At 38.5% G+C, this 69349-nt stretch overlaps 3 protein-coding genes and 1 long non-coding RNA gene across 5 annotated transcripts; 1 reads left to right on the top strand and 3 right to left on the bottom strand.

Moving 5' to 3' along the window:
- Positions 1 to 9257: 9257 nt before the first annotated feature.
- On the bottom strand, positions 9258 to 48267 carry LOC136251172 (uncharacterized). The gene is made up of 4 exons (XM_066043565.1): positions 48106 to 48267; positions 39987 to 40196; positions 32999 to 33208; positions 9258 to 9568 (listed from the first exon to the last, which is right to left on the bottom strand). The coding sequence occupies exons 1-4, from the start codon at positions 48178 to 48180 to the stop codon at positions 9404 to 9406; spliced, it is 660 nt and encodes a 219-aa protein (XP_065899637.1). The 5' UTR covers positions 48181 to 48267; the 3' UTR covers positions 9258 to 9403.
- Positions 48268 to 48348: 81 nt separating this feature from the next.
- LOC136251113 (uncharacterized) lies at positions 48349 to 53259 on the top strand. Its single transcript, XM_066043497.1, has 2 exons — positions 48349 to 48661; positions 48764 to 53259. Exons 1-2 carry the CDS (start codon positions 48477 to 48479, stop codon positions 51750 to 51752), a joined length of 3174 nt encoding a protein of 1057 aa, XP_065899569.1. The 5' UTR covers positions 48349 to 48476; the 3' UTR covers positions 51753 to 53259.
- LOC136248531 (uncharacterized) lies at positions 51863 to 53506 on the bottom strand. Its single transcript, XM_066040304.1, has one exon. The coding sequence runs from the start codon at positions 53504 to 53506 to the stop codon at positions 51863 to 51865; it is 1644 nt and encodes a 547-aa protein (XP_065896376.1).
- A 6128-nt stretch (positions 53507 to 59634) lies between these two features.
- On the bottom strand, positions 59635 to 65814 carry LOC136251112 (uncharacterized). 2 transcript variants are annotated; one of them, XR_010698937.1, is made up of 3 exons: positions 65354 to 65814; positions 60692 to 63388; positions 59635 to 59884 (listed from the first exon to the last, which is right to left on the bottom strand). It is a non-coding gene; the product is annotated as an uncharacterized lncRNA (long non-coding RNA). The 2 variants fall into 2 exon arrangements; XR_010698936.1 differs by having other exon boundaries at positions 61778 to 63388; positions 65354 to 65561.
- Positions 65815 to 69349: the final 3535 nt, after the last annotated feature.

Below are 69349 nucleotides of genomic sequence, written 5' to 3'. Positions count from 1 at the left end.
TTATATTAGTAAGGAAAGACCTTCCAATTAAATTCATGCCCATAATTCCATACTCCAAGAATGTGATACCATCAACTGTGCATATGTCACATGAAATAAGCGCTAAGCTTGTTATATAACGGCTAAACAAATGATGTACAGTTCCACTACAATTATTGAACACAAATGTCTCAATTGTAACAGCATCTGAATGAATTACGGCTATTAGCGAGTCAGAAAGACAAGCTATTACAGCTAAAAATTGAATACTACATCCAACCATTGAGAAGTTAGATGCATTCTGTATTGTCAATTTAGACATGAGCAGGTGTTCTCCAGGTAAGAAGTGATATTCAACATTTGATACAACAGGTAGTGTACCGTTATTATCCATTAAGTATTGACTGAGTGTAGCACAATTGTAAGATGATGGACAACTGACACTGGTAGAGTCATTAGGTAGAACGTAGAATACCTCAGTTACCAGGCATAACTTTACACCAAGAAATGCTGCAAGTAAAATCCACTCCATCTTGTAATGCTCAGCTTAATTTTGATTTATAATTATCCATTGTCGCATCATTTATGTTGTGCATGTGTTTATATTCGTACCATGACAGTTTATATGTTAACCTACTTTAGTACGTATATGAATGGTAACTTTGAATGTAGAAAGTACTATAATATGATACAGTGTATTTCAACATAGTAAATGCAACAACTGAAATATATATAAGTTAACAACATGCACATTCAGTAAACCCATACTGTACTGTATGACAACAACTATGCCACCACCACCTCTGTACAGACACTCACGGGTAGTTCCATCAGTGATGCTTAAATACACAAGCATCAAGACACACGGTAGTGTGTCGTGCGGCCCAAGAAGCCGGCGCGCAACACCCGTGAGTATATTGACAGGAAGAAAGAAAACGCAATTTTCGCACCTCCGTAGCTCTGTGATGCCTGGATGAAACAAGACGATTTTTGCTGTGGACATTCCCTCCACCTTCAGCAGCGGCGGAGGAAGTAGTTGATATGAGGGGGGGCTGGGCTGACCCAGACTTATTTCTATAGTTTGGTAAGGTGAGACCAAAAAAAAAAAAAAAAAAAAGGTCACAACCAACTGACAAGAGCTTTCCACCTCACCAGCTACCATTTCTAGCTGATAAACTACATAAAAATCCTTTCATAGCTCGCTACACACTGACTACTTTATTAGAGTGACTGCTCTATTAGAGTATCTCGATCTTTATCACGGTTTTCAGCCCCACTCCAAGAAAGATAATTTCGGTGTGATATCATTCTGAGGGGGGGCTAAGCCCCCCCTCAGCAGACCGAGGGGGGGCTTTAGCCCCCTAGCCCCCCCCCTTTCCGCCGCCTATGACCTTCAGTACTCCACATTCCAAATTTGAGCAAAATCGCTTCAAGCGTTCCCGAGATATGCGACTTCAAAAATTGGCTTAGTTTCTTCGTTTTTTTTTTCTTCTTATTTTTCTTCCTCTTTTCGCACACTTACAAAAACTGCTATAAAACGCGAACGCAATATCCGATTGCCTTGAAATTTGGCACACTGAAGGGGGGTATAACGGCGCATCACTGTACCAACTTTGGCTGAAATACGATAAACAGCAAAAGAGTTATGAGCGATTATTCACGAAAAATAACACCAATATGTTGTCACGCCTACAGGGTAAACCGCGTATGGGAAGAAGCTGAAAATCGGTGGGTGAATAGGTTAACTATTGAACCTCAAACCTTTTGTGGTTTGAAAGAAATCGAGCTAAAAACCAGGAAGATACCACGAAAAAACCAACAGTGTGTAACAATTACGCAATTGAGATTAGCTAATAAAAAACTATTACTTGCCACGCCTACCAGATAAACCGCTTGGGGTAATGCTTTGAAAATCGCTGCATAGATGGAGCAATGATCTTAGAAAGGCTCTTCAATGGCGTAGAGGAATCAGACTTAAAGCCACGGAGTTATAACACGAAATCCAACTTGGTGCAGCAAGTGCGAGATCGAGATACTCTAATAGAGCAGTCACCCTAATAGAGCAGTCACTCTGAAGAGAATTCAAGAGATCAGCAAGAAAAAAGTAACCTGTATAGACATCAGCTATAAACAAGTTACCCTGTAGAGAGATCAGCTACAAACAATTCACCCTGTAGAGAGATCAGCTAAAAGATGTTACCTTGTAGGGAGTTCATGCAACTATGGAAAGAGATAGTTCAGCTAGAAGAAATCACCTTGTAGAGTTCAGCTACAAAGAAACTACCATGTAGAGAGTTCAGTTACAAACAAATCGCCCTGTAGAGAGATCAGCTAGAAGAAGTTTCCTTGTAGAGAGTTCAGCTACAAACAAATCACCCTCTAGAAAAATCAGCTAGAAGAAGTCACCTTGTAGAGACTTCAGTTACAAAGAAACCACCATGTAGAGAGTTCAGCTACAAACTAGTGACCTTGTAGAGACATCAGCTAAAAGAAGTTACCTTATAGAGAGATCAGCTACAGAGAAACCATCATGTAGAGAGTTCAGCTGCAAACAATTCTCCCTCTAGAGAGATCAGCTAGAAGAAGTTTCCTTGTAGAGAGTTCAGCTACAAACAAATCACCTAGTAGAAAGATCAGCTAGAAGAAGTTACCTTGTGGAGAGTTCAGCTAAAAACAAACCATCATGTAGAGAGTTCAGCTGCAAACAAATCACCTGTAGAGAGTTCAGCTACAAACAAATATCCCTGTAGAGAGATCAGCTAGAAGAAGTTACCTTGTGGAGAGTTCAGCTAAAAACAAACCATCATGTAGAGAGTTCAGCTGCAAACAAATCACCTGTAGAGAGTTCAGCTATAAACAAAACTCCCTGTGGAGAGATCAGCTAGAAGAAATTACCTTGTAGAGAGTTCAGCTACAAAGAAACCACCATGTAGAGAGTTCAGCTGCAAAGAAATCACCTATAGAGAGTTTGGCTACAAACAAATCTCCCTGTAGAGAGATAAGCTAGAATATCAGCTAAAAGAAGTTACCTTGTGGAGAGTTCAGCTATAAAGAAACCATCATGTAGAGAGTTCAGCTGCAAACAAATCACCTGTAGAGAGTTCAGCTACAAACAAATTTCCCTGTAGAGAGATCAGCTAGAAGAAGTTTCCATGTAGAGAGCTCAGCTATAAACAAAACTCCCTGTAGAGAGATCAGCTAGAAGAAATTACCTTGTAGAAAGTTCTGCTACAAAGAAACCACCATGTAGAGAGTTCAGCTGCAAAGAAATCACCTATAGAGAGTTTGGCTACAAACAAATCTCCCTGTAGAGAGATCAGCTAGAATATCAGCTAAAAGAAGTTACCTTGTGGAGAGTTCAGCTATAAATAAACCATCATGTAGAGAGTTCAGCTGCAAACAAATCACCTGTAGAGAGTTCAGCTATAAACAAATCTCCCTGTAGAGAGATCAGCTAGAAGAAGTTTCCTTGTAGTGAGTTCAGCTACAAACAAATCACCTAGTAGAAAGATCAGCTAGAAGAAGTCACCTTGTAGAGAGTTCAGCTACAAAGAAACCATCATGTAGAGAGTTCAGCTGCAAACAAATCACCTGTAGAGAGTTCAGCTACAAACAAATCTCCCTGTAGGGAGATCAGCTAGAAGAAATTACCTTGTAGAGAGTTCAGCTACAAAGAAACCACCATGTAGAGAATTCAGCTGCAAAGAAATCACCTGTAGAGAGTTTTGCTACAAACAAATCTCTCTGTAGAGAGATCAGCTAGAAGAAGTTACCTTGTAGATTATTCAGCTACAAACAATTCACCCTGTAGAGAGGGAAGCAAGAAGAAGTCACCTTGTAGAGTGTTCAGTCACAAAGAAACCACCATGGAGAGTTCTGTAATAAATATATGTATTATATATATATATATATATATATAATTTGCACATTTACTGATAAAATCAGAATTATTTAAAGTACATCTGCTTCATCTTTTCTTCTTCCTGTGGTAAAGAAAAAAAGACAGGTTACAAAAGTCCCAAAGCCGCTATGGCAGGCTTTGGGGTATAGAAATACAAAAAGAAATGAAATCTATTCCAAAACAGCCAAGCTGTAAAAAAAACAGTGCGGCCCTCAAAAAGGCTATGGTGAAAAAAGATGTGAAATCCAAGGTGGCGGCCAAGAGAGTAGATTAACGGTAAAAATTTTAATAACGGCAATTTAGGTGAATTTTTGCCAAGACCAAGCGGCACAAGCCTCGCTCCAGGTATGTTCACAAGCCATCTTTGGCAGGTTTTAGTAAACCTACTTTTTGAAACCTGCCAACAATGGTTCAGGAACATACCTCTGTAGAGAGTTCAGCTGCAAACAAATCACCTGTAGAGAGTTCAGCTACAAACAAATCTCCTTGTAGAGAGATCAGTTAGAAGAAGTTTCCTTGTAGAGAGTTCAGCTACAAACAAATCACCCTGTAGGAAGATCAGCTAGAAGAAGTCACCTTGTAGAGAGTTCAGTTACAAAGAAACCACCATATAGAGAGTTCAGCTATAAACTAGTGACCTTGTACGGACATCAGTTACCTTGTAGAGAGTTCTGCTACAAAGAAACCATCATGTAGAGAGTTCAGCTGCAAACAAAATCACCTGTAGAGAGTTCAGCTACAAACAAATCTCCCTGTAGAGAGATCAGCTAGAAGAAGTTTCCTTGTAGAGAGTTCAGCTACAAACAAATCACCCTGTAGAAAGATCAGCTTCACTTTGTGGAGAGTTCAGTTACAAAGAAACCATCATGTAGAGAATTCAGCTGCAAACAAATCACCTGTAGAGAGTTCAGCTACAAACAACTCTCCCTATAGAGAGATCAGCTAGAAGAAGTTATCTTGTAGAGAGTTCAGCTGCAAAGAAACCATCATGTAGAGAGTTCAGCTGTAAACAAATCACCTGTAGAGAGTTCAGCTACAAACAAATCTCCCTGTAGAGAGATCAGCTAGAAGAAGTTTCTTTGTAGAGGGTTCAGCTACAAACAAATCACCCTATAGAAAGATCAGCTAGAAGGAGTCACCTTGTAGAGAGTTCAGTTACAAAGAAATCATAATGTAGAGAGTTCAGCTACAAACTAGTGACCTTGTATAGACATCAGCTAAAAGAAATTACCTTGTAGAGAGTTCAGCTACCAAGAAACCACCATGTAGCAAGTTCAGCTGCAAACAAATCACCTGTAGAGAGTTCAGCTACAAACAAATCTCCCTGTAGAGAGATCAGCTAGAAGAAGTTTCCTTGTAGAGAATTCAGCTACAAACAAATCACCCTCTAGAAAGATCAGCTAGAAGAAGTCACCTTGTAGAGAGTTCAGTTACAAAGAAACCATCATGTAGAGAGTTCAGCTACAAACAAATCTCCCTGTAGAAAGATCAGCTAGAAGAAGTCACCTTGTAGAGAGTTCAGCTACAAAGATCCATCATGTAGAGAGTTCAGCTGCAAACAAATCCCCTTAGAGAGTTCAGCTACAAACAAATCTCCCTGTAGAAAGATCAACTAGAAGAAGTTACCTTGTAGAGAGTTCAGCTTCAAAGAAATCACCCTGTAGAAACTTCAGCCACAAACAAATTGCCCTGTAGAAAGATTAGTTAGAAGAAGTTACCTTGTAGAGAGTTCAGCTACAAACAAATCACCCTGTAGAGAGATCAGCTAGAAGAAGTTACCTTGTAGATTATTCAGCTACTAACAATTCACCCTGTAGAGAGGGCATCAAGAAAAAGTCACCTTGTAGAGTGTTCAGTTACAAAGAAACCACCATGGAGAGTTCTGTAATAAATATATGTATTATATATATAATTTGTACATTTACTGATAAAATCAGAATTATTTAAAGTACATCTGCTTCATCTTTTCTTCTTCCTGTGGTAAAGAAAAAAAAGACAGGTTATAAAGGTCCCAAAGTTTGTGGTATACAAATACAAAAAGAAATGAAATCTAATCCAAAACAGCCAAGCTGTAAAAAAACAGTGTGGCCCTCAAAAAGGCTATGGTGAAAAAAGATGTGAAATCCAAGGTGGCGGCCAAGAAATGGCTGTGATGGTAGGTTAATGGTAAAAATTTTAATAACGGCAATTTAGGTGAATTTTTTGCCAAGACCAAGCGGCACAAAAATTCACCTGAATTGTCGTTATTAAAATTTTTACCATTAACCTACCATCACAGCCATTTCTTGGCCGCCACCTTGGATTTCACATCTTTTTTCACCATAGCCTTTTTGAGGGCCGCACTGTTTTTTTACAGCTTGGCTGTTTTGGATTAGATTATTATTTACCTACACAAAGCTTGCAGCAAATAGTATTGAAATTAAAATGATCAACTCATACTATACTATATAGCTATACACTAATACTTGTATGTGAAGTAGTTTGCATGCGTTCCATTCAGTTGTAACTTTGACAGGTGGTGTAAGGCCCACCTATGTAACCAGCCCATAAGCCATGTGCTGTTCTATTATAGAAATGCCTTTTAGCACAGTTAATCACAATATCTTACAGCTACCTTAATCTGAGTCTGTAAGTATAGTATAGCTCATTAGTAGATTTAATTTGTTGCAATGGCAGCAACAGTGAAATAGTAAGTAATAACCATTCTCCTTGCCATTTCTTGCCATTTCTTTGGCTAAACTGTCAGCATAATTATGTAAACAACACATTTCATAATTTTACTTATAGATAGCCATACACTATGTACTACATTTCATTACATGTCGCTATACACAACAGTAGTCACTATAAATGGTAGTTGCAATAGTAGCAATACATACACAAAGGTATATGTACACAATGAATCCCATCTTCAGACACTACATAGCATTGCAATTGGTGATAATGATGACAAAAGGGCTGCAAACTCAGTTTATACAGTTGTCAACATATAACTTCATCATGTGTTCAGAGTTGCTCACTTTCCTTAGATAGCTCAAGCATCACATGATTGAAAAGATGGCCAAGCATAATAATATAACTTTAGGCCTCTCCAAGAAAATTCATTGTTTCCCATTTCCCACCTGCATGCAGATTCTCTTCCCGCAAGGCCATTTATTATTGCTGTCAACTAAACATTTTATTCATTATTTATCCTGTGATTGCATAGCAGTAACTAGTTTAGCATTCAGAAAGCTCATTTAGCTAGCTTTTCACTGTTCAGGCTTTTAGTTTAAATATTTCTACTGTGTTCTTACCTGTTAGTTATGAATTTCGAGAAATATCATGAATAATGGATAATGAACCACCCACCCGCATGTATTTTTGAGGTCAATGAAATGGGAAACAAGGAATTTTCTTGGAGTGGCCTTATGATAAAGCATCCAGACTGGTCAGGGGCGTAGGGAGGGGGGGTTCCGAGGGGTTCAGGAACCCCCCTCTAAAATTTAGACTTCTGGTTTTACAGCATGCAGGACCCTAAATACCATTTTACTGTGGCAGGACAAAATGAGTGAGTAATATGGTGTGTGGTACAGCACAACATTTGATAAAGTTTGCATTCATCTCTCAGGGAAGGATTTACAAAGGTAACATAAACCCTCTTCAAAAGATCGATATACTCTAATAGAGCAGTCAGGTATATACTCTAATAGAGCAGTCACGTATAAGCTTACTCTAATAAAACAAGCATGTGAATATCCATATGTTAAGGAGTTTATCAGACATTCTATCATTAAATGTAAAACTGAGCATGACCTTATACTGCTATAGCTTTGATGTAGCTACAGTGCATAAAGATATAGAACTCCAATAATTTGTTATGCAAAATGAATCTATGCTATACATATTTTGTAGTTAATTATAATGTTTTGATTGTAAGTCATTCTATTTGTATCAGTGGATTCATGGTTCCTATACCAGTGAGATAACTATCACTTACAAATTACTATAATGTGTCTCTGTGTTATGCTGTCTGTTTCCACTATAGGTAGCTTTATCTAGTACTAAAGGCACTTATAGTATGCTTTATAATTTATGTACATAAAATATAGCAATTTGCTGAGTTTTGATTCATAAAAATATTAAAAGTCTCTCAGCAACTGGGGGCTGCGCCCCCAGACCCCTGCTTCTAGTAACTCTATACTGCTCTTGGAACCCCTTTCAAAAAAATCCTGGCTACGCCCCTGCCAGTATTAACACTCAGCCCACAAATGGTTAATAGGAACTCAGTGTATGTTGAAACAAAGATATACACTGTACATAGTAGCAACATAAAATAACATCTATTATCTATATAAACTTTATACAGAATTCTTGCAATAGTACATACAGTTAACAGTTGTTTTATACATAGTAAGTTAAAGTAAGTAGTTGATGTATTCTACTCTTCATATTGTTATACTATTTATCACCAATCATGATTTACTATCTCACTAGGTACCTAAAGAACGCTACATATATGCTGAAGGCTTGTTAATACAAATCAAATCTTCACATCTAAACTCTATTCTTTGGAACTACTATAATTATATTACCATGGTTACATACATTGTGTATTTTGATAAAGTTGCTAATGTGCACGAACTTGTAAATGCAGTGTCAAAACTGTTCCTTTATAAATGTACTGTATAGAAGGAAACTTTGGCGGGGAGAAACTTTGGTGAATTTGGCGATTTGCTACAAATTTGCCAAAGTTTTAACCCGCCAATGACTCGTAGCACCTGAGATTTGCATCTTTATAGCTATAGATTGAGCTTGAATTTGCCAAAGTTTATTTCATCAAATGCAATTTAGCTTGCTATTCATCAAAGTTTACCCCCGCCAAAGTTTCCCTCTATACGGTATTATAAATCAACAATAATTTATATTCCACAGAAATACCTTTTATCTTTTGATTGATATACAAGTTCAGTGATCAAAAGCAGAGAAGCTGTCAGTATCTCCAGCATAACACAAGTCCTTACCAACATTAAATGATTGAGAGGGTAAGAAATATACATGGCAAGCTTACTATCAGTATGAGGAACTTTTCTCCAGAACTTATTATAATTTCCACTGGAAATTTATACCTTTCAGTTACAAGTACTCAGCATGAGTATATGCACTTTGGTGTGGACGTGTGTGTACTGTGCAACTTGGATTCTGTACGTGTCAAATTTCTCGGGTAAGACCTTATGAGCTAGCAAAACGGATTGTACAAGTATTGTCTGGCACACATTTTAGTGAACTTCTAGCTGTGAGTCTATTATTGATAGTAACAGCATCACACATGATGCATTCTCCAGCTCACAGTTCAGCAGTTGTGATGTAGCTACCTTACAATTAATAAACACAGAAGTACACGCTTTATGTTCATGATGTGATATAACATGAAACATTCATGCAGCATAATTATATCTAAAAGAAAAATGAAACCTCAGCAATTTTATACCTATGCCTAAAATCAAACAAAAAGCATATCAACTACACTTAGCATAAACTAGTTCAGTCATAATCAGGGAGAGCTGTTTCACTTAACAGTGGTTGACGATCCTCTGACATGTCAGCTGTTGCTACTGGTCGTAATTCTGAACTGTAAATAGAAACTTCACGTGTTCTTTGACTGGATGTTACAATACCTCGAAGACACTCCACAAAGAACATTATGCCCTACAACAAAACATATTGTACATAACTGAATAGTTATAAGTTCCCAATGGAATGAGTTCAAGAAATTGTTAAAGTATTAACTAGGAGTGGTCATGTAAACAGTTACTAGACCATTTTATGGCTTGAATATGCCAAAACAATCAAGCTGTAATGAAGATGAGTTTATCAAATATTAGCATTAACCCGATGTGAGCATCATTGCTTATAGGGGATTTTGCGATTTACATATAACTCTGTAATTTATGATTCCATGATACTATCCGCCATTATGGATGTATTGTTGAGGGAGAGACACAAGGAATGGGAAGCAGCTATTCGGCTAGAAGGATAGTTTGTAACAGAGTTCTGCAGAATTTGTGGTTCCCATTTCGTTAGAGGTAAGCTATTGCGTTATTCAATTTATAACATGTCCTGCAGTGCTAATTATCATGGTAAAACATTATCAGTGACAAAGTATGTATAGTGATGTAATTGTGATGTGTGTGTTCCACAGGAAAGCAGTATGTAGATTTTGTGCCATCACTGTTTCCTCATACACCAGCAGATCAGATAGCTAAGCAGTATGAGAAGGTAGAAATCTATGAGCAGTGAATGGCTTAGCAGAGAAAAGAATGCAAGCTGCGGCTGCCACTAACCAATACACTGCTGAGGATTGTAAAATCAAGGCTGCAGTTAACAATACTATGACATTTTTGTTGAATGTTGTTGAAAAACAGGAAGAAGAAGAGGAATCTTTTAAGTTTTTCACTAGAAATGCACATGACTTAAGAATGGAATTAACAGAACTGAGAGAAAGTTGAAACAAGCTGAGAAAGAAGTTGAGGAAGCCAGCAGTGAAGCAGATAAAGCCAGAAAAGAAGCAGAGCAAGTAAGGAGAGAGGCAGAGCAAGCAAGAAAAGAAGCAGAAAAGGAGATGGAAGAAAAAGAGCAAAACAAGGAATGAAGCAGAGATGGTAAAAACTGACTTAGAGGAGTTGAAGAAAGATCTTTTGATGTGGGAATCATTAAAAGAGAATGATGACAAGATTTTTATACAGGATTGCCAAATGTTCAATTCTCAAAATGGTCTTTGAATTGGTATTGAAAGTATTACCGTCCAGTAGACCATACGGGAATATAGATAATTTTACAGAATTTCTAATTACCATGGTACACTTAATTTGAAGAATGCTGATTCGGCATATCGTTTTGGTGTGTGTGAAAGTGTCATTTCAAGTACTATTCATAAATGGCTCCAAATTCTATATGTAACTCTTAAGTTAAGTTTTTAATTTGATAGCTAAGCAGAGAGGAAGTTTAAAAAACCCTACCAGAATGTTTTCATGGGACATTTCAAAAGACAATCGTAATCATTGATTGCACAGAAGACTTCATTGAAAGAGCAACTAATTTATTGGCAAGGTCCCAGACATAGTCTAATTATAAGTCCCACAACCTAATTGGCATAACACAACAAGGCACCATCTCATTTGTGTCTGAAGCATGTGAAATACACCATATTGGAAGGTATTCTGCCAATAAACAAGGTGTAGGTAGTGATTAAAGCATATCAGACAAATTAATAATAGTTTGCTGTGCACTTGTTAACATGTGTGAATCAAAATAGTACCTGTAAATTAATAAGTTAAATAATATTAAATATCAAGACACACGGTAGTGTGTCGTGCGGCCCAAGTAGCCGGCGCGCCACACCGTGAGTATATTTACAGGAAGAAAGTAAACGCGATTTTCACACCTTTGTAGCTCCGTGATTCCTTATCCTATTAAAACCAAAGTTGCTACAGAACTGCCGGCGAGGTAGGGGAGTCCACATACCAAATTTGAAGAAAATCGCTCCAGCCATTTCCGAGATACGAGCAGCCAAAGTTTAGGTTTTTTTTCTTCGTTTTTTTCTTCTTCTACTTCTTCTTCTTATTTTCGCACACTTTGCAAAATCCGCAATAAAACACGAATGCGTGCTTGGATCGGGCTGAAATTTGGCACACTTAAAGGGCTCATTAAGGCGAATCTCAGTACCAAGTTTGGTAGGAATCCGATGAACATTCACGGAGTTATGACCGATTATCTGCGTAAAATAAGGTCGAAGGTCTGTCACGCCCACAGGGTAAACCGCTTGAAGGAATGAGCTGAAAATTGCTATGTAGATGGAGTAACTATCGTAGGAGTGCCTTTTTGTGGTTTAAAAGGAATCCAGTTAAAGGCCATCGAGATATGACACAAAACCCAACCTATGTCACAATTACGCGATCGACTTTTATGAATAAAAAAACTATTAGTTTTCACGCCTACCAGCCAAACCGCTTAGAACAGTGAGCTGAAAATCGGTGTGTAGCTGAAATAATTATCATAGAAAGTCCTTGCAGTAGTACAGAAGAATCGGATTACAAACCACTGAGTTATGATTCCAAAGCCAACTACGTGTAGCATATGCGAGATCGAGATACTCTAATAGAACAGTCACCCTAATAAAGCATTCAGCTACGTTTATAACTTACTCCATTATAGAATTTCTTTGGCATTGCAAGTTATTCTGTAGGGAGTTCAGCTACAAACAGTTAATCTTATAGACAATTCAGCTACAAGCAAGTCATCCTGTAGAGAGTTCAGCTACAAATATGTTGCTGTAGAGATTCAGAACATTATAAGTCACACTGAAGAGAATTCAACTATAAACAAGTCACCTTGTAGAGAGTTCAGCTACAACAAGTCACTCTGTAGAGAATTCAGCTACAAACAAGTCACTGCGTAAAGGGTTCAGCTACAAAAAAAGCTACCTAGTAGAGAGTTCATCTAGATCAGCTACAAACAAGTTACTTTATGCAATGTTCAGCTACAAGTAAGTACTCTGTAGAGAATTCAGCTACAAACAAGTCACTCTGTAGTACAAACAAGTCACCGTGGTGAGAGAGTTCAGCAACCAATCAAAAAACCACCATGTAAAAGAGTTCAGCTATACAAACAAGATATAATTCTATAGAGAGATCAGGTAGAAACTTAACAGATCACACTGTAGAGAGTTCAGCTAGAAACAAGTCATCCAGACTGAGTAGAGAGATTAACTAGAAAACATCACCTTGTAGAGAGTTCAAATCACCCTGCAGATAGTTCAGCTACAAACAAATCACCCTATAGAGAGATCAGCTAGAAGAAGTCACCTTGTAAAGAGTTTAGCTACAAAGAAACTACCATGTAGAGAATTCAGCTATGAACAGATCATCCTGTTGAGAGTTCAGCTAGAAACAAGTCATCCTGTAGAGAGATCAACTAGAAGAAGTTACCTTGTAGAGAGTTCAGCTACAAAGAAACCACCATGTAGAGAGTTCAGCTGCAAACAAATCGAATTGTAGAGAGTTTAGCTACCAACAAATCACCATGTACAGAGTTCAGCTAGAAACAAGTTATCCTGTAAAGAGATAAGCTAGAAGAGGTTACCTTGTAGAGTGTTCAGTTATGAACAAACCATCATGTAGAAAGTTCAGCTGCAAACGAATCACCCTGCAGAGAGTTCAGCTACGAGAAGATCACCCTATAGAGAGTTCAGCTAGAAGAAGTCACCTTGTAGAGAATTCAGCTGCAAAGAAACCACCATGTAGATAGTTCAGCTGTAAACAAATCATCCTGTAGAGAGTTCAGCTACGAACAGATCACCTGGTAGAGTTCAGCTAGAAATAAGTCACTCTACAGAGAGATCAGCTAGAAACAAGTCATCCTGTAGAGAGACCAGCTAGAACAAGTCACTTTGTATGTAGAAACTTCAGCTACAAAAAAAAATCACCCTGTAGAGAGGTCAGCTACAAACAAATCTCCCTGTATAGAGATCAGCTAGAAGAAGTTACCTTGTAGAGAGTTCAGCTACAAAGAAACCATCATGTAGAGAGTTCAGCTACAATCTAGTGACCTTGTAGAGACATCAGTTAACCTTGTAGATAGTTCAGCTACAAAGAAACCATCATGTAGAGAGTTCAGCTGCAACAAATCACCTGTAGAGAGTTCAGCTACAAACAAATCTCCCTGTAGAAAGGTCAGCTAGAAGAAGTCACCTTGTAGAGAGTTCAGCTACAAAGAAACCGTCATGTAGAGAGTTCAGCTGCTAACAAATCACCTGTAGAGAGTTCAGCTACAAACAAATCTCTCTGTAGAGAGATCAGCTAGAAGAAGTTTCTTTCAGCTACAAACAAATCACCCTGTAGAAAGATCAGCTAGAAGATGTTACCTTGTGGAGAGTTCAGCTACAAAGAAACCATCATGTAGAGAGTTCAGCTTCAAACAAATCACCTGTATAGAGTTCAGCTACAAACAAATCTCCCTGTAGAAAGGTCAGCTAGAAGAAGTCACCTTGTAGAGAGTTCAGCTACAAAGAAACCATCATGTAGAGAGTTCAGCTGCAAACAAATCACCTGTAGAGAGTTCAGCTTCAAACAAATCACCTGTATAGAGTTCAGCTACAAACAAATCTCCCTGTAGAGAGATCAGCTAGAAGATGTTACCTTGTGGAGAGTTCAGCTACAAAGAAACCATCATGTAGAGAGTTCAGCTTCAAACAAATCACCTGTATAGAGTTCAGCTACAAACAAATCTCCCTGTAGAGAGATCAGCTAGAAGAAGTTACCTTGTAGAGAGTTTAGCTACAAAGAAACCATCATGTAAAGAGTTCAGCAGCAAACAAATCACCTGTATAGAGTTCAGCTACAAACAAATCTCCCTGTAGAGAGATCAGCTAGAAGAAGTTTCCTTGTAGAGAGTTCAGCTACAAACAAATCACCCTGTAGAAAGATCAGCTAGAAGAAGTTACCTTGTAGAGAGTTCAGCTACAAACAAATCACCCTGCAGAGGGTTCAGCTACAAACAAATCTCCCTGTAGAGAGATCAGCTAGAAGAAGTTACCTTGTAGAGAGTTTAGCTACAAAGAAACCATCATGTAAAGAGTTCAGCAGCAAACAAATCACCTGTATAGAGTTCAGCTACAAACAAATCTCCCTGTAGAGAGATCAGCTAGAAGAAGTTTCCTTGTAGAGAGTTCAGCTACAAACAAATCACCCTGTAGAGGGTTCAGCTACAAACAAATCTCCCTGTAGAGAGATCAGCTAGAAGAAGTTACCTTGTAGAGAGTTTAGCTACAAAGAAACCATCATGTAAAGAGTTCAGCAGCAAACAAATCACCTGTATAGAGTTCAGCTACAAACAAATCTCCCTGTAGAGAGATCAGCTAGAAGAAGTTCCCTTGTAGAGAGTTTAGCTACAAAGAAACCATCATTTAAAGAGTTCAGCAGCAAACAAATCACCTGTATAGAGTTCAGCTACAAACAAATCTCCCTGTAAAGAGATCAGCTAGAAGAAGTTTCCTTGTAGAGAGTTCAGCTACAAACAAATCACCCTGTAGAAAGATCAGCTAGAAGAAGTTACTTTGTGGAGAGTTCAGCTACAAAGAAACAATCATGTAGAGAGTTCCGCTGCAAACAAATCACCTGTAGGGAGTTCTGCTACAAACAAATCTCTCTGTAGAGAGATCAGCTAGAAGAAGTTACCTTGTAGAGAGATCAGCTAGAAGAAGTTACCTTGTAGAGAGTTCAACTACAAAGAAACCATCATGTAAAGAGTTCAGCTGCAAACAAATCACCTGTAAAGAGTTCAGCTACAAACAAATCTCCCTGTAGAAAGGTCAGCTAGAAGAAGTCACCTTGTAGAGAGTTCAGCTACAAAGAACCATCATGTAGAGAGTTCAGCTGCAAACAAATCACCTGTATAGAGTTCAGCTACAAACAAATCTCCCTGTAGAGAGATCAGCTAGAAGAAGTTTCCTTGTAGAGAGTTCAGCTACAAACAAAGCACCCTGTAGAAAGATCAGCTAGAAGAAGTTACCTTGTGGAGAGTTCAGCTACAAAGAAACCATCATGTAGAGAGTTCAGCTGCAAACAAATCACCTGTAGAGAGTTCAGTTACAAACAAATCTCCCTGTAGAGAGATCAGCTAAAAGAAGTTACCTTGTGGAGAGATCAGCTACAAAGAAACCATCATGTAGAGAGTTAAGGTGCAAACAAATTACCTGTAGAGAGTTCAGCTACAAACAAATCTCTCTGTAGAGAGATCTGCTAGAAGAAGTTACCTTGTAGAGCGTTCAGCTACAAAGAAACCATCATGTAAAAAGTTCAGCTGCAAACAAATCACCTGTATAGAGTTCAGCTACAAACAAATCTCCCTGTAGAGAGATCAGCTAGAAGAAGTTTCCTTGTAGAGAGTTCAGCTACAACAAATCACCCTGTAGAAAGATCAGCTAGAAGAAGTTACCTTGTGGAGGGTTCAGCTACAAAGAAACCATCATGTAGAGAGTTCAGCTGCAAACAAATCACCTGTAGAGAGTTCAGCTACAAACAAATCTCCCTGTAGAGAGATCAGCTAGAAGAAATTACCTTGTAGAGAGTTCAGTTACAAAGAAACCACCATGTAGAGAGTTCAGCTGCAAAGAAATCACCCTGTAGAAAATTCAGCCACAAACAAATTGCCCTGTAGAAAGATCAGTTAGAAGAAGTTACCTTGTAGAGAGTTCAGCTACAAAGAAACCATTCTGTAAAGAGCTCAGCTGCAAACAAATCACCTGCACAGAATTCAGCTACAAACAAACCACCCTGTAGAGAGATCAGCTAGAAGAAGTTACTTGTATATTGTTCAGCTACAAACAATTCACCCTGTAGAGAGAGCAGCAAGAAGAAGTCACTTTGTAGAGTGTTCAGTTACAAAGAAACCACCATGGAGAGTTCTGTAATAAATATATGTATTATATATACAATTTGTACATTTACTGATAAAATCAGAAATATTTAAAGTACATCTGCTTCATCTTTTCTTCTTCCTGTGGAAAAGAAAAAAAGACAGGTTAAAAAAGTCCCAAAGCCGGCCTATGGCCGGATAGGCCGGCTTTGGGGTATACAAATACAAAAAGAAGTGAAATCTAATCCAAAACAGCCAGCTGTAAAAAAGGTGTGCGGCCCTCAAAAAGGCTATGGTGAAAAAAGATGTGAAATCCAAGGTGGCGGCCAAGAAATGGCTGTGATGGTAGGTTAATGGTAAAAATTTTAATAACGGCAATTTAGATGAATTTTTTTGCCAAGACCAAGCGGCACAAAAATTCACCTGAATTGTTGTTATTAAAATTTTTACCATTAACCTACCATCACAGCCATTTCTTGGCCGCCACCTTGGATTTCACATCTTTTTTCACCATAGCCTTTTTGAGGGCCGCACACCTTTTTTACAGCTGGCTGTTTTGGATTAGATAGTATGTATCACAGTTTAACATGACAGTCTAGTACAGGAATTATTTTTACCAAGAATATAGGATCAACCTCACACTAATTGCAACAAAAGCAAACTCAACAGATTTTGTTTCCTTATTATGTCCTCAATGACAGAAAAAAAGTCCTAAGGAATCCTCCTGGGTGAACAGTGTGAAAATCACTGAAATGAAAACCCATTTTGTGTTCCTTTACGGTTTGATATTTTTATGGTGTTTATGGCCACATCTCAGCTAGGATATCACTTATATCAAAGTTTATTATACCATTAAAAAGCTCTCGCAAAGACGAATCTTTTGGTACTAAAATTATCACTTTAGGAAAATGTGTAAATGAGTTATAATCAAATATATCCTGAATTTGTTTATTCTTTGTACATATTTTGCAACTGTAACTACTGTAGTAATGCTTTTATGGATTTTTTGCATGCATACAGGCAGGGCTGCCCAGAGAAATTAAGGGGCCTAGGGCAAAGAGTTAAAGTGGGGCCCTTGACCCAAGTTGTAAGGTGAAGACCAAAAAAAAAAAAAAAAAAAAAAGGTCACAGCCTGCTGGCAATGACAATAACTACCCATCACCAACCATATCTCCTTATCTATAAGCTTGCTACACTGCTCCTCTGAAGAATACTGTGACTGCTCTATTAGAGTATTTAGATCTGACTGCTCTATTAGAGTATATCGATCTTTTAAAAGGTATTCAGGGGGCCCTTCATGGGGCCTCCTGGGGCTGGGGCCCGGGGCAAAATGCCCCAGTTGCCCCCCCTGTGGGTGGCCCTGCATACAGGGTAGTATAGTGAGCTTGAGAATTTTCAACAAGCAGGAGAAAGGTTATGTTGTGGATACGTGAAATATCACATCTACCAATGAGAATGATCAGGCCCAAAATTGTATGGTATATAAGGCAAAGTAGACGGTTTTTTAATGCTGGTGATAACAAGAGAAGAGTACTTACTAACTAAATGAACAAGGCTTGAACCAGAGCAAACTTTGTCAATCTTGACATTAGGTGCTGAAACCCCGGGAATGAACCAGGGACTTTAGATAAAGGTAAGATGACCATTCAGTGTTCCAGCTCAAATATTCTCAATTCTTTTTTCAGCAAGTGTGCTATCTGCAAGGTTTCTACAGACACAGGTGTTCCATCTTCCACTCTAACAGCAAAGGGTAGTTCAATCATCAACCAGGTCAGTATTTCCAAGAACGACAGCATTTGTATATCAGCAATGTCGCTGCAAATACTGTAACCCACATCAAATAGCAAAAGACATGCACCAACCAAGAGGAGCCAATGCCAAGCACATCAAGCAATGGCAGACCTGTACTTCAGTCATCTGGGGAGGGATTTTCGGTCATCTTCGGAGGGATTCAGATTGATCCACTGCTTCTCTTTTAGAGACTTACTACTGTCATGCAATCATCAGATGATCTGGAGTTAGCTTTCAAACATAAGCGGTGCAGCTCATGCTTGAAAGCTAACTCAAGCATGATCTGCACAGCTCATACTTGCACAGCTTAGCTCATGCTGAAGTATGAGCTGTGCAGCTCATACTTCATGCTCTCTTTGATTCCTCTTTTGCTCCATGAAGCAGACAAGCCAGCACTTGCTGATGCAATATAGAGGATTTGCGAAAGCGGTGTCCTATATAGCAGATATCCCAGATGATGGCATTCAGTATGTCCTGGATGGTGGGGCGCATCCCATGCATGGTCTCGCAGTTCAGAGACATCTGCCACCAGTACACAGAATATGTAGCAAGAAAGTACAAGGATGCCATAGTTGTATTTGATGGCCATGAAAATATGAACACAAAGATATCAGAGGTGGTCAAAAGGAAAGAATGGAACACCTTTGCCTGCTCATGGAACATACTGCTTGCTTTGAACTTCCCCTTTCCAATCTCATAGATGTCATGTTGTGTCACACCCAAGAATAGCATGGATGAAGAGGATGTTGTTGCAGATGTCTTGACCAAGCTTTTCTATTGTGGCTCTGATGTTCCAGACGTGAAGCTTTTGTGCTTTTTTTGCCTCAGGACGAAAGAAGAGGTCATGGGAGTCGAGACTTGCATGGTTGCAGAGCAGAACAATGACTGGTGGTAGCAAATTGAGCAGCCTTCTGCACAATCAAGAGATCAGTATCACCTGGTGCATGGTAAGTTTGGCAGTTGCTCTTCTCCAGTTCTGTACTCAGCATGAAAATGAATTGCCGCTTATTCATTCGGTTGACCAAAAACTAGTCCTTCATTGTGGTGGTCATGTTAGCAGTACTCCACAAATGATGTGATAGATGTAGGAGAGAAAGTTCTCTACAATGGAATGCTAACTGACACACTAGATTCCCTCTGACATAAATGGTTCTGTGAAAAGGTGGCTTCAAAAATATCCCACGTAAAATCATAATCTTTACCACCAACTTCAGCAGCAGCAAAGTACCACATCCTTCATGTGTACCTTCAAGCTCAAGAATGGAAAGGATCAGCTGCAGAACTTCATCCCAAAAAGTGGGGATATCGATGGCAGAAGTGTGAAGAGGAGTTTGTGCCACTTCAAACATTGCTACCTCCTGCTCCTGAACATCTGCTATGGGTGATCAGATACAACTGACAGACTGCAGTACACAGTGAGATACTCATGCAAGAAGCACAACATTGAGTGCACTCCCGCTTGTGGTAACTGCAAGAGAATTGAGTAGTCATACAAGGTCATTTGCTATAGTCTCTTTGATATCACCTGTATATTATTAATTATATTTGATTATAATTCGTTAACACATTTTCTTAAGGTGATAATTTTAGCACCAAAAGATTCGTCTTTGCGAGAGCTTTTTAATGGTATAATAAGTTTTGATATATGTAGTATCCTAGCTGAGATATGACCTATAAACACCGTGAAAACATTAAACTATTAAGAAGCAAAAAAAGTGGATTTTTAAATTCAGTGATTTTCACACTGTTCACCCACGAGGATTCCTTAGGACATTTTTTCTGTCATTGAGGACATAATAAGGAAACAAAATCTGTTGAGTTTGCTTTTGTTGCAATTAGTGTGAGGTTGACTCACATAATGACTGTACTAGTCAGGACAAAGCCATCTTCTTAGGCATTTTCTGGTAATATTTAAGCACTTAAAATAAAACCAAGTACCACTACTGCACCGCTCGTTTTCACACAATATCATGCAACTTGTATGCACAGTATTTCTCAATGATGCTGTCATTGGTAGGATCATTTTCATCTACACCATTGTTGGAACTGGTGTTTGGATCTTCACCATGTTGATACTAGCTGACAGTTCAGTTTTTGCTAACCTAGTAACAGGGGCGTAGCCAGTAGTGGTGTGCGATATTAGGATTTTTATTTCGATATGATATCGATACGATATTCGGGTAAATTCAAAACTTCGATATAATTTTAGATAATTTTTAATTGTGTGGGTGGTGTAATTGCGTGAGCAGCCAATATTTATAAATATGCTTAAAATACAATTTACACACAAACTATTGCACAAAACTAATAATAAGCCTAGAAAACTGGTAGACAAGTTTTTAAAGTGGCTAGATAGTACAGAACCAACCTTCATTTCTAGCGTGATTGCGTAATCACACACTAAATGCTGTAGATTTATCGAAATATTCTTTGATATTTCGATAATTATCGCAAAATATTACCATTTCGATAAATATCGAAATCTGCTAAAGCAGTATCGAAAATCGATACGATAACGATATCGACAAAATTATTGTGAAATCGATATTTTTTTGATATATTGCACATCACTAGTAGCCAGAACCCGGGCCACCCGGGCCCAGGCCCGGGCATCAATAATTCGAGATACTCTAATAGAGCAGTCAGATCGAGATATATCAGTCTCAGTATTCAGAGAAGCAGTGTAGCAAGCTACGTAGTTATAAACTTAAATAAGGAGGTGTAGTTGGTGGAGGGGAGATCAAGGGCATAGCCGGGGGCGGATGAACCCACTTTCAGAAGCAGAATATTTTAAAATAATCACATCAAGTCCCTTGAGCTCTGCGGTAGCTACTGGCACACTAGCACTCCTCTGTACTACTCTTGAGGGTCGCATTCCATTAATGCTGAACTATTGCGAATCATCGAGATCTGTTGCATCACATGATCAGTAGTGCGTGTGATGCATGGTGGAAATGGCGAAAGAGTGTTGAGTGGTTGAGGCAGACATATTACAAGGTAGCAGCTGCGATAAACTTGAGTGGTCGTGTTATACATGTGTCAGGTGAGCACAAACTGTGAATAGTTGATGTATATTTATCTGATGAACGGTTTGTTTATTTGTCACAGGTTGCAGGCACGTGATGTCTCGAATACATTGGAGTACAAGCCAAGTCTAAAGGTACTGACCATCAACAGGAGGACCGACCGAGAATAATGTATACCCTGAAGGAAGTATTGCCAACTAAGCGACTCGAGTGTAGAGGGTTCCCATGTGCTAGAAAATTTGAAGTTGGCTGTCTGGAAGTGAAGATTAAGTTAGTATTAACTACAATAGGTTTATAGTTTCTATAAGCTGCATAAACAGCAGTGTGTAGGTTTTAGCTAGTTAGATGCACAAACAGGACCTTTTAATGTTACTGCCTAAGGGCACATTTTGTGTATGCATGATTTTCGTTCAGACGTGGTCTAGGGGGAAGCGCCCAGGCCTTCCCCCAAGAACATTCCACTTTACTTTTTGGTCTTCAGCTTACAGCTAGGCCCTGGCATCATCAAAAGTCTGGCTACGCCCCTGCCTAGTAAACCAATGAGCAATCACCTCGGGTAAAACAGCTCTGATCTAGAACTCGTCTAAGCGGTAAATAGCTCACTATCTCTTTCACCTTCTTCCACATCCATTTCATCAGGGCTCCAAACCAAAAAGTACTTGTACCTGGTAATATATAGTAAGAGTGAGACCTGTCCAACTGAATTCTCCCTTGTACTACTGAAAACAGCCGCTTACTACAGTTGTATGGATATTTAACTACCATCAAGCTTCTTCCATGGCAAGCACACAAAACAATGCCACCTGGGCTTGCACCCATAAATAGACATTTTGAATTGATAGCATATTTTCTTAACCAACGATTTGGACGGTTTGTACGTATTGCAGCTTTCAGATTGCTATACCTACTCTATGCACTTTCCAGAATTTGCATCTTGCTTGCTGCCTTGTATATAGCTTCCTCTAAGGTTTCACAATCTTTGTCGGCAAGTCTATAAGAATGCTTCACAATCTTTGCTGCTGTCAGTAATGTTTCATATGATAGCTTCATTTTAGATGGATCAAACAGTGATGTGATTATTGGTAAAACCTGTACTTTTTGTGACACTGGTACAAATGGGTCATTAAACTTATGGTGGATGGGCAGAATGTTAGAGGGGCAACCAAGCTCATTGTTCATTCTTGCATAAAAATCTTCCTGATCATTCTCCATTAGTTCTCTCAGTTCTAGATCAGAAGTATCCTTTATGCTATGCTTAAATGATTTTGGTTGCTGAATCGTTGGTCTACTTTGGGTAGGGAAAAACTCACTTCATTCATGGGAACTGGTGGAACTACCTTCTTTGCAGGCAGCCACAGATTAGGCAATGATGTACATGATTGCAGTTGTGCTGCTTCATGCATGCACTTGTATAACACATACAGCACCAACATGGTACACACTTCAGATAGTCCTGCCATACAGGTACAGTGTCCACTGATCACCTTGCCACTCTTCTTCTCCACAGCTACCCAAGTCTTGTACAACACGCCACTTTATTGCGATAGCCTCACTTCTCCTTTTATATATGCACATGTCTTTGTCCGTAATGTGCTCGTCCATCCCTCTGCAAACACCATTCTGAGGCATCTAAGCTTTTGAACATGTTAGCTGGTTTACTGTCACAAGAAGGATCATTACTGCTACATACAAGATAATTATATTCATGTAGCCCATCAATGGTAGAGATCCACAACTGAAAGTTTCATCAATGTAAGAGTCAACATGACACTTAATACCAACAAGTTTCTCTGTATAGCGTGCCTTCTCTAATTTTGGCAATGCTGAGGCATACTCAGAGAGCTCACAAAGTAACCTATCCATACTCCTTACAATCCATTTAGCAGTCTAAACAAAACCACCACTACAAGACACTACTACATGCTACAAGACCACAACACATCCAAAATGGCGGATAGTATCACAGAATCAAAAATTATGGAGTTATGTGCAAATCACAAATCCCTATAGGGGCACTTTTACTAACAAAGCTGCACTAGATAGCTTAGCCTTTTGTTTTTAACGAACTACAAAACTGACATAGACAAGCTTTGGGGCTTGTTTTTACCCATAATATGGGCACAGTGATATTATTGATAAAAGAAATCAGTTATATCATATTTATCAGGCTATAGTTATGATGGTAAATCTACATAATTATACAGACTGATTATCAAGGTATTCTCTCATATAAATGGTACCATGTAGCAGATACATGAAATTGGTGGTTTTACATAAAATTGTCTAGAACTCTGTAATTATTTGTCAGATGTTCATTAAATTCAGTACATGGATTCATCTTTACAAATCTTTTATGGAATTATGTACAGTATATATATAGACATATTAAAAATTTAAAATTTTAAAATAAGAAATAGGGATCGCTAAAAAAAGCCACGAAACAAGAAGGGATCGCTGGAGTGGTAATGTAAACCACAAATCCCTATTTTGAATATCTATAAATGCTCCATTTGAGTATAAAGAGTCAAAATAGGGATTTGTGGTTTACATTACCACCCCAGCGATCCCTTCTTGTTTCGTGGCTTTTTTTTAGCTATCCCTATTTCTTATTTTAAAATTTTAAATTTTTACTATGTCTAGTTTGTGTACTTTTTTCCAAATCCATTTATGGATTATAAGTTAATTGGCACATTATAGTGTAGCCTAAGCTAACAGAGATTCCTCAGTTCAAAAGGTTAACTCATTAACTAGATATCTTAATGTAATATTAATTTGTAATCTATGGTAAAGACTGTATTTTCATTCTGATTTGTACACGCACAAAATAATAAGGTAGGATATATTAATTCCTAGTCTACTCAGTGTTTCAGCCACCATCGTCACACTTTGTGCCATTGCTGAAAACACACTGCTATATGAGCTAGCTACCTGTCAGAAGAATTACTGATTGTGCACCTATCATACAGGAGACAGTGTTGATGACGGCACAGGAGACTTGAAGAAGAACAAGATGTCTCAGGTGTTTATTCTAACAGAAGGAAAAGAATGAAACTCTATGATACAAGTTATAAGTATGGTAACTGTTAGTGTTATAATTCCTGTAGAGTCCATTTTTTTTTAAAAAGAGAAGAACGATACATACATCAAGCATGTACATTATAGGTGTAGAGTTGTCTAGCAGAATAGGTAGTGAAGAGATAGCTATACATTGTAGCTGTAGTGCTATTATTGTAGTGATGACGCTTACAACACCTTTGTATAAATGTACGAGTTGCACGTATGAACATGCAAGGCTGCATGCAGCAGCAACCGTGTGAGTTGGTGTTAATCAAGCTAAATAGGAGGAGATGGCTAGGCTTGGCCGAAGTCTTCCTATGCTGGTGTCTGCATGTACAAATCACAATGTCACTATACTAGTGGCCAGTGGTGTAGCCAGTCTTACATGATTACCAGGGATTTGGCAGTCATACCCATGCAGGACTACTTTAAACTGGCATATTGGGTTCTAATTTCCAGGACTTAGACTGGGCTCTAGCCCTGGAAAGCCTAGGTGTAGCCTGCTAGCAGCAGTGTGTCATAAAGTGAAACACCATAGGTATAGTCAGCAAATTTAAGTCTGGTTAGCATGTGTTCATAAATACTTGCAACTGTCAATGTCACTAGCTGATCGGAGAATGTGCTAGAGTAAGAAAAGTTACAGTGACATAAGCACAGTAGCACATAATCCTCCCATATAAGACTGTCAGGTTTTAGTTGTTTATGACATGGATACCATATGGGAGTGTTGTTGATGATATGTGGTTAGACCACAAAATATTTTTAAATGGTAGGATTGTAATAAACACCCCACCCAACCTTTTCTGTGTGTGAAAAGCAGCCATAATATCAGCGCTACCATTCTTCCCCCTATAATGGACAAACAAAGCACTCACTGTGATGGCTAGGAAGAGAATAAACGGATGCCTTGCATGCACGCTTGAACGGCTTCTCGTAGCGAACACGGGAAGCTTACTAGAGATCCTATTATGGCGATCTTGTAAGGTAAAAGAGTGCTGCACAACTTCAATCTGCCATCTATTAACGTTATAAATACTATAGTCGAACAATACGCATCCCTGAGCACACAAGATCCCGTAATTTTGTTCTTCTACGGCTTCTTCCATATACAGAACAGCAGGCAATGGCGAAGAAGAACTTAGAAATTTATCGAGGTGGAGGCCGGTTAGCGATCTGTGGAGTACGGGTTAATTAATGGGTCGTGGACACGCAGAAGGACTCAGTGAGTAAGGCTGTGTAGTTTTTATCGCGAAAAAATGAAAGCCTTGGGCTGTACACGAGTGAAACAAAATAATAATAATAATATTATGAATAATAATATTATGAACAATTCGCGTAAAATTTGCAATTTTTGAATGTTTCCAAATTTCGTTTAGACCATTTTTACTGCTATATCACAATTTTTCTGAGTTCAGTGTTTGATAATAAGCCTTCTGAGGGTTGTTTTATGCTCGAGTCTGCTTTCTAAGGCTGGTTTTAGGTGACTGCTCTATTAGGATTTTCAAAAATTCCACTGCGATCCCTATTATGAACCAACTATCGTGGTTCATGATATATATACTGATAGTTATAAGCCACTTAAACAAAGAAATGCTGTATCTCAGGAATGGCTGTACTGATTCAGTGCATGCTACCTGGCTCATAACTATACTAGAAAAATAGTCCTATGTAGTATAACGGCACAACACAAAAATCATGCACTTTTTCATAAAAGCATGAAACTTTCCATATAAATATAGTACTCCCCATGACATATCATTTTGATATAGTGCCATAAGTGATTGCAGGTTTGACCTTTGGTGACTTTTATGGCCATTTGTGCCCAAAATTTGATACTTTTGTCTTTATCTCCCTGAGGCATTAATTAACTCGCTAAAACATGGTACCAATATAAAGATCTTTTTGAATGAAAAAAACTTACTTTTTAAAAAAATTAATAGGTGATTTTATTCCAAAGTTATGATCATTTATATGACTCATGAATTTTAAGATACGTAATTTACCTCCCCATGGATAATTTACACCCCAAAGGAAGGTATTTCGGAGATGACAAAAACAATCATAACTTCTTACCTATTAACTTCAACTAAAAACCAAGCAAAAAGACCTTTACATAGACAGACATCATCAAAATTCTGGACAAAATGGCCATAAAGGTCACCAAAGGTCAAATGTGGGATGGCACTATATCAAAAACATATTAAAAATTATAAATTTAAAAATAAAATCCAAACGATAAAAAGTAGTGAAATAAGAGAAGGACAATGGTAGCTATTTCAGCATAGCTCGGTAGGAAATCCCTACTTTGGCATGATGTAGCCATTATTTTGTGTTCAATGCCAAAGTAGGAATTTCCCACTGAGCTATGCTGTAATAGCTACCATTGTTCTTCTCTTGTTCCACTACATTTTATCGATTGGATCCCTACTTTATTTTTAAATTTATAATTTTTAATGTACTAGTTTGTTTAGTTTTTTTGTTAAGGCATACAGCTAGCTATAAACATGTGACTGTTCTATTAGGGTGACTGCTGTGTTAGAGTATCTCGAGGCAGCCTGCAAGATGTGCGTCTGCCAAAAAAGGGGCGTGGTTTCGATTGATTTGATCGATTATCAAGACACACGGTAGTGTGTCGTGCGGCCCAAGAAGCCGGTGCGCAACACCTGTGAGTATATTGAAAGGAAGAAAGAAAATGCAATTTTCGCACCTCCGTAGTTCTGTGCTTCCTTGATGAAACAAGATGAAGTTTGCTGTGGACATGCCCTCCAACTTCAGCACTCCACATTCCAAATTTGAGCGAAATCGCTTCAAGCGTTCCCGAGATATGCGACTTCAAAAATTGGCTTAGTTTCTTCGCCGGTTTTTTTTTCCTTCTTACTTTTCTTCCTTTTGTCGCACATTTACAATAACTGCTATAAAACACGAACGCCATATCCGATTGCCTTGAAATTTGGTACACAGAAGGGGGATATAAAGGCGCATCTTGGTACCAGCTTTGGCAGGAATACTATAAACAGTCAAAGAGTTATGAGCGATTATTCACAAAAGGCAATACCAATATGTTGTCACGCCTACAGGGTAAACCGCGTATGGGAAGAAGCTGAAAATTGGTGGGTGAATAGGTTAACTATTGAACCTCAAACCTTTAGTGGTTTGAAAGAAATCGAGCTAAAAACCAGGAAGATACAACGAAAAAACCAACAGTGTGTAACAATTACGCAATCGAGATTAGCTAATAAAAAAAAACTGCTTGCCACGCCTACCAGATAAAGCGCTTGGGGTAATGCTTTGAAAATCATTGTATAGATGGAGTAATCATCTTAGAAAGGCTCATCAATGGTGTAGAAGAATCAGAATCAAAGCCACGGAGTTGTAACACGAAATCCAACTTGGTGTAGCAAGTGCGAGATCGAGATACTCTAACAGAGCAGTCATCCTAATAGAGCAGTTACCCTGAAGAGAACTCAAGAGATCAGCTAGAAACAAGTAACCTAAATAGAGATCAGCTACAAACAAGTCACCCTGTAGAGAGATCAGCTACAAACAATTCACCCTGTAGAAAGATCAGTTAGAAGAAGTTACCTTGAGAAAGTTCAGCTACAAAGAAACCATTTTGTAAAGAGCTCAGCTGCAACTGTACAGAATTCAGCTACAAACAAATCACCCTGTAGAGAGATTAGCTAGAAGAAGTTACCTTGTACATAGTTCAGCTACAAACAAATCTCCCTGTAGAGAGATCAGCTAGAAGAAATTACCTTGTAGAGAGTTCAGCTACAAAGAAACCACCATGTAGAGAGTTCAGCTGCAAAGAAATCACCCTGTAGAAAATTCAGCCACAAACAAATTGCCCTGTAGAAAGATCAGTTAGAAGAAGTTACCTTGTAGAGAGTTCAGCTACAAAGAAACCATTCTGTAAAGAGTTCAGCTGCAAACAAATCACCTGTACAGAATTCAGCTACAAACAAATCACCCTGTAGAGAGATCAGCTAGAAGGAGCTACCTTGTAGAGAGTTCAGCTATAAACAATTCACCCTGTAGAGAGAGCATCTAGAAGAAGTCACCTTGTAGAGTGTTCAGTTACAAAGAAACCATCATGGAGATTTCTGTAATCAATATAATTATGTATTATATATATAATAATTTGTACATTTACTGATAAAATATTTAAAGTACGTCTACTTCATCTTTTCTTCTTCCTGTGGTAAAGAAAAAAAGATAGGTTAAAAAGTCCCAAAGCCAGCCATAGGCCAGCTTTGGGGTATACAAAAAGAAATGAAATCTAATCCAAAACAGCCAAGCTGTAAAAAAAGTGTGTGGCCCTTAAAAAGGCTATGGTGAAAAAAGATGTGAAATCCAAGGTGGCAGCCAAGAAATGGCTATGATGGTAGGTTAATGGTAAAAATTTTAATAACGACAATTCAGGTGAATTTTGGTGCCGCTTGGTCAATTGGCACAAAATTCACCTGAATTGTCGTTATTAAAATTTTTACCATTAACCTACCATCATAGCCATTTCTTGGCCGCCACCTTGGATTTCACATCTTTTTTCACCATAGCCTTTTTGAGGGCCGCACACTTTTTTTACAGCTTGGCTGTTTTGGATTAGATAGAGTATGTCAAGTCAGCCTTCCAAATTGAAGATGTGTGGTCACTGAAATACAGCTAGTGAAAGGGGTGTGTCATAGTGGTTTCAATCGATAGATCAATAATGCATAGAATGAAGAATGGGCGTGATCTTGTGACCTATCGTGAAGCTATCTAATACCAGTGCCTCCGTACAGTACCCTCCATCATAGATTATATCAGTAAGGAATATAATCTATTCCTCAATACAGTAGCGTAGTCTAAGCGTCTTAAATAATCTTGTGGCGTCTATTATGCTGTTTAAAGAAAGTGTTGATACGGAAAATTAATGCCTCGATATGGTTTTGTTGGATGAAGAAGACAAGCAGCCTGATTGAAGATAAAAGGAAAGACAAGGCACAGAGGGCACACACTCGTCGGAACCCCAAAAGGCACATCCCACTGGTGAGTTTGTTATTGTGGCGTAAAATGGTGGCCATGCGCTGCTTCGTTTGGGCTCTAGGCTTGCGACTGTGGTCAGTGAGTGAGGCAGTGAGGCAGTGCGTCTAAAATTCGAGTTTTGGCAATTTAAAAAAAAATTTATATCCGGCCACCTGTAAGCGTTCTGTTGTATTTAATGCTGTTTTATGTACTATATAGACTAGTACTATTCCATAAAGGTAGGTGATTTTCGTCTCGTAAGATATCTCTAGGATGATTTTTAAAGGTGGAAAATTTGGCGGCGTGCGAAAATTTCACCTGGATTCCTACTTAAACAGTACGACCGTACCGTTTGATACGTCTCATGAGGAACACTATTTATGTGGAAAGTTTAATGCTTTTATGAAAAATGCACGATTTGGCTAATTTTGGGGGCTACGCCGCTATACTAATTTGGAGAAAGGCCTGTGAAGCATCATTTGAAAGAAATATTCACCACTGACTGCATGATCTGTATGTCATGACTTTTGTGCATCTACATAAAAATTTATTTGAAAGAAGGAAAACATCATACCAATGTCATACAGAAAACATGATACCAATATCATAGAGTACAATAGTACTGTATAGTAGGGACCACAAAGGAGTTAGCGTGGCCCAAGGGATAACATCACCCAAAAACCAGCTTCAGTTTTCCCTGACGATGATGAAGCAGTATTGGTTAGGTAAAACTAAGACCAAACAAGTTTTCAGATCAACCCAAAATGTTTTCAACAAGTTGCTACGGAATTTAAAAAAAAATTATTTAACAGAATTTTCTACTGACTGACTGAGTAACAGACTGATGCCTTCAGACAAGTGTAACTTGATAACAGCTAAGGCTACAGGCTTGATTTTTTCACTGTTCAATGTCACTTCAGCCTGACAGGTGCCTTTTGGCATACTGCAATACATACAGTGCATTCTTCATGGACTTACCAGTGTCCTCCTTTGTGTCCCATTCATCTTTGCTGACAGCGAAAAGTGTAGATTGGCGGTAGCACATGATGGCTTCCCTTTGTAACAGAAATCATCCGTATTTTTCATAGTGGCTATTTTAATAGCAGAGGTGCTTTTCAGACAGTTTTGATTCGTACTGCTGTGTAACCGGTTGAGCATAGCCAACAACAAAGCGTAATGGATACTTCACTTTTCAGACAATAATTGATATAACTGGGGTACGTGGCACCATTTCTTTCTTTCGGTATGTGTGGATTGCAGAGGGGCTTTTTGAACTGTTCTTGATTCGCATAATGTGTTGAACATTGCTGACAACAAAGCGTGATGGAAACTTCACTTTTCAGACTATAATTGGGGCATGCGACGCCATTTCAGATGTGGTATGCGTGGGTTCACCAGTCATAATTTACAACAACAAAAAAGTTAACAAACAAATACACAGAAAAATTTGGAATTTTCAACTAGAGTAGAGACCAGAGTTAATAATAAGAGAGGAGAGTGTCTAACATTGTATAGTCCTGTAATAGATGATTGTGCAGAAGTTAAATGGCTTCTTTTCTGTGTAGCGTATAGGCTTCTAGTGTTTGCTTGTTTCCTTACCACAATTAGTTTAGCCGCACCGTGATGAACCCTCGAAGACTGAACCAAAGACTGAGCTGGTATGTACAGGGAACAGTGCTCCTTCGATTGAAGAATGCTCAAAGGTAAGGTAACATGGTGACGCAGTGAAAATTCGAAGCGATACTCTACCTTCAGTTCAGTGTTATTGATTTCTCAGATGCGCTCCCCCAGAGTTATCATCAACATTAACAGCCACACTTCTTTACACAACAGAGCAATGCTCTTCATGGAGAACTTGAACATCGAGTTGAACACATGCCCTTGTGTCTGGGATAGCCTTTGTGGTTAAATGCGAAAATATACTAGCTAGTCTGTATGTTACGTGGAAAGGAAACCGTTTAACTTCTGTGCAATCATCTATTACAGGACTATACGGTGTTTGACACTCTCCTCTCTTATTAGTAACTCTTGGTAGAGACCACAGCACATCGATAAAAAGTACTGAAACAAGCTGGAGTAGTGCACGATATTAAATCACAGTAAAACAATAAGAAGTGTTAAGTTATATCCCTACTGTGCATTTCCATTATGGTATCTTGAGCACAGTAGGGATATAACACTTCTTATATAATTATTGTTTTACTGTGATTTAATATCGTGCACTACTCCAGCTTGTTTCAATACTTTTTATCAATGTGCTATGGTCCCTACTCTAGATGAAAATTCCAAATTTTTCTGTGTACTTGTTAAATAGATACCATACAGTATGGTAGTTGTATTATTTTTTTAACCAGCCTTAATGGCACTTCCTTCCACCCACACACCTCTATGGAAAGAAGAAAACAGAGAAAAGCAACTTACCTACAGAAAAGACACTTAAAAGGACCTACAGAGAGCCCAGTGATTGTTGGTGAACCAGTAATCTGACTAATCTTTCACTGCAATGGAAAGATCTACTCAACTGCAGGGAGCACACCGAGGTGCTTGGAGCATAATTGAGAATCCCAAATGCACATAGGCTTGAGCCAATTATGCTTTGAAAATTGCCTATTATGCTTTTGAGCAGTGCTCAAAAATCCAGCCTAATATGCTCAAAATTATGTTCTCAAAGTCAAGGTTATGCTCGAGAGCTGACTGCTTTATTAGAGTATATCTGCATTTCCTGACTACTGTATTAGAGTAAGTGACTGCTCTATTAGAGTATCTCGATTTTATTTCCATAAAGTGTGAATAATCAGTCAAGAAATAGTAAAATAATAACACTGCAAGGTTTTGGATATGAAATGCAGTAATAATGTGCAGTGTGTTCATGCTGTGTGGTATTTTTGGCACGCACATTGCATGTTTTAATTAAAATTCTTGAAAATTGTCCTATTATGCTGGCATAATGCTTGATGCTTTTGCTAGCCTATTATGCTCGAAATTATGCCGGCATAATTGGCACAAGCCTAAATGCACATAAGAATGGTAGTATATACTAAAAAATTTTAGTAATGGCTGTGTGCATTGTCAAAATTTATTAGCATTAACATCATTGCAGCCATTTCTTGGCCACCACCTTTGATTTCACAACTTTTTTCACCCAGGCTTTTTAAGGCCACACCATTTTTTCACAGCTTGGCTGTTTTTGTGTGGATATACATAGACATTATGAAAGTATGCATGGAATTTCTTGCCCAAAAAATATCACCCTAAAACAGTCTCTGTTTTTGTTTTCCTTCACGATGGCTTGGCAATATTGATTAGCCAAGCCCATAAATGTCTTAAGATCAAACCCAAACACTTCCTCTATGAAATTTTTAAAAGAATTTCTTATATGTATATATAACTGAATTCCTGACTGACTGATGCCTATAGCCCAGCAGAATTCGACAATTTATTATTGTCTGGCACTGCATGTTCTTTCCTTTGATGATATATGCAATTGTTCACCACTTGTATTATAGTAAACAGACAAATGTAAGAAAAATAAATTAATTTATATAGGGATCATTGCAATGGGAAATTGTCTAAAGCTGCAGCTATACTAGTTCGTCATAGTAATATACAGGTTTTGCATGAATAAAGTTAGTAGGAATTAAATGTCCATTAGCATAGCTGCAGGTGTAGTGACCTCCATTGCCTTTTGTTTTTACGATCCCTATACTTGGGTGTAATTTTTCCTTATATACTCAGAAACAATCACATTTAAAAAAGCATTATAGTTGACAAGTACTAGTACTCCTTACATATGATTACTCTTTGTTTCTACCAAAATTACATTAATATTCTATAGAAAGTAACTTACCCACCAAATGGCACACATTCCAACAGCAACAATAATGACAATGAAGTCAACAGTTTCCTTATTAGAATCATCACGATGAGAGAACTTGCAATAATGTGACTTACTACAGAAATATTTATATGCCATTCCTCCATACACTGCTGCAATGATCAAGACAATTAAGGTAATGAAGATCAGGATCATCTTGATGCTGATGAAGGCCAGTTTCCACTGATAATGAACACAAACACAGTAAATGAACAATAAAGACAGTATTGGAACAATCAAAAAGTTCAAGGCTTTTTATTGTATACAATGTGTAATTGTTACTCTACCACTGACAATCAGAATTGGGATCATTGGTAACTCATTACATACAGTATTACTCATTACTATGATTACTTCTGTGCAATGTAACACACTACAGTTACATATATAATTACTTCCAGAAAAAAAGCAGTATTGCAGAACATTCTGAGGGCTGTAACTAGTAATATTATTATTTGTTCGTTGCAAGCTTTCTAGTATTAAAATTTTAAAAATGAAGTAGGGATCTATGCAATAAAAGTAGTGAAACAAGGGATGAATGATAGTATTACAACATAGCTCGGTGGAAAAGTCCCTACTTTGGCAATGAACAAAATAAAAATAGTTAAGTATAATGTGCCACTGAGCTATGCTGTAACACCATCATTCATCTCTTGTTTCACTACTTTTTATTGCATAGATCCCTACTTCATTTTTAAATTAATAATTTTTTAAATACTAGTTTGTTTAGTTTTTTGTTGTGGCACAGCTAGCTAGAGGTGTACCGATAATCGGATCGGCTATAATATCGGCCACCGAAATGGTAATTTTTACCAATATTGGTATCGGTGCAGAACAGCAGGAGGACCGATATCGCTACCGATATTTATACAGTAACAATAGTTTGTACATAAACGGATTGTGCATTGGTTTTCTATATTATTCATGTGGCTCTTTAGTGCCAGTGGCTTATTGTTCACTCTGAAACAAGCGCTACGCTACGAGAAGCCATATAAATACACACGATTCTATTATAGTGTTTGTTGCTGGAAAGCTTAATACAGTCTTTACAAATGAAGCAGTTATAGAGTACCTTGTAATAAAAAGAAGGGTCACAGGATAACCAAGGAAACTTGCTGTACCAGCTTTCTCACAAGCCATTAGAATGCGGAGTAATGCAGAAATATCCGTTTAAGTCTTCATGGGAGTATACATAAAAATGTTTGTGGGTGCCTAATTGTCTAAAATGCACAATAGAAACTCAAGTTGTATACCACCACAGGCAGAGTACAGCAATGAATACATGCATATGTTGTTGTAGGGTAGGTAAATGTACACTTTTAACTATAATGCAAATATCGGATCAACTATCGGTTATCGGCTTTTTTTGGTGGCATCAATACCGAATATCTGTACATGCCAAAAACCTATATCGGTACACCTCTACAGCTAGCTACAATGTAACTTGTATTAGTCTACTTGTATTTTCCACATCTGAAGGTATGGAAAAGGCAGATACCATCACTTATAAACATCTTGCCCATTTCCTCAGTGAGAAGTGGAGTTCCCCATATTCTGTGGTTATGGGCAGGCCTCGCTGTAGTTTGGGGTTCTCCTTGCTGCACAGTTCAGTAATGTGTATCAGAAGATCGTGTTCTAGATCCAAGCATCCCTGTGTGCCTCCAGCCATCAACCTTGCTGTTGATGAGGGGTACCTGTCTCCTTTAGAACAATGTAATAATATACTAATTTTATGTTGTGCTCTTCTTTTTCTTATAAAAATAACTATGTCTACCAGAACAATGTAACTTGTAACTGTTCTATTGTACATGACTCTTGTATTAGAGTGACTGTTGTATTAGAGTATATCTCGAGTCAGCCAAGACGTGTGCAGCTAGCTAGACCAATAAGGAGTGAAGTGATCTTGTTTATTGTTAAGTAAATAACTAGATTGTTAAGAGGTTGGGTCTCAGTACTCTTTCGCTATTAGTCTACCTAGATCTTTATTTGGTGGGCGTAGTCGCATACCTATCGCGAACCAGATCCCAATCGTGAAGTTGTAGATATCTAGCAAGTGTACCCCTTATACAGTGGCAGATCTAGATATTTCTGGGGTTTTGACAGAAACTCCCTTTTAAATTTAGCTCAGTGGCGGTATAAATACATAAAATTGTTGTACTGACAATTTGTCATAGCAAACAACTATATACCACTGTATTTCAGTAGCATGCATGCAGTTGCACTTAGCTAACACCATTTATAGCTATTAAATCCTCAGCAACTCTTCACTTTTCATCTCCCACTGCATTAAAAATGATACTACTCTAATAGAGCAATCAAAGCTACAGCTTGATTTGCCCTATAGTTAACAATATTTAAAGCATTGGATTTATTGTAATTGCTAACTAAAAATAGCCTAAAATTATGATCTCAGAGTTTCTAAAATCTCAAAAGTTTCCACAGAAATCTCATCAGATGCCTTATTCAACTATATTAGCTTTCAGAAACCCACTTTACTTTTAAAATTCCTAGATCTGCCACTGTTATAGTAGTGCTGGGATTGAAGTGCTTTTGAAATCCAGCTCTGAAATAATTCTGTAACATCTAAATATGCTGCTGAAAGAAGGCATTGATACGGAAAATTAACGCCTTATAGAAGATTTAAGTGGTGCAGAGGGCCTACACTTGTCGGAACCCCAAAAGGCACATCCCACTGGTGAGTTTGTTATTGTGTCGTAAAATGGTGACAGTGCACTGCTTCATTTAGCCTCTAGCCTTGCAACTGTGGTCAGGCAGTGAGGCAGTCTAAAATTTGAGTTTCGGTGATTTTTAAAATTTCTATATCCAGCCACCAGTAAGTGTTTTGTTATATTTAATGCTGTTTGTAAGGTGATTTTCATTGTGTAAAATGTCTCTAGGATGATTTTTGAAAGTGAAATTTTGGGCGGTGCACGAACGTTTCACCACAATCCCTACTTACCATCTGATAGGCCCCCAGCCTAAAACTACAAGTGACACAAGTAAGACACACATGAACATTTCTCTGGCATAAGTTAGCCTCAAAATTGCACTGTGTTGTAGAAATGTGGCCTCAAAAGCATTTCCCATACACTATCGCTCTTTATTCATGCCTGAAATGCCATTTCTAGTGGTATCTGGAGCCAAAATGTGAGCAATTACAATGTACATTAAAAAGAAGTATGTAGAATTATTCGTACTCTATTATCATCAATTTATTTCTAGTAATTAACAAGCCCCTGAAGGGGTAATATGTTAATACAAAATTATGTTTAAAATCTGCAAATGATCTGTAGACTGTTTCATTCAGGTATCATTCTTGTAAGCATCACAGGAGGATTGAATGTGTATATGTACCAGGATGATTTGATCTACTGATTTCAGTCTTGCAGGTAAGGGTAAAATAGCATTATAATTTCCAGATGTAATATATCCATTAAATATTTAATAGTTACACCTGTGGCCCTTGGGATTGGGCATATATATCAGGCAAACCCTTTGTGGCATTTGGGATCATGGAGATTTGGGTTTTCCTAACCAAAACAATCACCCAAAAACTAGCTTCACAACTCCATCCTGGCACCTTGGCAGTATTGGTTGAGTATAACCAAGCCCAAAAGTGTCTTCAGTATGATCCTAAACGCTTCAATAAATTGTTACAAAATTTATATTTTCTGACTGCCTGCCTGCCTGCCTGCACCTGATGCCTTCAGGCAAGCGTAACTCGATAACGGCTAAGGCTTTGGGCTTGATTTTTTCACTGTTCGACATCGCTTCGTCCTGAGACGTGCCTTTTGGCATACCGCAGTACGTACAATGGACCAGCGCTGTAAGTGGGCCAGGTAATCTGGATTATCCGGGTCATTTGGGTCTTATCCACTTCACTGAATATCTGGGTCTGACCCGGATGAGATCACATGTGACTATAAGTTAACAAGCTCAATTGTATTGGTGGAAAAGCAATTCAAACACTCAAGAAACTTACGTGGAGCCACACTCATCATTCAGGAATATGCAGGGCCGTAACCAGACTTTTATCTGGGTAGGTTCTTTTAGCAGAAAAGTGGACCTTTTATATAACATGTTTCAGATTATATTACGGTGTGCACACCCAGCATGCAAAGCATGCTGAAACTAGGGGGGTCTGGGGGGCATGCCCCCCCAGGAAATGTTTTGAAAATAGATACTAAAAGGTTGAATTTAGTGGCATTTCAGTCAATAAAAATAACAATTTTTTAGGTAAGCTGAAGACCAGCTGTATGGATGATATCTGGAAAAATATCTCTACTGCTACTGTAATTATACCATATGCACATGCATGTCTAAATATATTATCACAGTGAATAAGAATGGGAAAGATTGAGCACTCTGCCATGATCAACAGGGGCAGTGGAGCAGAACAAAGAGTGTCTTAAACAATGAAATTTACACATTGCATGGAGTTAAAGCATGGATGCTATTCGTGGGCTCTGCATGGAGGGCTTGTCCACCAAAATCTTATATTCTAATGAAAGCTCGGTTTAGACAGTCTACATGTAAATTAAGTAGCTTCTAAAAGAAAATGTAATTGCGACTGTTCTATTAGAGTGATTGGTCTATTAGAGTGGCTGACTGCTCTATTAGAGTATCTCGATCTTACATTGCATTTAATACAAGCACTGAATGAGTTACTTGGAGCACTTAATTTAGCTTCTTATTCGTGGTATGTAGTAAACTGTAGCTAATGGACTTTTCCTCCTGAGAATTTGGACTTGTATACTAAAATTGTGGACCTTTTTTCCAAGAGGGCGGTTCTTCAGAACCCCCCGAACCCTCCCTGGCTATGAGCCTGATATGCTTTGCTGTCTGTGTGGGGTATGTAGAGCCATGCCCACTTATTGAAATTGTATCAGCTGTGCTCTGTGGGCATGTGTGGCATCACCAGATCCGTGTTGCTACTTGAAATGTAGTAACTAACTTCTGGAAATTCTGTAGCTGCATGTAAACTTACGTAGAGCCACACCCACTTGATAATACATAGCTACTCACTTCTTGAAGACAATCCTTTCTATAGTGTAAAAAAATGCAGGGCTAACTAGTGGAACTTGTGGACTTTTAATCTAGCTCTTGGGGTACGCCTCTATTTTAATTAAACCGGGTCATACGCGGGTCAGATCCGGGTCCTATCCAGATTAATATCTGGGTCAGTGGGTCAAACTGGTCAACAGTACTGACCCACTTACAACGCTGCAATGGATGCATCATGGACTTTCCTTTGTTCTCCTTTGTGTCCCTTTTTGCTGACAGCCCAAAGCGTTGATTCGTGGTAGCATGATGCATGGCTTCCCTGCAGTACATTTGTAAACGGGAATCGTCCATATTTTCTGTGGTGACTGGATTGATTGCAGACAATTCTAACACTGTTCTTCATTTGTAACACTGTGTAACAGGATAGAAAAAAAAAGTAGGGAAACAAGGGAGGTCGCGCGCCTTCACTTGCAGATATACTAGTGAACATTTAATCCCTAATTCAGTCTTGGTCTTGGGTATAGACTGGATTAGGGATTAAATTTTCACTAGTATATCTGCAGGTGTAGGCAACCTCCCTTGTTTCCCTACTTTTTTCTATTACTTAAAATTCCTAATTTTTCCTTAAACTTGTAAGTAATATATTATACCAGGTCTGCTCACCTAATAGGTGAAGGAAAAGACAAACCTGCATTCACAACATGCTAGGTTTGCAAACATCGATAGTGGGTTTAAATTGTGGGCACAAAAGGAAATGATTGTAGGTTTCGCTGGTTATAGTGATACCATTTCTAACCAAATAACCTTTTTGTGGTGCCTAAAGTAACCTAAGGTGCTAAAATAATTACTTAGGATATAGGTTGAGAATGTCTCAGCAATCTTGTCATAATATATGGTTGAAATGTGCTGTGTAAAAAAAAATAATTAAAAAATTTTAAAAAACCATCCCAACATTACAAAAATGTTTATTCAGTGATGCTTAGTAACTGAACTATGTAATGCTGCCTCATTCAATTATTTTTCCTTCAAGAGAATGCTTAGCCTAACTAAACCAACCTGCAAAATTCAAACCCACAATGCAAACTTTAAGCAGTTCAATATAATGCATCAAAGAGAACTGATGCTTTGTAACTGCCTCAGTATCAAAGGCAGTTGTGGTCAGGGCTATATCATGATATCATGCACCTAGTGGTCAGGGCAATACATGAAATATAGCCTTGTGGTTTCTTTTGATCTGAGGTGTCAAAGTAGTATATAACTTGCTACTTTGTCAATAGTAATACCAATACATAATGTGTTACATTCGTGAAGCATTTGTAAGTTGACATTTCACATTAAACCTTCAATTGAGTAAGTGGTGCATATTGGAATATCAGTAAGTTTCCATACCAGTAGCTATACAAGTGATGATACATTCAATCTAGCAACAGTTCATGTATGGTAAGGCCATACCTATTTGAAAAGTTGTTGCTTGGACCTGACTGATCCAATTTTACAAGGATTTTAATTAAGAAAAGAAAAAATTAAGATTATGTGACACCTAGAATTTAATTTGTAAATACTCTAATAGAACAGTCAGTATGTAAAGTCTTGAAAAGCAACATTATCTACATGGGCATAATTCCCTTAAAACCAGTGCATAGTCTTGGCTAACATATAGCCATATACTTCAGTGTTGTCCATGACGCTATATAGATACCAACTACATTTAGGTACTTAGCTTGTAACTAGAAAGTATTTGACATGTCTGCAGACAGTGCAGTAGCTGACTTACATTATTCTTTTGAAAGATATACATTTCTGAACATAACTAGCTGTGTTTTTTCTGTCTACCGACCGACCATTTTGTTGTAAAATAATATCCAAGCAACAACTTTTCAAATAGGTATGGCCTAACTGGGTCATACACGTATACATACCAACAACATTATTCTCACAATCAATGAGCATTACTTACATCTCTCCTGTTGATATAAGCTGATGCAAGTTCAAACATCAGTATTAAAAATGCAACTATCACAGCCATGACAGACCCAGTCATGTCCAGTATGCATGTACGTCGTAGTGAAGGCCAATATGATACACATAATCCAACAGGTGTTACCTCACTGTATGCGGAATAATAGCCAATCACTTGGATGACAAGGATCGAAATGATTCCAAGAATCTAATAAGATGGTGAGGATAATTACACATAGCTAAATGGTCAGATGTATTATAATATACTGTAATTTATTGTACTTTGGGTGAAAAGATCAAAGTGAACTTTTATTTCCATATTGTACACCTGGCTGCACACTTCAAAGCTGGCAGGGTGCTGTGTTTATTTCAACTGTGCTGTTCCCTTTGATCCCAATTCAGCACGGGTAGTTGGAAAAGGCGGATACGGTCGGACGCGGACACGGACACGGACACGGACGCGGACATTTTCAAAAAGCACTTTTACATTTATGTAACAGTTATTTTTCATACCTAATGCTGTTTTTACAGCAGTCTTCGCTTCGAGACCCAGGCGTCGATCCTTTCATAGCGCTTATCCATTTATAAGCGCACGTGCGAAGGACTAGACCAGCACTCCACAGCATGCCAAAGACCATAATGGTGTTGTACACATGTTCTAAAGTCTAATACAGAGTTATATAGTTGTAGAGATTAGCTTGTATTCCCCATGCAACTTAGCTTAGCAGGCCAAATCCACAATCTTACGCCTTTTAGTATAAGGCGCAGGCGCTTATACCGAGTGTTGAGGATTTCAAGGACCTGGCCTACGAGATTAAGTTGGGACATGCTAGATTAATCTCTGTGACTCTGAATTAGATTTCTAGAGCACGTATACAACACTATAATGGTCTTTAGAGTGCTAGTCTATCCTTCGCACGTGCGCTTATAAATGGATAAGCGCTATGAAAAGATCGACGCCTGGGTCTGGAGGCGAAGACTGCTGTAAAAACAGCGTTAGGTATGAAAAATAACTGTTATATAAATGTAAAATTCTTTTTTGAAAATGTCTGTGTCCGTGTCCGCGTCCGTGTCCGCGTCCGTGTCCGACCGTACCCGCCTTTTCCAACTACCCATTCAGCACTGTTGAAACAGTAAACAAGTTGACCAAAGCATGACCAATGCCAGACACATTATCGCATTCTTTTCACCAAACCACTGCACTGTTGTGAAGCCATTCAACAATTATGACGTATCATAAACACATAGAACAATGCCATGACCTAAACACAAGTGGGCGAATTACCCTGAAAGCCGTTCTTAGCGAATGCAGTTAGCGAAGGAACAGAGCACATGGCGTTATCAACACTACAAAATGACTCCTGTCCACGTTGTAAAGCTAGGTGGAACACGATAAGTTAATTCGCTCCAGTTGCCTTCGTGGTATCGTTCCCAGCGCCACACCATGGCTTCTATAAATGCACTCTCACCCGCTAAACACGATAGCAAGCCTCTCTATAACAAAGTCATAGACTTACTCATGGGCATTAAGCCATGCAGGCCTCAACCGCAGTTCGCTACTTAACTGTCGCTCTCGGCAGCTCAAATCAATTAAAGCTACGTAGCTAGCTAACTTTAGGCCACTCCAAATAAATTCTCTGTTTCCTGTCCTGGACTCAGGCATATTTGCATGCGGGCGGGCGGTTCATTTCCATTATTTCATGGCTAGCTTTTCAAGCCTGGCACAGCCAAAAAGGCTGCATTAAAACATGCTTAAGCTTGTTCCTTCCTTTGTAAGTTGCAAAAATAGCATAAACGTGAAGTTTGTGGTGACTTGATAGCACTGCTGACACGTGAGCTGACGCTGTTTCAAGATAGCTTTTACTGAGCATATCAGTATGCAAGAATAACCGGGAAATAATGGAAGAATACGGAATAATGGAATATTTAGAGCTAGCAGTAACTAGATGCGGGCGGTGGACGGGAAACAGAGAATTTATTTGGAGTGGCCTTATCATGCTGGTGCTCTGACGCTGGTGCAGTATGAAAGAGTATGAATAAATAACTAAATACACACTGAATACACACGGTCTCGAACTTACGCGGATAGGCACTCATCTCCTGCTACTTGGCGCAGTGGCGGATCTAGGAATTTATAAAGGGGGTTTCCAGTTTAGAAGGTGGAGATATATATTGACATGAGATACGCAAACGTTTGCACTACATCGTCTGGTTTGGTAAGGTGAGACCAAAAAAAAAAAAAAAAAAAAAAAAAAAAAAAAAAAAGGTCACAGCCTAGTAATAGTACATAAAATATATTAAAAACTTCCTACACACTACTTTAGTAGCTACTGTGACTGCTCTAATTACAGTATCTCGATCGAGACGCACGCCGCGATAATTAAAACATTTAATTGTTACGCAATCATTTTTCAAAGGGGGTTTCCGTGGAAACCAATGAAACCCCCCTGGATCCGCCACTGTGGCGTCACCCCCACTCTTCGCAGCCACTACTTTAGTACAATAAACCAGTTAAAGCACCGCCACTGCTCGTGCAATATGGAAAAAATAGCACTCGGGCATGGTCTCGAACCTAATACAGCACTCGGCTTCGCCTCGTGCTGTATTAGTCTCTCGCCCACGCCCTCATGCTATTTTTTCCATATTGCACTCGCGGCGGTGCTTTAACTAGTATATACAGGTACATTAATGACATCTATTAAGCATATCAAATGCATCTCACAACTATAGTTGATTCATTCTCACCTGAGCCTAGGTCCTCCTATAATATACCATAGATAGTATATAAAAACCTGGTTTTTATATACTATCTATGAGTATACAGAGGTTCTAATAGTTTAAAGCAGAAGTCACGTGCAGTAAGTATAGTTTGAAATTCTCGAATCGATTTGATTGGTCAAAATTTTGTGCATGTGATTTCGCTTGTTATTGTTGTTGTGCAAAAACTATTAGAACCTCTGTAATATGGGCTGGAGCATTTTGTCACAAGACTGAAGTATGCACATGCTTGCTATGCTCATTTCATGTTATCATACAGTCATGTAGTTGTAAAGAACTGTTATGACTTCTTTCAACATCAAAGTAGGGATCATCTTAAAAATTTCGCATACCGCCCAAAATTCCACTATTGAATATCATCCTAGAGACATCTTACGGAATGAAAATCACGTCTACTACTACTGATGGAATAGTACTAGTCTATATAATAAATAACAAGTAACTGAAACAAGCTGGAGTACTGAACAATATTAAATCACAGTAAAGTAATAAGAAGTGTTATATCCCTACCGGCTGTGCTAAAGATACCATAATGGAAAAGCACAGTAGGGATATGACATTTTATAACATTTCTGATTGTTTTACTATCGTGCACTACTCCAGTTCTTTTTATCAAATGTGTTATGGTCCCTACTCTAGCTGAAAATTCCAAACTTTTTGTGTACTTGTGTGTTAATTTTTTTGTAAATAAAATTATTGTGACTGGTGAACCCATGCATACCCATCAAAGAAAGAAATGGCACTGTACACTCCAGCTATCAATTATTGTCTAAAAAGTGAAGTATCCATTATACTTCGTTGTCATCTATGTTCAACCCGTTACACAGTATTACAAATCAATAACTACTGTTTGAAAAGCACCTCTGCAATCAAAGTAGCCACTACGAAAAATACGGACGACTTCTGTTACAAAGGGAAGCCATCATGTGCTACTGCCAAATCGACACTTTTTGCTATCAGCAGAGATGAATGGGACACAAAGGAGGACACTAGTAAGTCCATGAAGAATGCACTGTATGTTCTGTGGTATGCCAAAAGGTACCTCTCAGGCTGAAGCGATGTCAAACAGTGAAAAAATCAAGCCAGTAGCTTTAGCTGTTATTGAGTTACGCTTGTCTGAAGGCATCAGTCAGTCAGTCAGGCAGTTAGTCAGTAGAAATATCCATTTAATAATTTTTTTTAAATTCCATAGTAATTTGTTGAAAGTATTTCAGGGCGATCTGAAGGCTTGTTTGGTCTTAGTTTTACCTAACCAATATTGCCTCATTGTCATCAGAGAAAACTGAGGCTGGTTTTTGGGTGATGTCTTTTCGTGGGCCATGCCCACACCTTTGTGGTTCCTACTATACAGCACTATCATACTGTATGATACAGCATTATAATATAACAAAATGCAAGTGGCTGGAAATAGATTGTTTTAACTTGAATTTTTTCCTGGACTGCCCTTGTCACCACCCCCAGCATCAATTGGCATTTTACTCTCACTGCCTGACTGCCTGACTACAGTCGCAAAGCTAGAGACCAAACGAAGCAGCGCATGGTCGGCCACCATTTTACACCACAATAACAAACTCACCAGTGGAATGTGCCTTTTGGGGTTCTAACAAGTGTAGGCCCACTGTGCCTTGTCTTTTCTTTTATCTTCAATCAAATCAGGCAACTTATCTCATTTCTTCTTCATCCAACAAAACATATCAAGGCATTAATTTCCATACCAGCACTTTCTTTCAGTAGCATATTTAGACGCCACAGAATTATTTCAGAGCTGGATTTCAGAAGCACTTCAGTCCTTGCACTACTGTAAGAGGTACACTAGCTAGATGTCTGCATCCGCAAGTGGGATCCCGTTCATGATAGGTTTGAGACCACACCCATCAAATAAAATCTATGTGGATTAATAGTGATAGGGACATGACTAAAATGCAGAATGGACTGGGAAAACAGACTCGTAAACGGACTGGGAAAAACTTATCCCTAACATCTATGTATCACAGCTACCCACTCCAAAACAATATCAGATGCTGTAGTGACAGTAAGTGAACCTCTGAACATCATCTATAAACCGATATTATAAGTACTACGCTTAAAACTGCTGTCAAACTTCATTCCTTTTGTGCTGAATTAAAAGTGCATTCTTCATAGCTTGATTTTATAATGCTGTAAACAAGCTAAGATGACTTGTTGAAGAGACACTGTTACTAATAGATTAGTGTTCAGGTTAATTGCTGCAATAAATTTTGCGGCTGCTTCTCAGTATAACAGGTGATGGGTAGGTTTCGAAGTCACACCATGGTTGTACTTCATCAGCTGGTAAGGCTGACTGCAACAATAAATTTGCACTGTGTTAATTATAATTCAATCATGTTTACAGCACTGACAGTGACAATTTCACCTGTGACTGCTGTCACCTGAGTTTATTAAATCTAGTTTAAGCACAGAGCTTGTTGTTGGCTCAAACAAACTTTAAAATTATGGTTAATAGCTTTTGTAAGACCTTTGTTATGCATAGTTTTGTTTATAGGATGCTATGCTATGAGCTATATTGGTAAATCCACATTTTAGGCTTTGAGCCAGTCCATTTACTAGTCTGTTTTCCCACATTTTATCATGTCCTAGTGATACAGTATGGAGACCACACCTCTTAACAATCTAGCTATGTACTTAGCAGTAAACAAGCTTACCTCACCCCTTATTGGTCTAGCTAGCTGCATACCGGCCTTTGGCAGCTCAAGATACTCTAACACAACAGTCATGTATGATATTCTAATAGAACAAACACAAGTTACACTGTTAGCTAGCTGTGCTACAACAAAAAAAAACTAGTATTTTTAAAATAGAAATGAAGTAGGGATTTATGAAATAAAAGTAGTGAAACAAGAGATGAATGATGGTATTACAGCATAGCTCGATGGGAAAGTCCCTATTTGCTACAACAATTATTTTGTTCAATGCTAAAGTAGGGACTTCCCACCGAGCTATGCTGTAATACCATCATTCATCTCTTGTTTCACTACTTTTTATTTCATAGATCTCTACTTCATTTCTAAATTAACAATTTTTAAATACCAGTTGTTGTTACTTCTGTGTTTATTGAGCAGTTGAAGTGCAGCTATGGTGCATAGGCAGAGAAAGGCTGCTTGCCGCTGCCACCAGTGCTACAAATCTCCCAGCATACAAATGGTTGTACCACAGCTAAGCACCATCTTTTGGTCACACAAAGGTATAATATTACATCACAATACACTGTTACCACAGAAAGTCCCAACTAAATTTTTTCTATATATACATAAAGCTAATGAAGACTATCATTATTACTGTTATTATCTGTAACACTTACACTCTGAATAGGAAACAGTACAATGGCTGGGCTCAATGATACACCATGCACTTAAACTAGCCACCAAGGCATTAGTTAATTATACCACAAAGACAGTAGCATTGATCTATACTTCTCAGTAATAACCATCATCCAAAGTCCCACCTGGACCTTCACCCCACTGCATGCGTGAGACATGGACACTTGGCATTTGCTTCCCTAATTTACACCAGCTACCCATTGATGTTACAGCTGGGTGGGTTGCTTCCCCAGGCCACCAAGTCCCCAGCTGGGTAGACTGGAGCAATGTGAGTAAGTTTTTTTGCTCAAGGAAACAACAACATCAGTTTTGCATAACTGAGCATCAAATTACCCTGGAACCTTTCAATTACCAGGCCAATGTTCTAGTCACTTGGCTATGCCACACACACACACACACACACACACACACACACACACACACACACACACACACACACACACACACACACACACACACACACACACACACACACACACACACACACACACACACACACACATGCACGCACATGCACGCACGCACGCACACGCACGCACACCATACTACAAAACAGTCTCATTTGGTCTGTAACTTAGTCATGGGAGCTATTATTTACATTAGCAAAACCCTTAGTGGTATCACACTAATAGTAATGGAACACAATAGCATACAGTTTGTGTATAGCTAAGCTATGCTAGCTAAAACTAAAATTTGCTGCAGCTGGCCCAATAGACACATAGTGGTTAAGGCCATACCTATTAGAAAATTTGTTGCTTGGATTTATTTTACAACAAAATGAGTCAGTCGGTAGGCAAAAAAAAACAAAAAAAAACTCTTAGCTAACTATAATATTATTATTTTTAGATATGCACATGCTGGTTACAAGCCATGATCAGTAGGTCATATTAAAGCTGTATGCAGAGCTATCAATCCCTTCTAATACATAACTATTAAAAACGGATGCACATAGCTAGAGTTCAATGAGCACTGCACTGATGCTATCATAGATTTTCTTCATTAGGGGGTGAGGAACATGCTGGTTTTACGTTTACAGATAGCTAGCATTGTATTGAGATCAAAATTGTTCCAGCTTACTGTTCTATTAGAGTGTCTCGATCTTTTGCAGCAATTTTTAAGGTCCCACGTGATCTAATTTTTTTCTTTTCTTAATTAAAATCTGTGCAAAATTGGGTCGGTCGGGTCCAAGTAACAACTATTCAAATAGGTATGGCTTAAGAAACATTCTGATAGCAACTTAGAAACAATATTAAAGGTTCTGTTTGTTAGTATAACTGATTGTAATCTTAGCCGGAATTTCTGTAAAAGATGGTTGTTTTACAAATGATTATGTTCTATTTCCAACTGCTGAATTTGCCTTGTGGAATCAATACTTAAGTATTCACATTCTTGAATTCCTAAATTTCCCTACTGAGTCTTCTCATTGTGTTCTAGGAATTGCTTGCTTCAACACAGGAAAACCATCATTTCTATTGAAATAATGAGACAAACTACATAAACTAGTCTTCGGGCACATGCGACCACTAAAACAGTTTAGTGATTGACACTTAGCTGTGTGGACAAGCGCTGAACATGGCAAATAAAGGAATACAAAAATAAATATGCATGCATGGGAATGTACAGTAATAACAAAGAAAAATCAGTCTGGGGAGAGGAGCCGCTCACAGCAATCCCGAGCCATAAATATTCTTTGGGACGCTTATTAATTAGTAGTTTCTAAGATCTATGCTTCTTCAGTTTGTTCAGTGTCAAAGGGGCGGGTCGGGGGCGGGGCACAGTTTGCAATGACCAATGGTACAACATTTGGATTTTTGGCAGTGATTACTACTCCATCCAAATTGATTTTAACAAAAGTAGTCTACTTCTTAATTTGAATACCTAGTTTACAGTTGACGATTTTCTCAATCGCCATTTTTGTCAACCCGGAAATCATGACATGCAGGCGTGCAGGTCCACCCATAGCTATATAAAACACGCACTCACCATAGCTATTGCGCAAAAGAAAGGGATAGGGCTATAGCAGCAACGACGGAACACATCATTTGCTGGCGGTGTCATTTTCTTTCAGTCTTTGTAACTTTGCGGCTACGGTCCAATTATTGATTTGGACTTTCTTGCACGTGCGATCTCGTTCACGTGCAGAATAACTTGTTTGTGCAGGTTCTGATAGTTCTTGCGCGCCGACAAATCTAAAGCGGAAGTCACGTGTGGTAATGAGCGAGTTCCGAAATGACGTCACAATATAAATGGCGACCTCTATTTGGGGGACTCTTATGTATTCGCTATACTACAAAGTTGTTAAATTTGTGTTTTGCTCGGTTTTGAACTAGTTAGAAAAGGCAAGTGGCAAAGATATGAAAGAATTCAACGCCAATGGCCATGGTGACGACGGCGATTTGTATCTTTTGGAGGAAGGCGATATTTCCGGTGCTTCCTTGCACGGAAAAAAACCTAGCGAACTAACTGTTGCTAAACTAAAGAGATGGCTATCATGTAGAGGTGCTCCCTTAAGTGGAAAGAAACCGGAACTAGTAGAAAGGTATTACTGCTTTTGTAAAACAGCTGCTTGCTCGCTGCATCCACAGTGGCGAGCTCAGCTCCAAATGTACATGTTTACTAGCTACCCGTATTTTTTATGTAGGGTTGAATGCTACATCAAGTTTGGGTGGGATCATCTGCTTGTTGACCCGGACAAGGGTTTGAACACTCGAAAAAAGCTTTTAAACATGGCGTGTGAAAGAATGGAATCAGAGCCCTCAGGTTCATCCCAGTTGACGACATTATTAGAGTCACTCCCAAGCAGCACTGATCCTCAATGGACAGAGAGTTTAGTTGACATTCCACAAATTTCATTCAATGCAATTTTCAAGTTTTCAGTTGAAAGGAAAGTGCCGAGGAAGAAAGTTAACTACCTGGAAAATTTAGCAGATTTTAGGGCCCATATGTCATTGCAAGAAGACAGCAGTAAGGAGTCTGCTGAAGAGCTCTACATGGAAGCTGAGTACACTAGAACGCTGGACAAAGCTTATAGATTTTTCCATGATGGCCATGTTCAAGACTTGAAGTTTCATCCAATGCCACATCTAGAAAATGGTGTTTGTGTTGTATCTAGAGTGTTAGCATCGATGAAAAAGGTTTTTTACCATGTTACCATTCTTGCATGCAAGTCATCTTGTACAGTTAAGACAGCTTATTGTACTTGTCCTGCTGGGCTCTCTGGGTGTTGCAATCATGCAATCGCAACACTTTATTGTTTGGAGGACTATGTAAGCAGTGGTTTACAAGAAGAAGAAAAAAAAGGATGCACAGAACGGCTTCAAGTGTGGAACCGACCCAATCCACAACATGTAGTTGGACGCCCTACAGATGAAGTGACTTTAACTAAGAAAGTCTATGGTGTTGAGAAAAGACCCAAACTGCATTCTGTGAATAAATGGGACTGCCGTCCAGCATCAAGAAGACTGATTGACCCAAACAAGGCACGTCACCTTAGAGAGAGACTATTTGTTATAGAGGATGAAAAGATACAATCAGCTGAGAAAGCACTACATTCAGCAGGAACACTGAGTGAATTGAAGAAGGCGGCTCAAACCAAGTCATTGATAAGCATGTATGGGACCTCCGGTTACTTGCAAATGCTTGATGATGAGCCTGCCCCCTTAGAGAGCAGAGAAGACTTCCTTAGGAAGGAAAAGGAAGAGAGGTTGTCACGAGCTGCTGAAAAGAAGCGTCAATTTCAAGAAGAACTTGTAGCTAAGCAACTGCTTGTCCAGCATGACCATAAATATTCCCTGTGTGGTATGGATGAACACCCAACTGAAAAGCATAATGATTCTGCCGACATTAATCATTTAGCAAAGTCGTTGTACTACAATCATGTTTCTGTTGATATGACAGCTATACATAAACTGGAAATTGATACAAGGGCTCAGTCTGACTCAGAAGTTTGGCACCGTGAACGCAAACTTAGGATCACTGCATCTATGATGAAGGAAGTCTGCCATAGAAAAGATAGTACTAGCTGCAAATCTTTCCTTTTGAAGAAGCTTTCCCCTACTGCTGCTATCAGTGCAGCCATGCGTTATGGTATCAGGCACGAACAATATGCCATTGAATCCTATAAGAACCACCGTAAACTGAATGGAGCAGAAACAACTGTTGAACCATGTGGTCTGTTTGTGGATTCTTCTGAACCTTGGCTGGCAGCTAGCCCTGATGGGATTATTTTTGAGCCTTCTCAGAGCAATGGTTATAGTAAAGGGTGTTTAGAAGTGAAATGTCCAATGTTGTGTAAGCAGAAGTCGATTGTAGATGTTTGCAGAGAGAAGACCTCATTTTGTATTCAAGAAAAGAATGGCAAATTTGGTTTGTCAGAATCTCATGCATATTATTATCAGATCCAGACTCAAATGCATGTGGCTAAGCTCCCTTGGTGCGACTTTGTTGTTTGGTCACCAGTGGGTGAGTTGTTTGTGCAGCGTATTCTGTACAAGGAGCAATTTATGCTAGCAGCTATTTCTAAAGCACGTTCTTTTTATTTCAATACTTATTTGCCAGCAATGGCTCCCTGTGTAATCATACGAAGTAGTATTGAACAAAATGGAAACATCGAACCATTGACTTTAGTCCAGGTGGCAGATAATTCCAAGCTTATGAATTCATCGAGCAATGATGAGCCATCATCAGCTACTGTGAAGCAGTCCGTTGATGAGAAGCAGTCTGTTGGTGTGAAGCAGTCCGTTGATGAGAAGCAGAGTGTTGGTGTGAAGCAGCCTGTTGGTGAGAAGCAGTCGGTCGGTGAGAAGCAGTCGGTCAGTGAGAAGCCGTCTGTTGGTGTGAAGCAGTCTGTTAGTGAGAAGCCGTCTGTTGATGTGAAGCAGTCTGTTGGTCTGAAGCAGTCTGTTGGTGTGAAGCAGTCTGTTGGTGAGAAGAGGTCTGTTGATGTAAAGCCGTCTGTTGATGTAAAGCAATCTGTTGGTGTGAAGCAGTCTGTTGGTGAGAAGAGGTCTGTTGGTGGGAAGCAATCTGTTAGTGTGAAGCGGTGTGATAGTGAGCAGTCTGTATGTGATGATGTAGTGTTTCAAAAAATTGACTCACTTAAGCAAAAGAGGATGCCCTTGTATACAGTGCTTAAAAATCTGAATTTGGCAAGGCACTCTGTGTATGGAGACGGTAGCTGCCTCTACCATTCTATTGCACACCAGGCTGGTTTTATTGCGAAGTCAAGTTGTGGCGACAAGTTGGTTAGTAAGCATTTAAGACAGGTGGCGCACAAAACGATGAATGAGCATCCTTGTGTCCGTTTGGAAGAAGGTCTGTCTGTAGTCCAATGGCTGGAAAAGAAGGAACGTGTGATGGATCCAACTGAATGGGGTGGTGACATAGAAGTGCGATTATTAGCCATTGCACTACACCGAGACGTTATTGTGATCACTGACAATTCCAGCGATGGCAGCTACGCAAGAAGATTCCCATGCCAACCACCTCCTTTACCCAAGATGAAGGGAGGTATATTTATTCCTATCAAGTGTAAAGAATTATGCGTACAATGGACTATGACCCCCACTCCGTTAGTCATTATATTCAATGGTGTTAATCATTATGATTCAACTATTTCATTATCAATGTAAATATAACATTAATGTAAATATACAGTACTACATCATTGCTTTCAAAATCCATTATTTATGTACAACTCATGATCAATAATAATATTGTGAATAATAAATAACTACATACACTATGCTACCAAAGGTGGACTAAAATTTGTTAACATAAAGCAAACATACACAAGTTCATTTATTGAGTCCCACATTGATGCGGGTAGAGTGTGTTGTAGAATACGGAACTGCTTTGCACGTCCGATAGCTCTCTCTACATGTATCCGTAAATGAGCAATTTTTCTTGTGTGGAAAACATCATCTACTGGCATCTGTGTATTCGAGCTCAATAATGGGGGAATGTTTAATCTAACACCCAGTGGTGCCAATAAATCTTGTATCTGAAATCCTTTGTCTGCCATGATTTCATCACCTGTTTCAAGCAAATCTAGCAGCCCACTAACTTCCACTAGTTTCCTATCTGAGATAGACCCTTCATAGGTTGGAGAAACAAATGTTACAACTCCACTTGGCATAATTCCAACAAGAACCTTGACTGTATTTCTGTTTTTATACGAGGAAAACGTACAGGACTGTGATAGCAATGACGAAGGTCTTTCAATTGGAAATTCTGTTGCATCAATGATCAGCCTTGTGTTAGGATAATCCTTCTTAAAAACTTCTGGCATGTATTTTTTGACTATGTGCCATCGTGGGTAACGCTCAAGGGCTTTCAAACTATGAAACATCAAATTGATCCATGTAGATACAATTCTGGATACAGAAGATTTTGAAATTCTAAACCTCTTGGCCAAGTCCAATTCTAGCAGTCCCAAATGAAGGCGAACTAAAGTTAAAAAAAACTGTTCCAAAAGAGGAAGTTTGCATGTTCGGCCAGTTTTTGTATCATCATAATCATCTTTACTGTTCTTTCCTTCCCATTGCCGCATTACCTTTGCATCACTTTCCAAAACCTCCTCGTAAAATGCAATCAGAGTGTTGTAATCGGAAAACCCGGTGTAAAATTTTACTAATTCGTCATTGTCACAGATGTTTTCCAAACGGAATAAAGATCTTTGAAAAGCATTCTCCACTTCGGACAATTTTACCTGAAGTTCATCTATCCTCCTTTGCATTTCAGCAACATCAATACTATTTCCTCCAACTTCCATGAAATTTTCTTCTGACCAGTCACTATCCACTGGTGTACCTTGCCCTTCACCACGAGTTTCAATCATGTCTGCTCTTTGGTACACAGAGGCAGCTAAGCGAGATGTAGTTGTTGTTCGCTGCTGCATTTCCCTAGTCCAAGGAAACACGGATGGTACAGAAGTTGCCTTTAATACTCGTCTTGCAGAGTGTAATACGTCACCACTAATGTAGTCATCGAGAGTGAAATGAAGAGAGCAGACTTTCGTATTACTATTTATCACAAAATTTGGTCCAGGATCTCGACGAATCTTTGCTATCCACATTTTCCCTTTGTCGCTAGAGACATCAGGAAACGAATGAAAAGATAATCTTTGCATCCCTAAACGCTCCCTCTCTGCCTTCTCCCCATAAGGGCACACAGCAGTATTGTCCGCGCCAAGCCTTTTGCTTAGCAGTATAGTGGCGATGACCACCTCGAGAAACACCTGGTCTAGGACCCTCTTCAACTGAGTCGAGAATTGAGCTCGGAACTGACTTGTTTTCTTCGGTTGAATTCTCACACAAAAACGGCTGGGGAACTCCGTCGAAACACTTCTCAGATGTAGAATCAGATAAGACACAATTATACGCATCCATAACAAAATGCAGTCCGATTTCACTCTCACAAACACACAATTAATCCAACGAAACTATTAAAGTCCCCCAAATAGAGGTCGCCATTTATATTGTGACGTCATTTCGGAATTCAGCTATTATAGTTTGAAGTTCAAAAATAAATCGATTTGATTGTTCGAAATCGTAATGCACGTGATTTCGCTTGTTTTTGTTGTCGCGCAAGAACTATTAGAAGCTGTGTAACTGCATGGTTCCCGTGGACCATCCTGGAATGAGTATTGTAAATATGTTTCAGCCAAGGCTACTAGATCTCTCAACTTCCTTCGTCACTGTGACCTGTCACTGTCTCTACACATCTTCAAATATATCGAACACGCGTCACTATCAGTGAAGCCACAGGCGTTGGACGATGGATGAAGGGTCAAATAAACGAAAACGCAACCCAGAATCGATGTCTCCAGAGGCGACTCAAGCTAAGAAAATGTAAGGTGACCTGTGCCCTGAGAATAGAGCTAACGCCCTTAGAGTACTCGGGGGATATATACGAGACACTTAGGCCACCAGGCTGAATTGGTAATTATGTTTCAGTGTGTTTCGATCTGGTCCACCGCCCGCATCCTTTTTTGGAGAATGTGAAGTTTCAGAAATACATGAGGAAATGCCCGCATCAGATTAAAAAAAAAAAAAACAGATTTCAGAAACAATACTGAAATATTGGGCTGCAATAAAGATATACGATGCTAAATCAAACTGCTTAAGTATCATAATTTGCCTTTTATCAGTGAAAACCTGCAAGAAATGGGAGGTGCAATCATCATGTATGCTATCCTAAATTTTCAAAAAAACCTCAGCATGCAGTAGACTCTATGACGTATTATTTGTGGTTGGCCTGTGACTGTACCTGAGATGGATTAACAGTTCGCTACATGTCTGGATTTAGCAAAACTGGCAACCTTAATTTGGTAAAACTCAGCACATTACAGGAGTTTTAGTGACACTCTACAAAACATGGTATACTTGTCGGCATCATGCTTGGCTTCTTCATATTGAACAGTGCCTCAGTTTTTGTGCGGTGTTTGTTTCCATTAGCAACAAATTGTCCTGCCTGCATGCAATGCTGGAAGAGCAAGGAAGGTTGAACCTCCTCCAATTTTTATGGCACAGTTGTTGCGATACCAGCGAGGTATGTTTCATTGTTTAAAGTGCCCCCCCGTCAAGGCCACGGTAATAATCATAGGCAATTAATGCACATGCAGGTGGTTTGTCATTATATAGAAACCAGCTTTATGTCAAGTCACCAATGTACTTTGATCTCCTTACTTTTCATTATTGCATGGTTGAAAACTATACAACCTGCCCATGTTGCTATGACATGTTAATCTGTGCAGTGACCGACATAGTATACTGCCTAGTAATAAGCATGGTAGGAAACTGTTCTCCACGTGTTTTGTTTCATTGAGAACTTCTTGAGTAGTGGGCCACCATGACATCAGTTTATGTATATCTTTGGCTGGTGTTCATAATACTCATGTCCTGTCTGTAATGTGCACGTGCACCTGTCTACTTGCATTGTATATATCTAAACTTCATATCTTACATTGTTACTCAATTGCCAAGTTTAGGTACTGCTGAAAAGTGGCCCATACTTGAGACGCTAGATGATATTTCACAACATTTATCTTAATTGAAATACACATAACATAATTACTGTACGTATTTGCATGATTGAATCCTAAGTGTCTATCAGGCTGTACGCCATATTCCATGATGGGTACATTCCAGGAACCACGTCTGTATAGTAAGATATAACCCACAAATGGCATTGGCCTGTGAGTGTAATAAAAATCACTTCATGGTACTTCAGTTATCATGGCACTTGGAGCAGCTAGTTATTTTGTCATGGTATCAGTAGCGTATATTTACAAGTTGTCTAAATGTTTGTGTATCCATGCATGTCATATACTGCACTATAGTACATGCATGTCTCTGTACCATAGTTACCACTATTCCCATAACCTATAGGTTGCAAGTATAAGTGTTGGACTAATGACTACAGTGAAGAGGATTGTTGATGCTGTGAAAATTTTTGGATAAAAGGAAAGAAAAGGCTGTAACTTGGGCTGTAGTACTGTATAAGGGATCGTTGAACTTAAATAATTTTTTCCTTGTATTTTACATATTTGTTGAATACACAGCTTGTGTTCATACCTTTCTAGTTTAGTCATCAAATGTGCTGTTATGTATTGTACATGTGTACATTAAGGGTTTACGTATACAACATGTGCATTGCATGTATGTATGTATATTGCAATTTTAGATATTGGCATCCATTCGGTTGGGCGTTTACTATGGTATATATCATTCGCAACAATTTCATTACGTTTTCACAGCTTAAAATTTCACACTAATTTCACGATGTTTTGTAGTGCAATATTCATTTCATTTTCATGACCTTTTAATTATTTCTTGCATACTGAATTTATGACATTTTCAGCACATATAATTACCTCAAATTAAAATTTCACAACATTTTCACAAACTTTCCAGGTAATGAAATTTAAAAGATTCACGAACTTTTCATGTGGTCAATTTCATACAGTTTTTAGGTTATTATTTTTGTGTGTGAATATTTTTCATACTGTTTTCATTACTCTGCTGTCCAGTAGTTTTTGGTCCACCGCCCGCATCCTTTATTGGAGAATGTGAAATTTCAGAAATACATTAGGAAAATGCCCGCATCAGATTTAAAAAAAAAACAGATTTCAGAACAAATACTGAAATATTGCATGGGCTGCAAAAAAGATGTACAATGCTAAATCAAACTGCTTAAGTATCATAATTTGCCTTTTATCAGTGAAAACCTGCAAGAAATGGGCATAGTGTATAGTACAGATCGATATGCTCTAATAGAACACAAAAATACTCTAACTGAGCAGTCACTTCATTGTTATTTTGTTGCTGAATTCTGCCCGCCCGCATCTAAAACTAAACTTCAAAATAAAAATAAATTGGAGTGGCCTTAACTTAAAATTATTGCTGTGACCTGAGATAAACAGTCAGATATCTCGTCAGGGGCAGATCTAGGATTTATAAAAGGGGGGCTAACTCAAGGTACTAATCTCTTGGGTAGAGGTGTGCAGAGCACACTTCCCAGCATGCAAAGCATGCTGGAACTAGGGGGGTCTGGGGGCATGCCCCCCAAGAAAATTTTGAAAAATAGATGCTAAAATACTGCCATTTGGAGACATTTCCACATAAAATTCATAATATTTTCTGCCTGTAGATATTTTATATACTGCCTTTAGATTATAAGCATGGCTCTCTGAAGCATTTTGCTAATGGAAAGTTTGAGTAGGTACAGACAACCAGTACATGATGCACCCCTCTCACAATTGCACAACACTGAATAGGTGCATGTTGGAATAATAATGTTGAAAGTGGAAAATTTTGAAATTTGAACAATACAAGATTGAATCTGAGAGCATTTTCAATGTAAATTGTGTACCTGAATTAAGTATTGCCATACATATTAACTACACAAGTGGATGAATGAAGCTCTTTAAATATGGAGGCAGATTTGGAAAAATTCCATAACAGAACCAACTACATGTTTCCAGTGAATGTTCTATTAGAGTAGTTAGCTGACTGCTCTATTAGAGTATCTCGATCTTGTACACCTCCAATGCTGATCCAGGTCCTTGTTGCATAAACTTTAGCATAAATCCACTGATAATACCTTGGAAAGATGTTTATAAGGTGATTTTATGAGTATTTGTATTATTAGTGATCATATAATTATGTGCTAAGACAAAATTTCATTATGATTCTCAGCCTAAATATGAAGGGGGGCCTTTAGCCCCCCTGGATCCGCCCCTGCTCGTACTACTTGTAGGTAAAGGTGCAATCATCATGTATGCTATCCTAAATTTTCAAAAAAAACCATCATAGCATGCAGTAGACTCCATGACGTATTATTGTAATGTATACCAGCGAATTGGAATTATGAGACACTTGGGCCTACTATGAGACACCGTGTTTGTCTGTAGATTATTTTGGTACAGATTTTGATATTTGTTCCAAGAATGGCAGGAAGCATGGTAAACATTCAAAACAGTTTAGTTGACTCAATATTATGTATTTTATATCTAATGTTTTTAGAGTCTGAGTAAGGAGTACAAAGACAATTGGCAAAACTGTTCCCATTAAATGATAAGATATTTACACTTGTAAATTATCATCCAACCAGCTATGTGGTTGATTTATAATCACCATTTATGATTCCACAAGGTGACTTTACCCCCTTTCTTCCTAAATCTGTAGGATTAATTCCAGTGAAATTTATTTTAGTTAATGAACCCATAATTGGTACTGTCTCACAATACCAACACATACTCTATATGATCCCTTCCTGGAGAGATGATGTCCCCCATTGCAAGGAAGAATGTACTTCCGAGAGCAAGGCACTCCAATGTGACTTGTGTGGAATCTGGGCACACGCTGAATGTGAGGGAATACAGTGGCGGATCAGTCTAGAAATTTTCAGAGGGGATGTTTCAAGTTTTCAATGATAACTGTCAGTGGTGACTCAAATATGCATGGGCGAATCCAGACATCATGTTTTGAAGTTCCACAAGGTCACTACCTGCTGTTGAACGAATTTCAAAGGCAAAAGTATGAAGTTTGACAGTAGAAAAAGTACTGAGTGTTCCACCGATAACTGGCATGGATCAGTATCGTATTGGAACCGATATTGGGCTTATGGTAGGCATTCCAGCCCGATTTTTGAATTTTGGAAAAATGGGCTTTTTATATGCTCAATAGATAGAGTATTGATTGCCGATCTCAGAAATATATAGTTTATTGGGTTGGAATTAGCTACTTTGGCATGCACAGTGCTTAAAAACTGAAGAAAGGTACATTTTTTCTCCGGGACTCCCTATACATTTTAAAGGGAAAAATGGCACAATTGAATCAGAAAGCCATCTAGCAATCTGGACTATCTTGAAACTGCAGTTGCTTCTAGCTGCAAGTTTGTACATGTAATGAGAGTAACTTCAGGTCTTATTGGATCTCAGCAATCTTTGTATGCTTTATGGTGAGCAAATACGCTTCACCTACTGCACACTTCTCGATACAATGGTGTATACCCATAGGTAAGTGGCTATCTAAAGTTAGTAAAAACCAAGGGGTCCGTAACGCAGTACTTAGATTTGAGATTTGAGAAATCTTAAGAAAGATTCAAGATTTTGACTGAGATTTGAAAAGATCTTAAGATTTCAGTTAAGATTTGAAATACTTTTAAATACTATGTTGTAGTGCTGTGGAGCTGTGTTCTGTGTTCTGTGCCTGGTATGAGTCAAGGTACGAGTCTACTGAAGAGGCTACTCTTTAGCTATTGCAATACTGCATACTACCAGCAATAGAGCTTAGTATATGTGGCTAATTTTCCTAGTTAAATTGGCGGCTTTGCCTGCTGACACGTAGCAAGTTAGCCTATAGCTAATGGAACTGTTCCCAATGCATCTATACAGTTACCTCACATATTAAGTAATCATGACTAAGAGCTAGCTCTCCTTGTAGTGATCTCAGTAGTGATGAGAAAATGCCTAGACCTTGAGTTGTACATACTTCATTTGTACTGAGCAACCAAGATAGTGACATAGCAAACTACTTCAGTGCTGGTCACCGTAGCTAAAGCATTCAATCAAATCAAATAGCCCTGCATGCGCATATAAGCTCAGTAAATCTCACACTAGAGTTGGCAAAGCTTAATTATACTATTATTAACTACTACTTTGCCCTAGCTTTTCATGCCGCACATGTATAGCTGTATTATAATACTGTATGCATCAAATAATATGTCTAAAATCATCATGTTTTGCCATGTCCATGCAAGTTGTGTACATTTTAGCTATATCATTATTTAGACATCTCTTGCAACTGCTTACAGTTGGACTGCATAATTGTCTCGATAATTGTGTACAGGAACTTCAGCATATCAATGGTGTAATTGACTTCAGCAAATGTGGAATAATATGATATCAAAGATACCACACAATTAGATTTTACACATAGATTACACACTTATATATAATATAACTTATAATGCAACTGTCTTTGAGACTGTCTACCTGAGTTAACAAAGTGATATGGACATTGACCCATTGAGATATAAATTATTAGCTAGCATGCCTGTTAAAGTTTGTGCGTGTATTGTAAATTGTATGTATATACATACGTACATAAACTCAGCTAAGCGAAGGTATCAGATGTGTTCATGCATTTGAAGGTATCAGATGCGTTCATGCGTTCATGCGTTCAGCGCAAGTATATCAACTTCCAAACTGGTAGTGGATAGTTCCTGAGGTTGCTGCTCCATCTCCTGTTATCTTTCACTAAACAATAATAGATGAGATAGTAATTTAATCTGCTCGAATCTGTTCAGCTAAGAGTGTGATATCATTTGGACACATTACTTGCTGGCATGGTAGAGTTAAGCTTACACATTACAAAGTGCATGTTGCTACATAATTATAATTGGACTAAGCTTTCATACCTGAGCTTAATGTTGTGGGATGCTGGCACAAGATACCAGTGCAGGAATATTCAAAAGCATGCAAATTCTTTGTAACCAAAACCTTAAGATTTCAGAGACTCTAGTCAGCCGTGTTGTGACTTGATCCACAGCCACATACAATCAAGACATGTGCCTATGGTTATGGAGCCATAGCAGGGATTATTAGTCTTCTCTGTATTCTTCTTGACAGCATGTCTCTGACTCCCTATACTGACAAAGGCTTTCAGTAGCCTTCACAGCTGAGGTCCCATATGAGTGGGATAACAAATTAAACTACATAGCAAATATCACTACTTGTATCACTAAAAGCAGGGGTCCCACATGTGTAGCTAAACTTTTCATTTGCTGCATGAATGTTGGCTAGTCTATATCGAGGTCTATACTATATCTAGAATATAGAGATTGAGATGTGTTGATTATAATTACTGCATGATGATTTTCAAGAATGTGAATATTGACGAGACGTGCTATAGCTACTCCTGATTTAGCTAAAGAGCTCACTAAAGAGATGTAGCTGTTAGCTATTGGAGTTTTATCTTGGCTATTATGTCAGGAGCAATATGAATCCGCGTACATGCACCATGCTCACTCTTTTCACAGGTGTGAATTCAGTATGTAGACTCACCTAACAAAGATCCGAGTCAGGGTCACTAATTAGCTTGTCCCAACGAGTTCGTCAAGTAGCTAAAGGCGTTGCGAAGAAGAAACAACCTCGGGAACAACTGGCTATATCTCTGGCAATATACGTAGACTGCAAGAACCCAATAATCGCACAGTACACGTGGACGAACAGGCCTAGGTGCAAGACAGCCGCAAGAATACTCTCTGGAATGCCATGCCTATCCTTAACTTGGATCTAACGTTTCCTCTGCTAAAATCAAAACTAAAAACTTTTCTCTGGGATCATTTTATAACTAACTTTGAAGATAACAACAATTGCTCGTTGCACTATCTCTGTCCTTGCTCAAGATGCCACCAGTCACGTGAACTACTTGTAGAATCTGTATGTATATGTGTGTATATAAGTAAGTAAGTAAGTAGGTAAATAAGTAATGTAATGTAATGTACTTTCGCGGCTGTTGGTACATGTTACCAACAGACCTTTGATGTGTTTACACCATAAAGCAATAATAATAATAGAATACGTGTTAAAATTTACTAACAAGAAGATTAAGATTTGATTGTGGTAGTCTCAGATTCAAAGATTTCAGCGAGATTTTAAAGATTGTAAAAGATTGTCACGAAGATTAGGAAGATTTTAAAGATTCTATAGATTTTAATGGATTTTGCAGATTTCACAGAGATTCAGAGATTTGAGAAGATTCTTGTAGATTGCATGGGGATTCCAAGAGATTTGAATCTTGGATAAGTTAGATTTAAAGCGTGGCGGACCCCTCGGTAAAAACATCAAGTGAACAACTTATAAAGGTAAACAACTAAAGTGGAGGTGCCACAATATCTAAGGTGGAGTTGTGGTTTCAATTATGGCATTGTTATGCCGACTTTGAAGTGGTTTATACTTTTGAGTTGATGACACAGCCATCAGAAAATTGCTCTGGAGCTGAAAATCGCTAACCCGAGTGAAGTAACTACGCACTTTAAAGTAAGCACCAGTGACTACCTTCCACCCGACAGTACGTTTTTAAAAGTTTTAAAGTATTCTACATACATTACAAGGCTTGAAAAGATTACAAAACAACACAAAACTTACTTATCTGTAACGCGCACGATGAAACTAAGTACTTCATGATGATCAGCGTGTGAACAAACCCCACAGCGATTTTCATCTTCATTGGAGCTCGGATGACGGAGCAATCCCAAGTTAAACACGAGTTGTTATTTTGTGCCAGGGTTCTATTGGGGAATATACGGAGAATTTTTTTATTAAAAAATCTCGGATACTGGAATGCCTACTTATGGTATAGATCGGTATCGGTTATTTAGGTATTCAGATACCGATTAGGCCACTCCAAATAAATTCTCTGTTTCCCGTCCTGGACTCAGGCATATTTGCATGCGGGCGGGCGGTCCATTTCCATTATTTCATTATAAGATTGGCTAGCTTTTCAACATATCAAAACTAATGTACGTAATTTGTAAAATGAAGCCTTTCAAGTGTTTACGCATACTTACCCCGTATATTTACATTACGTAATTTTTTTACCCAGGTATTTGCTCACCTGACTGTCTGAAGCTCGGTCCGAAGTAGTATTTGACTTACCTTGGTACGCTCTTGGGTACATTAGAATCATAGCGAAACTACCTAGAATTAGTAAACCAACTGTGACACAGCTGTGAAGGATATACAACGATAAAACAAAGGGAACAACTGACTAAGCAAGATGCATTTCTGCGTTTAAATGAAGCATTAAAACTTGCTGAACTTGTGTGAAGTATTATGGCATGTGCCGAGTGCAACAGTTGAGAAGAAAAGGCAAAAACATAGCTATACTACTGTCGTACGACTTTTGGAACGGGACAAACAAGAGTCTGGCGAAACGCTGAATTCATACACTTTTCCAAGCTGCTAGCTATACTGTAGTTATATTATTTTGTATAAACTGCTGTACGCAATACTCTTGTTTCTATGCACGCTTTGTTCTCTTGATCGTTTCACATGTTACCAGCGCAACGTTTACTAACAATATGGCGGACTGTGGCTACAACCTTAGAAAGCGTGTTGTTAGTGATTACCGCCAGCTAACAAGCTTAAAGCTACCAAGAAATAGTAGGAAGCAAGTTGCTCAGAAACTGTACCCAATTGAGGTTGTTGCAAGGCGTGAATCTCAAGTAAGAATACACTACATTGGTTATGATGATGACTATGATGAATGGCGTGAAGCTGACGACTTGGTACCTTTAAATCAAGATGACAACAGAACCAATACAAACCATACAACAATCATACAACCATTCAATTTACACTTTGAGCTGGGGGTAAAAATTAAACAGGCTTTAGTGTGTGGCAAAAAGCAGTCCCCAAGAGTCATCATTGACATTGGATTTGACTATCTTCTGTTTCAGGGTGGCCTCCAAGTAGCTGGTGTTGCTACAGAAATGGTTCGTGGTATACAACGATACACACTGAAAAGGTACCATGATCTGGATCATCTCTTAGGAGAGAATTGGCACTACCGGGGCATTAACAGTAGGGGTGACTATGCTTTCATCATACTTGATACAATTGAGTACTATTTATCAAAACGAAGAGCCATCACAGAGTATTCTCCACCGGCACAATCATCCGATGAGATCACACCACATAAAATATACCCAGGATATAGTTTGAAATTCTCATTTGTCCGTGGATATGGAAACAGGTCTACATTTGGTAAAAATGCAAGCATTTTTAGTTAATATGTACTAACATTGTGTAAGTCATACTATTAGCTACAGGTATATGTTGTCATAATTATTCATACCAATTAATACACTTTGCATATGAAAACAGAATAAAAATATATATAATACAGATACCATTGCAACAATCCACAATATATAACTAAAACTTGAGCAAATGGAAAATGAAACATTGAAATGAATAAAAGTGGCCAATCTTGCAGGCTAGAGAAAAACTTTGTTTAGCAGACGGGCTTGTTACAAAGAACACCTCTTTGCAAAGATCACATTGCAATAGTGACCCTTTCAACTTAGGCCCTTACAGTTTTGATCTAGAGTAGAGCCAAAGTCTGGATCCGCCCCTGCAAGTACCAAACTTACAGTACTTCATGACCTTACTAATAAGACCACTTCACTATGTAGTAGATCTAAAAGTTAGACACTTCAGTTACTCCAGGGTAGCTAGATTTCTAGAGTAAAGCTTTTGTTCTACCTCGCTATGTACAAATGCTCTCTTAATAAATGCAACAACACTGAAGCAAGTTTGAAGGTTAAGAAAGTAGTTAAGTTGTTTTAGAGTGGCCTGAATGCTCACCGTTATTGTCTGAGTCATCGTAACTATATTCTTGGCAGAGTGACAACAGGTGAGGGGTGTACACTATAGTGTACATGTTTGTAATATTTAATATGCAACAACCAGCTTACGCATATGCCTTCCTTTGGGGACTCCAGAAAACACAGAATAAGGAATAATGAGAGTAGAATCTCTAGTGCTGCCCCTGCCCTTATCAGTTTTAATACTTAGGATGGAGATTTCTTAGGATGGAGTGTTGTCACTAATAAATTCGGGCAGTTACTTGCATGTGAAGGGTGTTATAAGTAGCTGTAGCAGAAAGAACTTATAGTGTTGTAGCGATTTTGTAGTAAAGTGTATTAGAAAGTATTTTAGCTCAGTTAGATTATTCTAGAGTGGTTAGTTTGTACTAGTTCTATTTAAAGATCGCCCTGAGGATCGCCTTAGTGATTCTCTGTGCTATAGACTGTATATATAGTAGTAAAATGTTAAGAATATAATTCCGTTATTCCACTGTTCCATTATTCCGTGTTTTCTGGACTCCCCTTTCTTTGTTATCCTTATACAGTGGAACCAGTCTACACTGGCCAAGATTTCTTGGCCTTAATAGGCAGGTGGCTGTATTAAACAGGTACCTAGGCTATTGATTTGCTTACAAACGACATGTTTGGTGATAATTTTACTGGCCAGTTTAGACATATGATGAGCGACCAGAGTAAATCAGTTTTGCTGCAGTAATGAAGGCAGCAAATCAAGGAAAAAGACATGACTGCATGTTAGCACAGATTCTCTAAAGTTCATAAAGTAAATGAAGGTAACCTGGTCAGTCAGGTTCAACTTATCTACAAAATTGAATTTGGGTACAAGCAATATACATTAGTTTTATGGTAGCCTGGGCAGTGATTTGATGTCCCTATATATTAGAGAGATATCACACAAAACATATGGCCTATTACAGATATATGGCACAAAACATCTGGCAGTGAAAAATGCCTATAGGGTAACTTCCGTGAATTTCTGTGCCATGATAGTAAACCAAACACCAATAAAGTCTTCCTTTGTCAGAAAACATGCTAGAAAAGCAAATAAGACTTAAATCAGCACAGAAAAAATCACACTACACTGCTTCACAGTCAGCTGAGCTCTCATAAAAACCTGATCAGGACTATAACTACTACTTTGGTACACATAGCTACTATGGTGTACCATCAACAAAACTATTTGCAGTGGTTTAAGAGATACATCTGAGTTACAGCCTATCAAAGTTGAGTTCACTAAGTTACTTCTAAATAAAGACGGAGTTTTTTGACTCACTGAATCGACCCAATGGTCAGAAATCTTAACTGTTACGCATGCAGTTTCGAGTGGCCATACCTGTCAAGCCTAAGGTTCACCATCACAAGCCAGGGGGAAAGAAGAGGGCAGTGCATCTGATCCTGCTGAATCATCGTCCTCCTTTATTACAGTGATCGTCCTTCATACGATAGCGAAGTGCATCTCCATAGCATGGTCTCGAAACTCACACGTGAAACACGAAGATGCTATGCTTTATTTAGAACGAATGGGTGCATTAAATGGATTGAAGTTCAACCGAGGTTTTCAATAGCTTCATGGGTACTTACAGAATGAAGTGAACGTAGTTTATCGCTGGATTGTGACATATGGTATGCAGCTGTGCGTGATCGTCAAACGATGATTTATCAGTAGCCAAGTTGATCCTTCCCGCCTAGTTTCATGTGGAGTGTTCGAATTACAAGGAAGTAGTTACTCCTGTATAACCATTTGGGACTGGGATCAAAATGGAATCTAGAGATAAACCAAAGCGTACTGAAACTGGAAAGAAGCTAACTGGTATTAAACTAATATCACCATAGATTAAAGAGTACATGCTGAACGAATATGTGGTTGCTCATTACATGTATTGTATTGTTACTGTTGTGTATCTTGCCTCTGTCACGTGTACACATAGTTTTCCATTGTGACATGCATATAGGATGAAGGTTTGTACCTGTTGAAGTAAATATAAGTTGAAAATATATAATTATACTTGTATACATGTCCTTTTGTTATGTCCACGCTGTTTACATATGCTACACTTTTGTTCATTTTTAATTCTTTGAAATCCCTGATCTTCCAATAGTTCAATTCTATTTCTTTTTTGTAGAATCTGTTGTAAAGCCTGAATGTCATGGTGGTTTGTTGATCTCTGGAATTGTTTGGTGGTGATGTCATTTAATTTCTCCAAACCTTGCTGGTTGAAAGTGGTAATGCTGCCATACAACTTCATAAACTCTGCAACATGCATGGCAAATGAATGTATGTATGGAGTTGCATCTTTTGCTTGATAGACTGATGTGAAATCATTTACCCAGGCTTTTGTCTTAGTACCTATTTCATCAGATTCACTATCTTCTTTATTTATATCATTGATGATGGTAAAAAAATTGCTCCATAATTTTTGAATTTCTTTGATGTTGGGAAGAAGTGGAAATAGTTCGTTCAGATCTGTATTTTTGAAAAGTCGGATTTTCTCTGGACCAGTCAAGTCACGATATTTTAGTTCCTTAGTGTCACCATTCCATTTGAAGTGTATCTACATGTCTCATTCAGATGTTGTTCGTAGATTTCTAAATTTGTCTTACTTTTGTTTTTCCTTTTCTTGTTTAGGTCATCTTGAATCCTAAGGTCTCGTATTAGCAAGTCAGTCAGATTGTCGGATATGCGGAGAAACAGATGCAACGTATCTATTATTACCCTTTGAATGGGAATAAATGGAAACATTGGTGTGTGACAACAGTTGTACCTTTCTTTGCTGTGTTTCCCCAAAGCGGACTTTTCTGAAATTTCCTCAATTGTGCGGGCTCCTTTGCTGACATCTGTAAGTGACCACTCCATGGTCATGTCATCTCGCTTATCTTTAGGACATTTGCACCACACACAAGCATATTCTGCATTTGCAGCCTCAATTCCACAGACAATTGCCAAGAACTTCAAATCTCCTCCAAGGTAAAACTCTATGTTGTACTGCTTGCCATCTACTTGTATTACATCACAGTTTTTTGCGTCATTGATGATGTCTTGTAACCCTGCAGCCAACTCTTCATATTTCTCCATGACCTTTAGAATTGCAACACTGTAATTCCCCAGTACAGAGTTAGCCTTTTCCCCTTCATCAATCACTGTAAAAGCAATATTGACCACTTTTATCCCTCTTCCAATTTGTGTCCCATCTCCGGTTAATTTTATCCTAATAGTTGATGGAGTTAACTTTCCTGCTTTGGTGTTCTGTTGCACTAGGTATTTTATGCGGTGTTTTATTCTTTCGTTTATACTTTGCTGGATCCCAGTAATGTTGTTTGGGCAGTTTTTTATCGTAAACTGAGAATTTAGAGATGCTGTTAATGTTCTTACCTGGCTAGAACTAGGCAAATCGGATAGCATACTCAGCTCATGGTATGCTTCAAATGGTACTGTGAACTTGTCTTTAATGTATAAAGAAGATCGCACTTTGTTGTAATCTGATGTGAACACGGTTTTTGTTCTTGATAGCTTTTCACTACTGAGGTCATATGTTTCAGAATGTCCAGCTTGGTTTCTTACTTCTAAGGAACAGGGATCATATCCCTCAGCACGTAAATAGTCTGTAACTTGTCCAACCATCTTCTTTCTTCTCGTGAGCTGATGTTGCCTTGTGCAGTCCTCAATTGGCTTTTTCAAATAAGATCTCTGTTCTCCAATTATTTTCTGTTGTTCCTGTACTTTGCTCTCCAGATCAGCAACTCTTTGTTCAAGGCATTTTCGTTTTCGTGTTTCTGTTTCCAATTGTTCTGATTCTCGTTTTCTGCTTAGAACTTGATGAGCAACTTCGTTTTCATTTACCGTTAAACACCAATCTGACTGAATCCACTTTTGTATTTGTGTATTTCGATTGTTTGTTCCTAACCTTGTATATAGCTGGCCCATTCTCCAAAGCTTTGCTCTGAATGCAGCTCTGATAGTGTCTGTGATTTGAAGTTGTATTTTGTTATCTGTTAATGCTTTAGTGATCACTCTTTCCAAAAGAAGTTGGTTTGATGTTAAATTTTCTGGAGTGACTTTTGCTGCAGGGTCTTCAGTCAAATCTATACGTGGTACGCCATTCTTCCCTGGTGTCGATATGTTCCATAAGTAGAAGCTATAAGTAAACATGTGTATATGATGTATAAGTACATCTTGAAGACTGTAGGCATTCATTCATTCATTCCAGCTAGGAGCTTAAACACAACCACAGAGGCAGGGTAAATTAAATGACAACCACAGCCAAAACCGCATTAGGTAACACTATATTATCGCACTTATAGGGTTACTCACTTGTTAATGTTGTAAGATTGAGCGAGAGTTTGAGCCATTAGCACAGTCAGTAAACCGACTACAACCGCCATAAAACCGATATCATTTCGAAGCGCCAAAAACAGTAATCATTTCCCGCCGTGCTAATGGACTTAGGCGATTGGATTCTTTGTTGCAAAGGATTATGTATTGAGCGCCTCACGTCACGCGATGCAGTCGCTCAATGCGCGTCCTTTGTGGTCGATTTACAACGTTTAAACCCACCTTTGTTGGAAAGTAGGTTGGATTTTTATGTGCTAAAAAGACCCCTAAATAAGGTTCCGACCGTACAAATGGACTTTATCCATTGGACCCTTGGGTACAGGGGATTATGTAATGAGCACGTCACCAAGTCCAGGTCACGCGATACATTTTTAATGGAGAGGGGACCGACTGGGCGGCATTTCTTGTCGTTTTACAACCTCTAAATGGACTGTTGTGATGAAGGAGAGTGAATTTTTGTACACTACAAAGATCTATAAACATTATTCCGACCGTACAAGACAGAGTTATAATAAGGTACTGCTATATTTTGTCCTTCTGCATTCCTGATTGAGTTCTCGCCGTTGTTTAATATTGATATAACGCAACCGTGATTGCAGTAGTATCCGGAAAATCTGACACAAGTTTTGATATGAGCCATTATTTGCCTGGCACAGCCAAAAAGGCTGCATAAAAGCATGCTTAAGCTTGTTCCTTCCTTTGTAAGTTGCAAAAATAACACAAACGTGAAGTTTATGGCTTTTTGCTGACGTGTGAGCTGACACTGTTTCAAGATAGCTTTTTACTGAACCTATCAGTATGCAAGAATAACCGTAAAATAATGGAAGAATACGGAATAATGAAATATTTAGAGCTGGCAGTAACCAGATGCGGGCGGTGGACGGGAAACAGAGAATTTATTTGGAGTGGCCTTAATAGCCACACGTGCCAATCGTCATAATGACTATCATCATAAAAGCTATATGCTAGCAAAACGTGAGGTATAACAGGCTGGAAATA

Source organism: Dysidea avara, chromosome 3 (assembly GCF_963678975.1).
Source record: "Dysidea avara chromosome 3, odDysAvar1.4, whole genome shotgun sequence".
NCBI classification, from domain to species: Eukaryota; Metazoa; Porifera; class Demospongiae; order Dictyoceratida; family Dysideidae; genus Dysidea; species Dysidea avara.
The sequence above is the reverse complement of the archived record's forward strand: the minus strand, read 5'-3'. Positions and strand labels throughout refer to the sequence as shown.

Coding starts and splice junctions, on each gene's coding strand:
- LOC136251172 (XM_066043565.1), bottom strand. CDS start 48,180: ATGACACCGCCAGCAAATGATGTGTTCCGTCGTTGCTGCTATAGCCCT. Junction 40,197..48,105: donor TCTTTTGCGCAATAGCTATG/GTGAGTGCGTGT, acceptor CCATCTTATTAG/ATTCTTGGAATCATTTCGAT. Junction 33,209..39,986: donor CTTATATCAACAGGAGAGAT/GTAAGTAATGCT, acceptor GTTCATTATCAG/TGGAAACTGGCCTTCATCAG.
- LOC136248531 (XM_066040304.1), bottom strand. CDS start 53,506: ATGCGTATAATTGTGTCTTATCTGATTCTACATCTGAGAAGTGTTTCG.
- LOC136251113 (XM_066043497.1), top strand. CDS start 48,477: ATGAAAGAATTCAACGCCAATGGCCATGGTGACGACGGCGATTTGTAT. Junction 48,662..48,763: donor AAACCGGAACTAGTAGAAAG/GTATTACTGCTT, acceptor TTTTTTATGTAG/GGTTGAATGCTACATCAAGT.